The sequence below is a fragment of the Nesoenas mayeri genome, assembly GCF_963082525.1.
Source record: "Nesoenas mayeri genome assembly, chromosome: 3".
Classification (NCBI taxonomy): Eukaryota; Metazoa; Chordata; class Aves; order Columbiformes; family Columbidae; genus Nesoenas; species Nesoenas mayeri.
The window spans coordinates 101,644,265-101,716,353 of NC_137544.1; the positions used below are offsets into that span (position 1 = coordinate 101,644,265).

The 72,089-nt window shown below is 39.1% G+C and overlaps 1 protein-coding gene across 2 annotated transcripts; it reads left to right on the forward strand.

Moving 5' to 3' along the window:
- Positions 1 to 6,308: 6,308 nt before the first annotated feature.
- On the forward strand, positions 6,309 to 57,393 carry CNIH3 (cornichon family AMPA receptor auxiliary protein 3; the record flags this gene model as incomplete). Of its 2 annotated transcripts, XM_080342320.1 has the most annotated exons (6): positions 6,309 to 6,389; positions 31,658 to 31,726; positions 34,641 to 34,688; positions 52,667 to 52,779; positions 55,210 to 55,353; positions 57,366 to 57,393. In XM_080342320.1, 6 exons carry the CDS (start codon positions 6,309 to 6,311, stop codon positions 57,391 to 57,393), a joined length of 483 nt encoding a protein of 160 aa, XP_080198446.1. The 2 variants fall into 2 exon arrangements, with proteins under 2 accessions (XP_080198446.1, XP_080198447.1); XM_080342321.1 differs by lacking the exon at positions 34,641 to 34,688.
- Between the last annotated feature and the right edge of the window lie 14,696 nt (positions 57,394 to 72,089).

A 72,089-nucleotide genomic window follows, 5' to 3' on the forward strand; every position in this document is an offset into this window, starting at 1 on the left:
GCTTTTATAAGAGATTTTATCTAAACTGACTAGCAATTCCAAATGATACAGAGTGCTACAACCAGTAGTTTAACTCCTACAGTTAAAAATAACTGTATTTATGGGGTTTTAGTGTTCTGTCTTGTATAAAATGAGAAATCTGATTCAAAGTTACAAAAGTTTAGGGGATCAGTTTGGGAAATCTTTAATTAAATTAAGTGTTTGATAAAGACTTCTGTTACTGATATGCAAATAATACAACTTATAGGTTTGGGGCTGTTGATTTTTTTTCTCCCCTTTAAACAGAGATCAGTAAAACCCAATACTAATTTAGCAGAGGCAGAGGGCCAGGAGGCAGGTTACAAGGGTCCTGAGCTGATGGCAACCAGTCCATTTGTACTGTCACTGCAGTGCATGCTGCTGTACATCTGCAGAGCCTCCCCCCGCCTTTCACATCACAGATGTACCCACCTCTCATAAAACTGCATCAAAAGTAAAAACACTTTTTTCTGAATAAATACAGACATAATTTAATGTTTATGTATTCGTTAGTCAACACTGATACTTATGCAGACCATATTGTAGCTATTCATTTATCCGTGCAAGTTAAAAATGACTAAGGCCATTCATTCTGTTAGAACACAGATGTCGGTTTGGTTAAATACTGAATTTTTCCTAAGCTATAGCAAAGAGACCAGGCCTTGGTTTACTGCACCAGATTGTTGTTTGCTGGACAGTAGGGATTAGCATTCAGTAGCAGTCTCGGTATAAAGAGACAAAGAGGAAGAGCATTTGGTTTGATAGGAGAGAATTTAATCTTCCTCTGAGAAGGGGAATTGTTGAAGGGCATCACATATTTGACTTCGTTTTGGCTTCTCTGTTCAGAATGATGGAGCCATGAGGTGTGATCTGATATAGCATGCAATGGGTGGGAGCAACCAGCAGGGCTCATAGATCAGCAGAATATTTCAGGCTCTGGGGTGGAAAAAAATGAAACACTGTTAAAATCAGAGGAATTTGACCCAGAATATTATTTCAATGTTTGGACAAAAGCATATCTTATGCAAATTGTCTTACTAGCATATCTAGCTCTGCAGGATCTTCAGTGACTGATGATTTATCATAGGTTACTTATTCAGAAAATTTGAGATTCCATTTTCATTGCTTTGATGGAATTCAGTAATTCAGAACTGATAAAGTTGGAGCCCACTCTCTCCCAAGCACAGACTCAAATCCTTCTTGACAGCATTAACCAATGATAGCAAGAATTACTTTTGTGAAGTTTTCACGTATTGATTAGAGGTAAATCAGGTAATGTCAAAGGTAACTAAGACCATTTCAGATATTCTATGTCAACCAAATTATCAGTGACATGAACAGTCAAAATGTGGATCATGCCTCTGTGGTGCTGGTTATCAAAGCACAGGACAGAACAAGAGATCAGTTAGTTCAGGTGAATGACTTAAGTTGCAAATCTGAAGTCTCAATTTTGCCAGTGGCCATTATGGGCATGAGAGTGATCATGTGTACTTCTGATACTGGCTGGCAAGTGAGGAATAGAAGCAAAGCAGTACAGTGTCATGCTCTGAACAGTTGTGGGTTGTTTTTTTGTTTTGTTTGGGTTTTTTGTTTTGTTTGGGTTTTTTGTTTTGTTTGGGTTTTTTGTTTTGTTTGGTTTTTTGTTTTGTTTGGTTTTTTGTTTTGTTTGTTGTGTTTGTTGTTTGTTGTTTGTTGTGTTTGTTGTTTGTTGTGTTTGTTGTTTGTTGTGTTTGTTGTTTGTTGTGTTTGTTGTTTGTTGTGTTTGTTGTTTGTTGTGTTTGTTGTTTGTTGTGTTTGTTGTTTGTTGTGTTTGTTTGTTTGCTATTTAGGAACATTTCCGCACTGCATATTAACCTGTGCTTTTTAAAGTGGATTTCAATAATTAAACACAGAGATCATAGCCTGACAGGAACTTTATGAAATTCAACAAGGACAGATAGAAAGTCCTGTATTAGGGAAGGCATAAGCCCTGGCAGTGATATAGGCTGGGAATGGAGTTGTCTGCTGAAGACAACCTGAGACAGGCAGCTGAAGAGGTTGCCCAGAGAGGCTGGGCCATCTCTGTCCTTGGAGGTTTTCAAGACTTGACCAGGAGAAGCCTTGAGCAACCCAGTCTGACCCTGAATTTGGCCCTGCTTTGGACAGGAGGTTGGACTGGAGATCTCCTGAGGCCCCTCCCAACATAAACTTTCCTATGATCCTATGATAATGTAGTTAAAACTTATTCAGCCGGTTCCTATAAAAGAAGGTGGGAATTGTATTCTTGCTAACAGCAGGTGAAATACCATATTTATTCACCTGGCACTAAAATGAGATTATTGTCAGTGGGTTTGCGAACTACCATATTTTTGGTGCGTGAAGATAAGACTTCATTAACAAAATGTCACTTGCCTTTATTATTGCAAAAGTAACCTTTTGAAAATGAACTAACCATGAAGTAATACAGACATTTCATCTGGAACCTGCAGATAATCTCAAATAATAATGCATGAGAGTATGAAACGCCTCTATTAATGTCTATGGGATATTAGCTGTAAAGACCAATGAAGGCAATTTGTATATAAGCATTGTTAATAATTTAGTATTACTTAAAGTTCACGAAAGAGAGAGTCAGATGTATTATTAAAATACACTTAAACAAATGAATGACAATACTCTAATTAATGTAATGGCATTTACTCTAATAGGCACTCAGTAATATGTTACACTTCAAATTATACATTGTAACAATAATATCTGAATCTTAAAACTATGAACCACCATGGCTGAGGATATACCACCTTGTTGGTGGATTTATGGTGATTTTAGACTATCACTTCAGGGTCTACTGGTCTTATAAAGTCTTGTCCTTTAGGTTTATAGAGTTACGGTACTTATTTGGGAGTCGAAAGGACTCCCTAGCAGTCTCTTCTAATCTCTGATGCCATTCTATAAATGAGCCACTAGAAATTTCTTTCAGTACCTTCAGATTCTTTCATTATCTAGCACAAAAGGTCATTTCATATAAAATCAAGTGTTCCAAGACCTGTTAACATATGGACATCTTAAACTCATAAATCTACTAGATTTGCACACGGTCTATAGGAACATTGGATGTCAATTGGCTTTGAGGGCTGTCTGGTGCTCACCAGAAGTACTCCTATGTTTATCTAGTGACTGAATTTTTTGAGTCCCTTCGTAGAGGTCCTCTCAAGGTAAAAAGCCATCCCTAATTAAAAAATCCCAAATCCTCACTGTTTGTGCTTTGAACTACAATAATATTTGCAGAATGGTAGCTTTGAAAATCAGCATCTCAGTATTGGTTGTACAAAAGCAACACCACCCTCTATGCTCTTGTGATGACTCTGTAAGAAATTTGGATCAGATTATATTGAAAAAATAAAAAAAAAGTCTGCTTGATTTTCTAATTCCTTCGGGAATCTGCAATAATATTTTCCAACAAATATGGAAAGTAATGGACAAATACATTCTGTTTACAAACAAAAAATATGCTTCAGTGATAAATGTAGAATTCCGAAACTTAATCTGCTCAAGTAAAGCAAGGACCCTTACGCAGTCTTTCATAAAAACCCAGTGCGTTTTATGAACACACTGTCATGGTCTGCTTGTGTGTGTGGTGGGATGCAACCTATAAAACCAGTTCATGTAAAAACTTGTGCTAGGAAGTATTGTTAAGCTTGAAGTACCTTGCATGACCCATCAACAAATATATTTAAAAGAAATAGCCTCTGGTTAAAGGTGAGTGAATACAAACCTTTTTTTTTAAAATTATTATTATTTTTTTTAAAGAGTCTAGACATGAATTTACTTTCTGTTTCTTACTGACTTTCTACTTGGTCTGAAATTCATCTCCACTCTTCAGCATTCTGAACTATTTTTGCTATTGCATTCCAGGGTTACAGATGTGTGCTGCAGGGTGAGAACAGCAGTACCTTCTGGGAATGACTCGGGGATACACGACCTGGAGGAAACATGAGCATTTGTGAAATTTTGAAGGCAGCAAAATGAAAGACAAGGTGCTAAATCTGAGGCGGTGGCTGCTAAAACAAGCTGCTGAACACCTGAGAGCAAGGATTAGTGCATTCCCTAGAGGGCTGCTGCAGAACTTCTGGACCATTTCTTTCTTCCTCATAATAGAAAAGAAACCCAGGTGTGTCTTAATGGGTGGATGTAATTTTGTTGATTTTGAGAAAAGAAGTGTTAAAGTAGCAATTTTGAAAGTAACAGTTGTTTTCTAAAATGGGTTATGCTCTGTATTTCTCTGATGTGCCTGTTCCAGATCCCTTCAGTTGATAATGCTGCATCCTCCGCTCCCATACGCTCTGGCTTCTGATATACATTATTTCAAAGGAGCACAGCTGAGTGATGGACTGTGATTTCTCATGCAGCTACAATCAGATCCATCAGTTTATTTGAAGGTTAGGACCAAGACCTTAGAAGTGGATGGTGAGCTAATACACAGGCTGATGTTCCTGCTGTGCTCACAGTGTCTTAAACCGATGAGAAAAGGGTCAGGTACATCCATATTATTTTCACCTTTTGCCTCAGATGCCCTGATTTGCAGGAGTCTCATCCAGAAATGACAAAGGAATGACACGTTGCTGTGAGGTCCTTGCGGCACAGAGAGCTGTAAAGAGTTTGTAATGAGATGGAGACCAGGAAGACTTTTTAGTGATTACTGAGACAAATCTCAGTGATGTACTGAGTGAAGGGTGCATCTCCTCACCACTCTCCATCACTTAAATATTTCACAATACTTAAGGTGTCTTCATGGTATAATGTAACAAGAAGTCAGTAGGACAAAAATGTCCTAAACGCCTCCTGATAGATTTTCCTTTCACTGTATGTCAGAAACTTTTGTAATTAGTCAGCCACTAGAAAAGATTAATTACTAGAAATATGGTTAACGGTCAATGTATTTTTAAAAATCAACCTCAGGAAACATGGTGTGATCTTGGAAGTGTTGGGCTATGAAACCATCTCCTTGCAAAATGAGAAACAAATATTTTGCCTGTGTGTTCACAGAAGAGTTGCAAATACATAGCTGGAATGTAGATGAAGATGAAAGTGAAAAACAGGTCAATATTTACCTTGGAGTGTGGTCCTAAACTGAGATTTAATGATTGTTTCCACTTCCGTCTTTTATGACACCTACAGTATATTTTTATTTTTATAGATAGATGTATGTGTCTGTGTGCACATGTAAGTGCTCCAGAAAGAGGTGTTTTATTTTGTTTTTCTTGGAAGCATCAGTTTTTCTGTGTTGAATCTTAACACAGGTATTATATATCCAGATAGTAAAGTAATTGTGGCCAAAAAAAATCTCCAAATTCTCCTCCTTTACCTCATTTACAGCTCTTTTCAAAATGTGTGATTATGAATACACCATTTACTTTCACAAGCATACACTCTGCAGGATTTCAGGTACAAAAGAATTAAAAGGTCAGAGAATTACGATGCATTTACCGCATCTCTGTATGACAGCAAAGCTCATTACAATTTGCCGTGTTCTGTTCTTTTTAATTAAAGCATCAAATCACATGTACCGTCTGGAGCAGCTTGATTATAAAAGGTTACAATCCATCAGTTTATTCCTGATTAGTTTATTAATTGCTGGCCTTGACTCTTGATTCAAATCAGCACTATTTCCTCAGGATAAAAGTGCATCTTGTGTTGAAGACAATATAGCATAATTTTAAACAAAAATATGTTGTAAACATTAAAAAACGAAGCTTGTACTAGACTTGGCTTTGGTGGAATCACGATCTCTTGTACCATGAGGTCTTGACTTTTCACAGATGACCACTGGCAAATTTCTGAGTAATTTTGTTACTGAACGGATCTGGCCTCAGCCCACGCTCGTTCCTCTCACGCTGTCGTGACAGGACCCCCCGTCAGACACCGGCGGCCGTGGCGGCGGGACCCGCCAGCCCCGCCGCTGCCGCCCCCGCGGAGGGGACCCGCCCCTCGGGGGCGCCCTGCCGGCGGGGCCGCCCACCGCCGCGCCTCAGCGGGGAGGGGACAGCAGAGGGGCCGAGCCGGGAGCATCAGGCGCTGTCGGCGCTGCGGGGGTCGGGACGCGTTCGGCTGAGCGACGGGGGCGGCTGTGAGGGGCGCGGCGGCCGTCCGTCCGGCCGTCCGGCCGTCCCCGCTCCCTGCCCGTCCCGGCGCTGTGGCTGTGTGTGTGGCCCGGTCGCTTCGTCGCTCGCCCCGCGTGGATTTCGGGGGTCGCTGTTCTCCCCGGTCGCCCGCCAGGACCCCCCGGGCGGTGACGGGGGGCTCTCCCAGCCATGGCCTTCACCTTCGCCGCCTTCTGCTACATGCTGTCGCTGGTCCTTTGCGCCGCCCTCATCTTCTTCGCCATCTGGCATGTGAGTACCCCGGCCGCTCCGCCGCCGGTGCGGACCGTTATAAACGGCTCCAGCCCTGGGGGAGACACACGATCTTTGGGGGGGTGAGGCGGACGGGGGTCGTGTCGTGAGGGCAGAGGGGCGCCAGGGCGGGCTGGCGCTGCCCGGGGGGGCCGAGGCGAAGCCCCCGCTGCCGGCGGCCCTTGGCGGGAGCGGACGCTTCCACCGCCCGCACCTCTGCCTGGGGTGTGTTATTTGCTAAGTTTTTACAAGCGTAGACACCACTGGCCGTGCTGCTGTGGTAGCTTGTGAAAATACACCCGACCGTCCGTGCTCTGGGAAGCGCAGCCGGATGCTGCCCCAGCCTTGAGCGTGTGGAGACCTGCCGGTGGGTTGGCTTTGCCTGGGTCAAAAGGTTCTCATGGCTCTAGAACTGACTGTGCTAAAACGTGAGATCTGCCAGGTAAGAACAGCTCTTTGTTTTGGCTGAGAATAGAGCCTTGTGAGGGGCAAAACCACCCTGTAGCTGATGAAGCAGTTGGGTTGTTTTCCCTTTCAAAATTACTACGTTAATAACTTTTTTAGAAGTCATATTTGAACGTGAAACTTCCTCATCCTACTGATGCATGAACTAGATATTGGAGTCCACCTTCATTAATTTCACTTGAAAATGGTGGTGCTCACCCCTTACTGTATGCTGGGTGACTCTGGAGGGGGGTGTAAGCATCTAACTTACAATAGAAGGTGTTTGTTTCTGCAGTAGTGAAATTGTTCTTATGCATCATTTGCAATTCTTGTAGACGATTACACATTTTGGAGTTATTTGTTCTATGTGTGTGCTACACAAAGATCTTCATGCCATAAACAGTCAGGGTGGAACAGGAGAAGTTGAAAAATAGAGCAGGTCTCATGAATACCTCTACAGATATCTGATGGAGTAAGATAAAAAAGCCCCTCCTTTGACTATCAAACAATGGAGATACAGAATTTATTTTTATTTAAATGAGAGTAAAGCTGCTAGCTTAGTTGCACGTAAGCATATTGGAAGTATGAAACTGATCACTCTGTTGTGAGAATTCTTTTTGAAATCAAATTATTTTGAACGCTTAATGGTACAGTTATGAGTTTTTTCTTATAAATGAAACCGCAAAAGTGTGATGGTAATGCCAAGTATTGTAGTGATGTCAAGTACTGAAAGGCTGAAAAGGGTCTCTAGCAGTCCACTACTCCACTCTTGTTCTTTGCAAAAAGGAGTAGTAAAATTAAAATTACTCATGTGTTCTTCCCTCCTCCTCCCCAAACTTTTAAGTCCCTGAAAGTGACAATTCCACAGCTTCTTCAAATGGTTTAGAGTTGAAAGTGTATGCTACTCTGAATCTCTTGCTACAAATTAAACAGATATTTTTTTCATTACTATCACAATTTTAATGATTTTTGAATATATTTGAAGCCTGTTATCATGTTGTCTGTTTCCTGGACTGAAGTTGTTGTCTGAAGACATACAGTACTTCTAGCAAATCTGGCAAATTATTCTTCCAAATCAGTGTAGTTCATGCAAATTTAGTGAAATATTTTTCAACTTTCAGTCTGTAAACTCATGGAGAACAATCCATTAGTTCTAGAGCTCTGTATGAGGCAAATAGGAAAGGAAACGTTTTGTCAATAGGATTAAGTTTGTGGTGTTTGTTTCTTACATCTGTTGAAAAATTGCTGAGGGATTGAAATTGAAAATGTCTTGAAATGCGGTTCTGTTGTAATAGAGCAAGATTTGGTACCACCTTTTCTTATATATAGATAATAATTCTGTTAACATATATAGTTTGTGAAGGTCATAGAAAAATAATTTAACACCCTACAAGAATAAGCTTTTAAGTGTACTCATTACCCACATATATAAAACACAAGGATTTTTATTATCCTTTGTATAATAGCTATTATAATTTTTTTTATTTTTTTCTAAAATGTAGTCTGACATATAGCTTATGTATTGAGTCATAGAAGTTTCTTTTACCTTAAACATCTCATTGTGACAATCTTCCCAATAAACAAAACTCCTATTCCATCTCTGTGACCTGATTTGTTTTCCACGGTAAATATGTTTTAAATAGGCTCTCATAAGGGCAGTGGAGGATTTTAATAATTATATTTTCCTGTTAAAATGCTTTTGAAATGTGTTTGTTTTTGGTTTTTTTTTCAGAAAACAACAAACACATTTGGTTACAAAGAATAAGTTGTTGATTAGTCTGAGCATCCCATCACTTTGAAATATTTCTGAGGTTCCACGACTGAATGATAATTTATATTTTGTAAATTATTTTAAAGGACAAGAAAAGATTGTAGCATTTGAACTTTATATTGCTCTAACCTGAAGCTGGCTCAGGTTTGGGCAGTTATCTGAAATTAATTAACAGCGGATCAAATAAAATCTCATTTTCTTCCTGTTGGGAAGTCAGATGAATTACAATTTTCATTAATATTGATTTAATAGGCTCAATAAAACTGTGAAACCAAAAAAAAGAAGGAGGTAAAAAGAGGTTTTTTTATATTTTGAAACTTTGCTTTTCTGATGACTTTCCTCTAAGAAGTTAAAGGCTCTCTATACATTCCTGTGCTCTGTACTCTTTAGGGGTGGACAGAATGAAGCTGGTCAGAATATTTTACAGGAATTGTAAACAAAACACAGAAACTCCTTCAGACATCTGGAACATGTAATAATTTTTTCCTACCACTGAATGATGTTCTTAAGTAGGTTGCCAGTGGTGACTGTCATGATAAAAAAACAACAACGAAAAATTAGACACTATCAGAAACATTTATTTAAGCTACGCACAAGATTTATTCATTGCTGAAATTCCACTCATACATCTTAAATGAAAGAAAAGGGCTGAAAAATTTAATTCTCCATGTACTACACAGTACCAATACCAGTCTCTGTAGTATGGGAAGTTTTTAAGCATTTGGGTTGTTCAATGACCTCATTACTTATACCTGTAATGACACAATATTAGAAACATCATGTAGAAGTGGATGTTTTCATGCCACTGTTGTGGAAAAGTACTAGAGAATTTGGTAGAGTATGGTGACCTTTCTGCTTGGTTTCTTCTAACCAGCCTCTGGAATTTAATAAAACCTTACATTCCCATTATAGAATTATATAGGCTGCTTCTAACAACTCTTGCGGTGTTCAGATTAAACTTTGTATAACAGTATGAATGAGTCTTTTCAAAATTCATTACAGCTTTTCCATCTGAGGTCTGAAACTTTTCCCTGAGTTTGAATACTCTTAAGCATATGGTTTTGTAAAGCTGGTTGTATTTGGAGCTGTATTAACCGAATGTGTATCAGCTAAAGGAGACTGTCTTCAAGTGAAGTTAATGGGCATCAAAATGTGAACTTTGAGTGAATATTTTGTGAGGGTGGAAAAGTAATACACAGAGATACCTGGGTACAGTCAATTTGAGTATATTCTGCATGTGCATGTTATTGCAGAAATGCAGTTATGCCGGCTCTCTGCTGTCCTAGCTGAGGTATCATTTATGTGTGTTTTGACCAAGGCGTCCTCTCGTCTGCACTAATGCAGCTGAGCATGTTTTGGGAGGGATTATGTGATGCAACTAACAGCAGAACTTGGTCTACTAACTACAGAATTTTATATCGTTATCTAATCATGTTGTAAATTCAAGAACAAAGTATATGGTCTTCTCACTAATGAACACTTTGTTTTGCTGTTTTCAACGCTTTTTCTTCACTGTAAACAGCTTTTTACTAATCAGTTTTACTCCATTCCTAAACGATCTTGAGCCAAGGTTTAGCTTCCTATTAACATGTAACTGAGATATGCCAAGCTTTGGCAAACCACACTCAGTTCTAGTGTAACTCCTCTGATTTCAGGTAGGTTGTATATTAAGTGAAGTTGACCGAAGGAGACCAAGCTGTGGTTTATTTGTCATCATCTAAAATGTGACATGCTTGTGTGAAGTCCCACCTCACTGCAAATACATTAGTTTGGGGTAATCTGTGTCCTTCCATTTTTTAATGTTTTAGGATGAAATTATCTGCTTTGAGATTTGTTATTTTAAGAAAAGAACTTTGCAAAATGTTCCATTTTATAATGCCACACTAAAACAATTCACAAATACCAAGAACATTACCCTAAAAAAAGAATTCCTGTGGCTGACCATCTCTTTTTGAACTTGTACCAGCATATCTTTGAATGTGTGTGATTGTTTCATAACCAATAGTACTTAAACGTTGTCAGAAAGTATTAGGAATATCATGCCAGTGAAAAAAATAATAGTTCCTGCCTGAGAAACCGTACTAAATTTGCTGGGCTTTTGGAGTTTTCTGATATAATTATGAATTCAAATGACTCTGGGAGCACCTCTCTGAAGTGGCAAGAGTTGTGTGCACTGAAGTTGGCAGCAGTTACTTGAACCCACCGTAAGAAGAATAAATTAGCAGAGCATAGAAAATTTTTAATGTTTTATGCATATTTTTTTTTCTTAGTGTTCTTTTGAAATGTGGCGATAGTATGAATCCTGATAAACTACTTACATATGACTTTGGCCTGACTTAACAGTTACAAGTTCACAGGTACTCAAAACCAGTGGAAAGCAGTGATTGAACAGAGTAGTATAGGCTAAGATGGAGTTTTAGTTTTAAATTAAAGCACCCATTTTAGCAGGCAGCTTGAATTATCTATGCCTTGTTTTCTCATTCACTAAGTGTGGGTAATAGAATTGAACTCGAAGTACTTTATGTCATTTTATTTAACATATATCCCTTAAATGCCTTTGCTTTCTGACAGGAGGTGCTGTGTACATATACGATGTTGCCACTTCTGTTACTTGTCACTGTACTGTCCTGGTGATGTGGACTGCATTTTATTAGTACTCAAGTTGCAGTAGTTTAGTAACAAAATTGAAAGCTCTCCAAGAGTTGTGTACATGGAATTTGGTGAGTTTTCAGTATCTGTCTCACTTAGTGTTCCTCATAAAATTCCTAGCCTAATTTTTGATGATTTGTACAACCTTCATTTTAAAGGTAGGTAAAAAGTACACAGGAGAATTACTTAAACCTTGGGTTGATAGCAAATTCATTTGAGGAAAGCGCTTTGGTCACAAACTGGGTGCTAGTCTATCAGTGTTCTCTGTGTTTCAGTGTCTTATTGTTTCTGAAGCTTTGGCTGGGAGAAGAGCTAGCTGCTGTACCTGAAACCAGTGAAGAGATCCATGAGATCACTTGAACGCATGAAGGTTGCCAGTCAACTCAATTTAACTTATTTACAATGCTTTAGAGCCTGTCTTAAATAGGAAGCAATTTCCTTACAGACTTGTGGTCAAGCTTGAATTTTCTTTCAGTTGTTGAAGTTCAGTGCTGTCCTTTAATAAGTCATTAATTCAGTTCTCTGAGAATATTGAATAATTATGTGATTAAAAATAAAATCAGATTAAGGTTTGATGAACAGGAGCACAAATGCTGTTGCTGTACGTTATACATATTTCTTGAAGATATTTTTTCTTCTATAAGCGGCTAAACACATTGTCCCTGAAGGTTTCATAGTCATGACAGCTTCAGGAATGAGTCTGAGATTTCCACTCTTTTTAAAGACAGAGCACAACCAGATTGGTCTGGCTATAACGTAGCTTGACAGTTCCCTTACAACTTTTCTTTTAGAAGTTTGTCACATTAATGCTGACAGACAGATATTAAGCCAGGCAGCACAGGCTGTGGAGAAGACTATGTATGTTGGAAAATAAGTATATTTCAGTTTAGTTACCTTGTCATGCTTAAATAATAATTAAAAAAATAATGGAAGTGTTTGGGCTCTAGTACAGACTTTAATGCTGTGGAAAGATTAAATTGGATCTCTGTGTATGCTTGAACTGTCATGATGAGATTTATTTGGAGGAAGGTTTTACATTGTGAGTGGTTGCCACTGGCTGTAATTCCAGATGCTTCGCAAGTCACAGTGACTCCATTACATGTGTAAAATGAATTATTCTGTGGAATCTTATGCCTCCTGCAAAAATGTGCAGAGAACTATTTAAACATTATTTGATCGTCACATATCCGATTTGGGGTTTTTTTGGGTTTTTTTTTTGGTCTTAAGATTAGTTGGAAAATCTACTTACTAAATGGATTTTATACCCAAATTGGTAAATAATGTATTTCTAGTGTTTTTTTTTTTAACTGCTATGCTTGTTAATAAGCAAGGCAATGGCAATATAGCTGTCATATTTTATTAGACCGTTGAGTACAACTCTCAGATTGAGTCTGAGGCATGAAGTTATAGCTCTTGTTATGTATATTTGTTTATTCAGCCACCACATACTACATTAGATCACACTTAAAACATTGAATTCAGCCCTCAGACCTTTGGCTTAGTTGTTTCCCCCAACCCCAACAAAAATATCCTTGTATCAAAATATTTTTCAGAATGAGGAAGAAGCTCAGCAGAGAATAAGAATCTTCTTCGTACAGATACAAGACCTCTCTTTGACCTGTTCCTCTTCCTCAGTGCCTCTGACAGGCAGTTCATTTATCACCACTGTCACTGCTGACAGCTGGAGGTGACTCTAGCGAGCGATGAAACTAGGTCTCAACTCATAAGCTGCGCATACTCAGGGACTTACTCTTCTGGAGGATGGTGGCTTGCAAAACACTTCCACTTTCTGTGGAACCAAAATCTCTTATATGAAAGACATAAGAATTACTATTATTTCTACTCTGCAAATAGAAAATCACCTAAAGTCACAGGACAGAGTCAGCTGATGAGGTAAAGGCAGAAGAATGTCAAATACTACTAGATTTACTAGATCAGCTCCTCTTGTTTCGCAGCTGGAAATTCCCATCCAAAAGATGAATTTGTGATTCTGATGCTGTGCAGAGAGCAAGATAGATGTTTATTGACAATGGTTCTTGTGTTCCTTGATAATAATTATAACTTTGGAAATATCCAGTTCCTGTAAAAATAAATAATAAAAGGTTCATAGAATCATTTCAGTTGGAAGTGACCTAGGAATTCATCTAGCCAAATCTCTTCCTCAAGGCAGGTCTAATTTCGAAGTTAGGCCAGACTGCTCAGAGCCTTGTCCAGATGACTTATGAACTCTCCATGAATGGAGAGTCCACAGCCTCTCTGGGAACCTGTCTCAGTACCTTATTCCTCTCACTGTCAACATTTGTTTTCTTAAATACGGCTGGAATTTCTCTGGATGCAACTTCTGACTTTTGTTTCTTGTCCTCTTGGCGCATGCCCCTGAGAAAAGCGCTGTGCTGACTTCTGTCTAACCCACCTCAGGAACAGAACATAGCAATTAGATCCTGCCTTAGGCAAACCTACTTCCCTCAGTCTCTCCTTGTATGTCACGTGCTCCAAACTTCTTTTGTCCACCAGAACCACCAGGTCCTTTTCTGCTGGGTTGCTGCCAGGCAACCCAGTCTATCCCAGCTGCAGGATTTTGCCCTGGGCTTGGATGACCATCATGAACCTCATGCTGGCTGGTTCCTCCAGCTTGTCAAGGCTGCTCTTAATGGCAGCTGTGCCCTCCAGTATGTCAGCTGATCTCCCCAATCTGATGTCATCTGCAAACTGGCCCCATCTGTCTCATCTTCCAAGTCACTGACAAAGATGTCAAACAAGACTTGCTACAGGACTGATACCTGAGGAACTCCACTTCTAGCTGGGCATTGGTCAGACTTCAAATCAGTGACCCTTCCAGTCTGATGGTACAGTCAGTTTTTCACCTTGTAGCATGTACATCCTAACCTCCCAGTTTGAGTACAAAATTCTCCTGCTGAGGTGCAGCATCTGCCTCTTGCTCAATGTTACATTGTGTGCCCAGGAAAATTCAAAGGAACATCAATACACTTTGTGAAGGCACGACAAGAGTCTTTATATTTTTCTCCACTTCCCATTGAAAAAGAATTACTATATAAAGCAAAGATTTATTTTAGGAATGTTATTGTGAAAAGTTACATTAGAAGGCACTAAAAAATCACAAAGCATTTACAGTGGAAGTAGGTTTTCTCAGCAAGATGCTGCAGAACTGCTGAACTTGCAGCTCCAGTTTTGAGAATGTAAGAACATGAAGCAGAACATAAGGGAGATGAAGAAATAGTGCCTTTTTTGAGCTGTCCCATAGCATACTGCTCTCAGCCCCTCACCAATGCAATAGATAACGAAAAACCTTTGGTTTAGTTTTGGGTCCTTTTGTATTTCTACACTTTTGTGGGTCATGTCATATTCTAGCTATCAGAGATAGATATATATTTTTAAATTTTAATTTTTTTTTAAATACAGCTGTAAGTCTTAAGATAAGCACATCACTGGAGGAACCAAAGTTTAAAAAATTAAATCTACAGTAGAATGGTAAGAATTAATAAGCTATAGTCCTTGCAATTCTCTGGTAACAGATGCTGCACGAGTGCCAGGCATTGTTGATAGAAGCACATTTTTTTTTTTTAATAGAATGACATTTGATTTTTTGAATGCATTTAAATGCCAACCATCTTCACGCTCTGACTCAGTCTTTCAAGTGTTTGATTGTTTAGTCAGTCTTCTGTTGCTTTATTACTTTATTGCATTAAGGGTTCTGGCTAAATAGTTCACATCATATCATCCAAGTATAAACTGTCTGGTACATTTACAGAATGGGCATTTATAAGCAAGTATAATGAAGGTTCCACTGAGATCAATTTGATTGCATTTGCTCAAGAGTTGTTCTTCCCTCAGTATTATATAAACACTATTAGCAGATCCTTTAGAAAATTGATTTGCTGATCATTTAAGTGGCAGACCTATTTGAAGCTGTGCTGAAATCTATCCTTAGCCTTAATCATGTAATTAAACTAATAAGTTTCACAAGAAGATAGGTGAACAGATGAGGATGCTTTTTGGGCTGCTGTGGTTTTGTGCTCAATGTTTGGCCATTTTTACTGGCTGCTGTCTCCCCCATCCCCTGTTTCTGCAACCACAGCTGCATTGCTACTGTGTTGCTTCACCTTGCCTTATCTCTGCAAACACGTCTGTGTTGCTGATGGCTGCTTTGTGTGTGTGTTGGCCTTGGAATTATTTCCTCTGAGTTCTGCCTGTCCGTTTTTTTTTGGGGGGGAAAAGAAAGAAAACTTGGGAAGATGTTGAATCTGCTCATCCCTGCCTGATACAACCTGCATTAGAAGAGCCCCTTTCCTGCCTCTTGCTGGTCCAGCTGGGCTCCTGTGGTGCTGCTGGGATGCAGGAAGCACAGATCCAGCAGCATCCCTGCCCGCCAGCCCACAGTGGGCTCTGTTCTGAGGCAGCACTGGTAGGACCCCACTGTTGAGTGGGTAACGGGGAATTAAAATGGCGTGTGAAGAAGGGAAAGTGGTTGGACAAGAGGAAACGGCCTCAAGTTGTGCCAGGGGAGGTTTGGATTGGATATTAGGAAAAAATTGTTCATGGAAAAGGCTGCCCAGGGAAGTGGTGGAGTCCCCATACCTGGAGGTGTTTAAAAGGCATTTAGACAAGGTTCTCAGGGACATGGTTTAGTGCCAGAGTTAGGTTATTGTTGGACTTGATGATCCTGAGGGTCTCTTCCAACTGAAATGATTCCATGAAATGAGAGAGCAGGAAGAAAGAGTCCAGGGAGAAAGATGTGAAGAAAAAAATCAAATGAGGGAAAAAAAATAATATGTGTAAGAGACTAACAAGAAGGAAGATTGTCTCTCAAACAATAATCCTGTGTTCTCAATTATTTGAGAAAGGTGTCTGAATCCAGAGGGTGTGGTTAAATTCAGGTGGTGAACATTTTTGGACAGCCTGTGTAATGGGTCTTCTGTGTGGGTATGTGTAATAAGTGACATGCTTGAACAGATTTTTTTTTTTTATTATTATGAACAAACCCTAGATGCCCTTATGGGTTTCCTGGATTTTGGTGAATGTTCATAAATCACTGCTGGTAGGAATGGAGAACATGAGAGAAGGGAAAAGAAGTAGCAGCAGCAATGCAAACCTGTGAGGGAATTGAAGGAACTCAATGTAAGGAGCTTGTGGGGGAAGGCAAGGTAACACTTCTCCCAAGCATATATCAGTAAAACAGAAATTAAAAATGTCAGAATAATAACTTGTGACTATATGCAGGAATCTTTGAAAGCTTGGGAACAGAATGAAATGTGGTGGTGTGATAAGATTGTAAACTTGCTGAGAGGGAGCGCTAGCCAGCTGACCAGTCTCTCATCAATGACTTATCTCACTGCTATTGAAAAAATATCTTCTCTTTTGGTCTCATTCTTTTACCTGCTTATTTGGAGCAAATATTTTTTCTAGTTTTATCTATTCTGGCATATTTCCCCCTCTATTTACTACCCTTTTCCTGAAGTTATTTTGCAGAAGTATCCTGTTTATTCTTAGCTTTGAGATTTTTGTCTTTGTGCTCTTAACCAATAGAAAAAGTGCTTTAGTTCCTTTCAAGAACAATTTATGAAGATGGAGCTTTGTGGCTTTAATGTGTCTGTATCTTTCTCCTTGCATATCCCCTGTACTGTAGGTTTGATGAGAACAAAAAGGCAAGTAGAAACATTGTATGGGAGCACACTATATTTAAGGTGGGGTAAATTAGAAATTATTTGTAATTTGGAGGAAAAACAGAAGGACAGAAGGGTATACCCTTTCACATCTGTAGGTAACCAGCTATATTGCCTCCAGCCAGAATTAACATATTGGCCTAATGTGACCAGGGTACCACCATTCCTCCTGCCTTCTGCATCTGGCCAGCCTTTTGTATTAGGTCTTTCACCAACTCAAGTCTAGCTTGTCCCCAGCTTGGCGTGGAATAAGCTGGACGGTGAAGAATCTAGTAGGCGTACAAATCTGTACCAATGAATCTGTGGTACAGAGGCAGTGAGAAATATGTCCTGGTTGGTTCATTTCTGATTGTGTTTTCTTAGGTGGTATGGAGTTTAGTATGAAGAGAAGCAAGGACAAAGCAGTGCTCTCTCTTGTGCTGAAAGCAGGGTTTCCCAGCTTCTCCTGGGCGTGGATAGAAAATAATGCGGTTTTCTTTTCATCCTGCTTGGTTGAAAGGTCTGCAAAGCAGTTTATGTGCACCAGCCATTAACTGAATCAGAGCCACAAACCTGAAGTCAACACCTCAGCTGTAGAGCGATCCAAACTCCCATAATTTGCCCTTGGCCCATTGAGTAGATTAAGATGAGGGCTAAAGCTTTGGCCTACCTTTATACATCTGCTTGTTCAATTTATCTACAAATGTGGTCTTTGCTTTCATCCTTTCCAGGACAGAAGGAAAAGCTGGTGCAAGAGTCTGTATGACTTTTGCTAGGATGCCCTTACTTAGCTTGCTGAGTGTGTGGCCATTACTAGGAATCCACACTGTAACAGATTGCTTTTCAAAACAGACCTGACTATCAGGTTAGGCTAGTACTTAACTAACAAGTGACAGCGTTCCTGATGCGACATGTCAATTTGTTGTCACTGGCTCTATGAGTAACTGATCTTGGGGTTTTGGTGCTGAACTGAAGAAATTAGAAGCAGTTAGATACTGAAATGTTTAAAAGGTTTTGATCTTGTTACCTAAATGGAAAAAACTGTTTGATTTAGAAAGAATCCACATAAAATACTCCATTGCATGTGGGAGGAGGAGACCATATGCAGGGCAGAATATTGGTGGCATGCCTGTGTTGAAAGTACAGAGAGTGTGGGAGATTTATACTCAGTTCCCTTTGCTACAGAGGTTCAACCTGTATTTCCCACAGCCTGCAAAGGTTCATAGATTTTTTTAACTGTTTGAGCTGGTGGGAAACACTGTCAGACATTTGTCAAGCACTGGAACAGGCTGCCCAGGGAAGTGGTTGAGTCACCACCCCTGGAGGTTTTTAAAAATGTATAGATGAGGTTGTTAGGGACATGTTTTAGTGCTGGATTTGGGTTATGGTTGGACTCGATCTTGACTGTCTCTTCCAGCCAAAGTGATTCTATGATTCTAAATCCTCTGTAAGTTTTTACTGGGAGAACGAGGTGCGCTTACATGCAGCCACTCGGGAGTGCCAGCCTCAGATCTGCTGCCTTTGAGACCCTGATGACAGGACAAGGGGTGATGGTTTTAAACCAAAGGAGGGGAGATCCAGGCTAGATAAGAGGAAGACATTTTTTACACTGAGGGTGGTGAAACACTGGCCCAGGTTGCCCAGGGAGGTGGTAGATGCCCTGTCCCTGGAGACATTCAAGGCCAGGCTGGACAGGGCTCTGAGTAACCTGATCTGGTTGAAGATGTCCCTGCTCATTGTAGGGAGTTGAACTAGATGATGATTAAAGGTCCCTTCCAATACAAACTGTGCTACAATTAGCTTCATCACTGGCCTGTAGAATGTCCAGAGACAGGTACCCTGCTAGAGGGAATGGCCTTATGTTGTACAAAATTCTTATATAGAAAAATAAGGGTAGGTCACTTGCCTCTCTAATCCCTTCAGTGAAATGTGTATTCATGTACTGTAGCACGATACCAGCAGTGGAAATGATGCTGTTATCCCATGTTTCGAAAGAAAAAAGAATAACCTGATAGTTCAGATTCTTTTGTGAGAGATAGGAGACATGATTTTTAGGTCAGCTGAGGCAGAACAATTATTTGTACCACACTCAATGTAATTAAATTTAAGCAATGCATCTCCATGTACATGCAAGTGTTTTTTCTATTCAGAACCATGTGGTGTATTCACCAATTTTGTTGCTAATTGATTTTTTTTTTCTTAATAGTAGTAACAACTGTTTGTATCCCTTTAAAAAAAAGGTTTTGATTCACAGAATACTGCTACTTTCTGAACTGTTTCCATGTACTGAATACAGTAATGCAAGGCTTAAAAAAATTGTGACAACAAAATGATGAAATCCTTTGGGGCAGGAAGGAAGCACAGCAGCCTGGGCTTACTTTAAAAATTCTTCCTCTGCTTGAGGTGTGTTTTGAAATGCATTCTAGCTGCAGGGAGCAAAACTATTAGCCTATTTAGAAGCAGCTATATTAACATCATCCCTCCCGCACAGCTTTCTTCCTTGTCTTCCTTCTCTTAATTAACTGCAGTTTATATAGGCACAGCTGATTTTTGCCTGGCTGGATTTCAGCTGGTTTAGCCTGGAAGAGAGTGAGTGGGCGTAAAGTTGCGGTATAAGCTCAGGTAATTTCTGAACTCTGTGTTTGGGGAATAGTTGAGACTTTTGTCTCTCTCCTGCAGGGGAGAGTTGACATCTTGATTTCAGAATAACTGGGGAATGTGTTTCAGTGTCCGTGGTGAGGAAGTGAAACCTGTGTCCAGAATGCTGTTATTAGCCAGTAAAACTGTTTCTCCTTGCAGTTGGAGGAAATGATTTTTAAAAGCGTCTTTCATAGCAGTTGTAGAAATCTGTCAATAGATGCTTGTCAAATCATCCTTCTGGGAATGTTGTGTTTGTGACAGAATTTTGCAGCTGCTGGTGTTTTTGTCATTGTTTTTGTCAAAACTAATAACAAGTGAATTCTTTACATTCCAAAGTCAGGTTGCTTTTTTGAATAGTTGTCTGCAATATTGCAATAATAACCTGTAACCCATGAGGATAGTACCTTTCCATTCAAAGCATTCAAAGCTCTATATGGTATGGTATTGTGTTCCTGAAGATAAATTTCTGTCTTTTTCACAGCATGAATGGACTTTTTCATTCTTGTACTAATATATGGACTGTTTCAGGTGCCTGCCACATAATTATTCTTAGTGGTTTATCTGGCACCTCTCTACAGACTTGGAAATCTCATTTGGCATAGCTGAAGAAATAATACTGCTTTTTTCCATCTATATAGTTTTTTGGTTTTTTGTTCATTTATATAGTTTTTATTTATGCAGGGAAATAGAATAGTATAACTATACAAACTGGTATGTTTGTGCACGTGTGCTCTCAGCAAGGGAGCCTTCCTCTATGTATTGGCTTCAAAATTTAATTAGGGCAGTGTAATTATACCTGTACATTTCCATAGGTAGATAGGAAAGCCTTTTGAATCGTGTTTGCATAATGGAGATTATCTGTTTTTAATTTTACATATTGGAGTTTCTATTGAAAAATACTTAGGAACTGGCTTAAATACTTAGGAAATTACAATAAGATTTTCATGACTGTTAAGTTAGCTTAAGCTTCCAGTTAGAGCATAAAAGGTTTAAATCATGTTGGCCAAAATAATATCCTTTTACAGACAAAAGAACTTCAATTAAAAGATGAAGACTAGGTGCTCAGGTATATCTTTGTGCAGCTGTGGGTGGAGCCACAAGAGCTTTGTTTGCATTAGCAATGTGTTTGGATTTCTGTGTGGAGAGTTGTTTAATAGTGTCAGCATATGAAATTCAAGTTAAGTAGAGCAAGGAAATGCCATACAATTGTTAGTGTGAAATCTGACAAATAGAACAATTTTCTGCCCTTGAGTGATTTTGAAATCATTTGCAATCCTAATCCAAAAAGGCACTGCTTAAAGCAGTGCTCTGCTCTAGTGATGAACAACAGTACAATAATCAGATAGAAATACACAGTTTCACTTCTTATATGTTATTAGTCTACTGACAGTATTCTTTGATTCCCTTAACATTTTATATGGTGCAGCAATCCAGAGCCTTTGGTTCTTCTGCCATCAATTCTGTAAATCATTTAATTTCTATGAGCTTTGTTTTTTCCCCTTGTATACAAAATGGAAACGATACTTTCCTTGCATTTGTTAAGGTTTTAATTGCCTTGAAGGTGGTTTTATAACTGCAAGGCATCGTTAGTTATTATTTTTTACTTGTGTTATTATGTGGTTAATTAATAAGTGCAATATTCAGAAAAGTAAATGCGTTCAGGAGAGATAAGAGAATAAAGGAATACCTTTCACCTCACTTTCCTCTCTGCACTTTATTTGGCTGTAGTATTAAGATTCTCATCAAAACCAGCATTTCAGATACACTGGCTTTGGAAGCTCCCAAGTTACATGGGCAGGTATGATGAAAACAAAGGTTTGATCCTTTTTTTTAAATTATTTTTTAATAGGAGATGTTTAACAAGAAGATATAGACAGGGAATAAAATATGATGAAGAGGATAATGATGAAGAGGCTTTTGAGGCAGGTTGCCCATTTATTAATGTAATTTTGAATGATCTTTGTAAGCAATTGCTGTCTGTAACACTCTAATAGAGGAGAGGAGAGGAGAGCTCTTCATACTAACACAGAATCAGGGGTGATTTCCACTGGAATTATACTTGACAGTGCAAAGAACACTCCATATTATTTTGCTTTATGTCCTGTCCTTGCTTCATTGATCATGTAACTGCAGTTTTCAGAGGGATTTGAGCCTCACTTTAAATATAATTAAGATGCAAATGTGCCCCAATATGGCAACTTGAAATACCAGGCAGGTTTGTAGCTGAGATCATATGGAGGAAGGCAGGGAACTCAGTCATATGAGATAACATCAAGACATTGACTGATACACCCATCTGGTTAATGGGGAAATGCTGTTACAAATATCAGAGCACTTGCTGGGTTTGAGAGATAAGCAGTTAAAAATGGTCAAATAAAGGGGTGAGGGAAGGAACATTGCCAAGGATAGGCAAGGATTAAAGGTTTATTCTTTGATACAAACATGGGCTTGCATATTTCCACTGTTAGGATAATATATCCATGTAAAATTACAACATGAGTAATGTTTAAGCTGAATGATTTGGGTTTTTTTTCCTTTCTGACTCTATAGAGTACTTTTTCAGGGCATGTACGTTTAAATTTGAGTGTATTTTGCAGCAATCTGCCTGTTAGAAAAAGGCACAGGTCATTCATGCCTGTCATGGGGGCTAAGACTGTATTCTGAAAGTTTGTGATGTGAACTAGGCAGGCAATATTTATTAACTTTGTTAATATACTCTGCAGTATAATAATAATAATAATAATAATAATAATAAACTCTGCAGTACAAACCCACACAAACACTGTAGGTATTTGGCCTGCTGGGCTTTCTGAAGCCATTCTGAATCTGAACTGCTATCTAAAGAAGCAGATTTTAGTGCATCTTTGGATTATCTTTTAAAATAAGGGATATCGAAGTCCATAAGTAGCGGTGGTAACATCTGCTACTATAAAACTCTTTCAGATTTCTATATAATGTACTGAATGCCATCACTAATTTGAAAGTTGCTGGCTGTGGAGACTGTTCCTACACCTGCCATATGTAAATTCCTGCAATGTGGCTTTGATGCAGGAGTGGGGAGCAGAGCTGGGTCAGGCCTCTCTGCTCACACCGTTCCTAATCAAACCGGAGTTGTGATGGTGCAGTCACATGGGTGTCTTGCAAGCAGCTTTTCTTATCTCTTTGGCCACAGCTTGACCTGCAGGGTGGATTTTCCTGCCTTCTGTGTCGTCTTCAGAGGAAATTTGTGCTGTGCTTCCCTGTCAGGGTCACCTCTTCTGTTGGGGGGCAGCAGTGGGCACAGAATTTGTCCCTCCTTAGATAGGCAAGAGGAGAGTGTGATGTCCCCTGAGCCTGCTGGATAAACAGGTGAAGCCTGAAACAGGAACCTTATTTCACCATTTAAAAATTTCTCTTCCACTCCTTGTGCTGTCGCGTTATTCGTGGCCCTTTTCTTGTGTTCATAAGGATCTTCCTTCTTCTCTTGACTGCTAGAAGTGAGGGGTTAATAATGCAGGAATAAGTTGATAAATGTACCTTATGTGTAAAAGCTCTTAAAGACATTTGGCAAGATGTGACTTACTTAAAAAAAATGGTTGGTTAGATCTAGTTTCTTTTGGCAGGTGTCAGGATAAAAAGCTCCAGACACCCAAGAGTTAATCCACTTACATTAGGAAAAATATGAAATAGAGATACAGTGCCAGCATCACTTAGCTCTGTTATTAATTCCCATACAAGGGCTGTAATGCATAAGATTTGTGTGTGTATGTGTGGGCTTGTATGAATGTCAATTAGCATGAGCTCGGATGGAGTTTCTGCTGAATTGAAGACAAATGATTTTGGAGTTGTGCCGATTTTGATGGAAGTTCCCACAAAATAAATCTTCCTCATTTTACTAAGTAGCTGTTGTAGTGAAGCAGCCCTGGCAATGATATACATTGTTTGTGGTATCTATGCAACGAATTTAAGAGTTAGGAGAAGGCTCCCAACTTTCAGAGCAGGTTTGTGTTTTGTTCCAAATGGAGTGGTGAAAAGGGAAATCATTTGCCTCCTCCCTCTTTTTAAAATGAGCTTGGGGTATTTACCACTTGGATCTTCTGATGTGGTGTCTGCAGAAATTGGGTGCTAAAGCTGACAGCCCAGGAAGTCTCCTCTGGTTATCTTACCTGGATTCTGTTTTGAAAATTAAGTGACAATAAATTAATAATATTTACTGACATTACTGTTTCATTATAGGACAAACAAGAGACTTTGATCTATAAGGGAAGATAAAATGCTTCAATCTCTATTAAGCAGTGTGTCTTCTTCAAAATAAATACAATGGAATATTGAGCTATGTCATATAATCTGATTTTCCTAAAACTAAAATAAATTGCAGAGCAAAAATGTAGTGTTGGAATAAAACTTTGCTTTTTGTCTTAAATCTGGAAAATCAGAATTAGTTCACTGGAAATGTTGAAAATATTTGTTTTTCTGACTTAGAGAAAATACGTTTTTGAAAACTCTGATATGTACGCCTAGATCTCTTCTTACTAAAAATGAGAATCTGATTGCTTGTGTTGTTTAACAAAATGCTAATGGTAGCTATTCTTTCCAGATGAAACAGGAGACCAAACCAAATCTGTAATGTTTCCTTGAAAGTTTGTATGACTTCCGTGTTTTAACTTCCATGTGTTGGTCAAACTGTAGTTTATTTTCTTCTGCCTTAAATCACCAGTAAATTGTAGTAGTTTGTTTAACAAAGAACTATTACTTTCTTTGAGATCTTTTTACACCCGAAAACTTACTCACTGGGGCCATAAGTGAGGACAGCTTTGTAAACTTGTAATATTGAATAGCTCCAGCTTTTTAAAATGAATATGCTTCAGTATCAGGCTTGCTGAAATGATGAGTTTACTATAGTGATAAATAGTTTTGTGGTTTTTTTCAGTGGGTTGTAGATTGAACCTGTGAATCTGAACATGAAGCAACTCTGAGGCTTGCCAGGAAACCTTCATGACCTTTATTAAGTACAGATCCAATGCTGGCTACAGACCATTAGTCTTAAGAACATGAGTGGGTAGTACCATGTAACATCTTAGTAACAAAGTACGAAATAAGAATATAAAAATTCCCTCTTCAAGAAGTTAAAAGCAGAGAGTTATACTGATCTGGACATTTTCCGAAGGGTGTGAAAGTTAACCCCAAGACTCGGAACAAAATTATTTTTCAGCTGCTTATCAGCATATAGGACGATGCTCTGCAGCATCAGCCTCTGTGTTTAGCCTGTTTCATTTCTCCTGAAATAGCTTGGGTACTAACAGCCTATTTCATCCCCTCTTCTGAAGGGAGAAGGTGACTTGTGAAGAGAATCTGGGAACCACTCTCTAGTTGCATGTCTGCCCAGCTCCAGGTGTTCTATAAAGTGAACCAACTGATAACACCTCTGTCATGAAGAAATGTAGGTCTGATCTAAAAGCTTTGTGCATATTCTGAACTGTGAGCCTGTATCCTTTCCATGAAGTTAATTTCCTGTTTAAGTAGTTATAAAATGTTTATAAAGTGCATATGCACACATTCTTGATGCTTTCCTATCACTGTACCTTCATGCTTTTATTGGATGCCCTTTTTTGAGGGGCTGCAGGTAGATGATATAGTGTAACAGCAGGCTGTGTTTTTTGCAGCAGAAGTTCTGTCCCTTCTGGCTTCAGAGGTTGTGAAAGCAGAGCTGCGCAGCTCAGCGGCAATCAAGATGTTGTAGGAAGACACTGATTTATTACAATACAATATAAAATGAGAGCTGGACACAGTTTCTTCTGGGCACCCAGCTCTTGGTTTCAGGACACCCTAGCCCATCAGACATTTAATAATGTTCAGTAAAAACAAATGATGAATAATATGCTCAAGCACTGGCAGGTAAAAAAAAAAAGGGTACTTCCTGTTATAGCACAACCTGCATTCCATCCTTTTTCTACATTTAGGAACGGAAGCAGGACACATTGCTCTCTGTTGTACTCCTGTATAGTTTAATATCGTGTAACAGGATTTGTTAGTATTGCAGGCAGAATTTTTTCGCAGTGATTTGATTTCATTTTTTTTTCTCCTAGCCTAATGTTAGAACTATATCGTGTTCTTAAAAGAAGACTGTCAGGTTGATTCAGACCTGGTTTTAGTAAGCTGTGGTTCTATGAGTGCTGAATTTAGGAGGAAGTCGTCCTGGTGAGGGGAAGGAAGACAGTACTTAAAGAGGTTGAGATCTCACATCTACATTACTTGATGTGTCATGTATGGTCTCTGGGTAATATCAAAGACTATAACATTAATGAAATTATTCTACAGTTAACATGTCTTATGATTTATAGGATATTGCAAAAATATTGAACGTATTGTGACCAATAGCCACTTAAGCTGATATGACCCTTCTCACTGGAGATCACAATGGAGGTGTCGACTCAGAGGAATCCTTGCGTAGGGGGAAGGGTTTTCCTTGTTGTGTTTACAATGCTTGGTAGCATGAACCAGATCAGTTCAACCAGAAGAGAAAGAAGGAAGAGGAACAACCATCTTGAACAGATGTTCACCAATCCCATAGCTAAATTTCTTGTTCAGATTAATTTCATATTATGATAAGAATTGGATAGGGAAAATTGTTCATTCAGTCTGTTGCTTTTTTAATGTCACCATTCTCTGCATCTCTCAGTGTGCTTCCCTTACTCCATCGTGTGAAGACAGTGATTTCTAGAACCATACAATCAGTTGGTTGGAAGAGACCCTCAAGATCATAGAGTCAACTGTTAACCCAACACTGGCACTAAACCATGTCCCTAAGAGCCTCATCTCTGTGTCTTAAACACCTTCAGGGATGGTGACTCTACCACTTCCCTGGGCAGCCTGTTCCAATGCCTGACAACCCTTTCTGTGAATAAATTTTTCCTAATATCCAATCTGAACCTTCCCTGGTGCAACTTGAGGCCATTTCCTCTTGTCCTATCACTTGCTACTTGGGAGAAGAGACCAACCCCCTCCATGCTACAACCTCTTTTCATGTAATTGTGGAGAGTGATAAGGTTTCCCCTCAGCCTCCTTTTCTTCAGGCTAAACAGTTCCAATCTTCCATTCCTCATCTTCCATCATCTCCCATTTCAGGTCCTTTTGCATTCTGACCTGGCTGTCTCTCACATGTTCTGTTTGTTTCTGCTTCCGCTCAACAAAATCCAAGAGTAACTCACCCAGCTTGTATCAGCATGGTTCAAACATGGTAAATGTTCAACATTATTTCCCAAACACAGTAAATATGTCTATACAGTAGTTGACAGGCAGGCATGAAGTTTAGGAGCACAGCTTGCTCTTAAATCTGTCCACCTTCTGTTTGTGTGCTGACTTGCAGACAGCCTATGAACTGCTGATATGGGTGCTGGGAAACCTGTGTATGAGGGTGGAGGGGTAGACAAATTGTGTAAACGAACTATTAAAGACAGTGTCTTCAAGATGGGATTGTGGTGTATTGACAGGGTGGCGACGAGGAAACATATGTTAAGTGTTCCTGTTCTGTTCTGTGGTTGGTGGGATTGTCATCAAGTTCTGTTTTATCTTAACTTCTCTGAGATGCCAACAAGCAATAATATCCAGCTTCTTTGCTGTCACTGAATTCACACCCACACCAACTCCACTGCCACCCTAATATGTAACATTCTCAATTAAAATGTATTTCTGTAAGAGCTCAGTGATTAAAAAAAAAAAGTATCTTCCCTGAAAATGAGAGAACATAATTAATTCCTACCATTAATAGGTGAAATTTTAAGTTTGATGGGTGCATAAACATAGGAAGAAAACAAAATTCAGATTCAATCTTATGTGAATACTTCATTATTCAAAGCTGTTATTGTCTGAGAGATGAGTACAGAGAGTGTGGGTAATGAAAACAAGTTTTATAAATATCATTGCAATTGTATCTGTAATGAAACATAAGTTGTCATCACAGTCGCATCTGTTCAGTTTGTGTTTAAACTGGGCCAAACTCCTTGCTGACTTACGCTTGGAGCTAGGAGGATTGCAGATGGTGTGAATCACCAGAGAATGCAACCAGTATTTTTATAAACCTTTACTTTTATTAGGTGGATAACACCCACAAGTACACTTCTATCACCAGACAAGAGGCATGGCAGTGGCAGAACAAACTTCCTGCAATATTTTCCAATGTGGAATCACACGGAAAATTCCCCAAGTCAGAAGATAGTTCAATATCAATTTCCCATTCAGTTCCTGGCCCCTTTCTGCAGTAATGATATAAATTATTGCTAAACATGATGCTTTTTTTTTTTCCTGATATAGCTTTGCAACTAACCAGATAACTTAGTGTGTTTTGTTTTTCTTTTTCTTGGAGTTCCTAAATAAATATCAAATGGACCTAATTATCTTTCCATAAAGCTATGTACAGCACTAATATTTACTAATAGAAATAAATTTATCCTCTGTGTAAGATCAGTCCCTGGCACATGTTTCTAAAATGCTGTCTGCTCAGCTGTCTGCTTAGCTTTGTGACTAGAGGCTGGTCATTTTTCTTTGGAATGATCTTTTTATTGCGTGGCCTTTGGAGAGATTTGGTCGCTGGTTTCACACGTATATATGTTTTGTAGTCTTGATTGCCACCCCAGATCAGATTAAATTGGATAACTGAAACATATTGATTGGTTTATAAAATGCATGCATTTACACAGATGAAATGATGCCAATTTATGCGGTGGAGTGCCCTGACTGGGATTTTTTACGTTGTTTTCCTCCAAATGAGCTACTCTGTCAAGTTCCTGATGAGAGCGGCAGTTTGGGAGGTGAAGCAGACCCTGAGTGTACTTGGATGCTGCTGCAGAGTGCTCAGCAGCTCTGATGGGCTGATGTTTGGGACGCAGGGAGCTGTGCTGCATCCAGCCGAAACGGAACCAGGCAGAAGGTAGTTTCTCTAGAGTATGGCCAGGACACTGCAGCCCCTGTGAAAGCCCTGTGAAATACTTAGAAGAGGCAAGTCATTAGTTATTTGAGGGTTTTTTTGTACCGAAAAAATGACAACTGTGGCCACACATGCCCTAGGTCATTAAAGTGCTACACAAGCATACTTTTAATTGAAAGCGGACAATGTTTCCTAATTAATTACATAAACCATGCTGCAGCACAACTCAGCCTCATGTTCAGTAATACAATATAATTTGTTGCGAAGTTAAATAGTGTATTGTGAGCAACCACCAATCTAGAAGCTAGTTTTGTTTCCATCGTTTCTCATTTGCAGCACACAGCATTGTGAGATTTAAAACTCAAACCACAAACAAAAGAAGAAAAGCCTCCCCAGACTTGGGGAGGGATCCTTTATATTCCTTCTAGTTTTGAGCCTGCCTAATATTAGTCTTTCAGGCTTTGCACTGTGACTGAGAAATAGGAATGTGCTTTTTCATAAATTAAAATAGATTCTTCATGTCATTACTGGATTTCTGTTCCTGGGGATTTAACAAAGCATAAACTATTATGGAACTTTTATGAAGTAAAATACTGAGAGTTGAGGAGGATTTATTTCTGTTGGCCTCCTTCAAGAGAGACACTGGAACTTTTATTGAAGAACCTTCTCTCCAATCCCGTGTGCTTGATACCAGACCCCAATCTGTTTCTTGCAGGTGTGGCAGGAATGTGTCTTAACTTTGTCATAATTTGCAGGTTCCCCAAGGGTTTTTCTGTGACATTGTTGTATTTACACTGTCTGGTTCTGTGAAAACAATGTACTTAATACTGTCAGATATGTTTCAATGCACTTAGAGATAATGCAAATATAAAATATAAAATAAATTGCATGCCAGGAGCTGTCATTTAGGATTTCTTCAAGGCTCAGCTGCATTAGTTAAGGCTAGCTCAACAGAGCCATGCCTTCATGAGCTACCTAGTTCTCCTTCATCTAAGTACACTTCAGGGTTATCATCTTGTCTTTGTGTTCAGTGAATCTTCAGAAGCTTTCCTGGACTTCTTGAAGGGGATCCATCCTGTGATTCCAGTATTTGGGTTCCTCATGGTGTTGTCACAGACCAGTCTTTCCTCACACCATGAGCTGGATCTTGCACTGGCTGCTGTGTCATGATTATCTCCAACTCCTGATTGCTGTTACTGACCACCAAAAGGAAGGTGCAGCACAGTCACTTTCCCTTTTTTTCCCTTTTCCCTTTTCCCTTTTCCCTTTTCCCTTTTCCCTTTTCCCTTTTCCCTTTTCCCTTTTCCCAGGAAATTTCAGCTCTTCTCTACATTCACAACAGAAAAAAGCTGTTACCGCTGTACATTATTAAAAACAGTTGTCATTCAATGCTCATAACAGGGTTTTTATCATCTCAAAGCTACATCTGTAAGTACCAGTGCGGTGAAACAAAGAGAATTTGAGGGAGATGTGCAGGATCCCAAAGTAAATTGGTGTTACAGCCATGAACAGGGACATCCTTTCCCCTTTCTGTCAGTGCTGATGTTGATACCCAATTACAAACAGAAGTGTGTGTGTCTGACTTGTGTGGTTGTTACCCTCTTAACAGTTGGCCCAGCTTGAGAATATGAAGACCTGTTCAAGAAGTATTAAATATAGAGGTGTCATAAGCCTTTTTCTTCACGATTGTACTCTGACTCTCTCACAGTTTCTGTTATTTGCTCTTTTACTTAAGTTTAAACATCCCTCACAGATCTGATTCCTAACTTGTAGAGATACTGCATCCATGGGGAGAAATGCTTCACTTATAATCATGTTTTATAGTTCCCTTTGTGGCTTATTCTGGCACTGTGACTTGTCATAGTTGAATAAATTGAATTCTGCAGAGTGCTCTTGTAAAATGCCACACTTTTGATTTTATTAATAAATGCACTTCAGTGTGATGAATGCAGCATTAGAGTGGGATGTGGAGTAATGCTTAGATTTATGGATGGTAGCTCTAGATTTTATTCTCAAGCCTCTCACCAGGTTATTATATCAATCATGTGTAGGTCATTTTCAGGATTTCTGCTCCTGCATTCCATATCTGTAAAGTGAGTTTATTTTACCTGTACAGCAGGTCTGTGGTGACACCCCATTGATAACTTTTTGAACAATTGGGCAGCAGGCACGCTGTAACATCTCACAGAATGGTTGTTCCACTCATATGCCAGTTACCCAACAGCTGCCTTGTACTTCCATCATCTGTTTATTGAGAATAAATACTTTCCTGGGTTGTAAATTGTCTGAAAAGAAACCATTGTTTTAACATATATTAATATTTATGTGGTGTCTGTCAGAGTGAGCTTTCATTCCTCAGGTGAAGCAAGCAGAAAGAAAGGTATTACTAGAACACAAATACAAAATAAAGAACATGCTTTGAGATTTTTGAATGAAATATGCTGAGGTGTTTTCTTTCCAAAAAACTATTACTGAGCATTATTATTTTGATGGACACTTTGATGTGCTGTACTTTAAAAGTAGGCAGTAATTACCAGTGTGTCTGAATCTATCAGTTGATGGGGAAACTAAAAGACATGAGCAAAAGACATATCTCCATTAATGAGGTCTGAGGTAAAGGTTCTAAAAGCTGATGGAATTTAGGAAGGCCATGTTTTGGTCTGGAGTAATTTACATTTTGAGAAGTTTGCTTTATAATGAATAGAGACTTAATAACAATTAAGCTGACGCTAATTCAAAATTAATAACTGAAGTACATTTAACAACTAATAAAAAGGGGCTGTTGTGTATGTATTAAACCTGGAATAGCGTATCTGATGCGTTGCGGTGTTTTAGGCAGCTGATGAGTTTTTCCATCAAGTGTGGAGATGCGTTCTTTTGTGGAATAGTTTTATGTTGTTTTGGAAGTTTGAGAAAAATTATACCTGATATGAGGCAAGAAATCTAGAAAGCAACAATGCTGAAAAGGCTATGGATATGATTTTACAGAGTAACAGATTAATGGGTTCTCGGTGTTGTATGTAAGAGTATCCCATGTTTTGTTTTAACTAGTCAGTTCTCAAAGGAGCATATCGGGGAAGCTAGTTTCCTGTATTTTCTCTTGAAAGGAAAGAAGGGAGGTGATGCATCTAACTAAGCCCTAAAGCAAAAGTAAGAATTTGAATAACCATTTATTACAATATTTGAAAAAACTGTTTTTCAGATAATCGCCTTTGATGAACTTCGGACAGACTTCAAGAGCCCAATAGATCAGTGCAACCCCGCCCACGCAGTGAGTACAACCAGGGGCTCGCTAAGCAGCGGCTGCTAAAGACAGAGACGCACTGAGCTGTCAGTGACAGTATGAGTGTGGAAATGGAGGAAGAGTCTGTTGTGAAGTCAACTGTAATTTGGAAAATTGATTTATTGAGCCAGTTTTAGGAAGCCAGATGGCAACTCTTTGTGCTAATAACTTTCCTTTTTGCTGAACGAGGCAGGAAAATAATTTGGAAGTTCAAAAACTGAAGGATGTATGATGCGATGCTAATGCTTTCTTTTTATCTTTTCATTCTATGGCACAAGTTTTCATTTTTGACATAATTTGCTTTCTCTGTGCTCAAGCATGGGGTGACCACCTTCTCCACACTGTATCAATGAGTCAAAAGCTTGAAGAGATTTGATAAAAGGTGCATTCCTAGATCTCTCTGTCCCATGGCAGGGTCCTAAATTGTCCCGTGCTTTAAGAGTAAATAACACATTCTGCTGCATCTGCTCTTGAAAAGGTTAAATATCAGCCTGGGACTGTAAAATCGGTTTTACCTAATGAATGAAAATGCAACTCATTAAATATGAAAATTCTTCTGTTAATTAAAGCTGTAATCTGGGGTGATTTATCTGACTACAGTTATTACAAAAATGTATCAGATTTGTACCACCAGAACTGAGAGCTGAACTTGGCTCCCTGTCTTCTCACTAGGAATTACAATGATTATGACAGGTGTTGAATTTGATCTCTACAGAATATCAAGTTACTGTGTTGCCCACAAATTATAACCAGATTCAGTAGCTTGTTTGCGGTACTGCTTAGACCACTGATATTAAGCATAATCTTTACGTGAATCTTCAAATAAGAAGGCTTGTTTACTCTTCACCAACATGTAAGCAAAGAATGAGAATAGAAGAAAGAAATTATATGAAGAAATCCTATAAAGGGCTTCAATGGGAGTAATCTGGTTTTGAATTTACTGGAAGTAATCTGATTTTGAATTCACTTTATCTGCTTTTACTTCTCATTTGAGAACGGCACACAAGAAATGTGTATTTATATGTACTAAATTCCAGTAATTTATTTTCTTCCTTAAACTTCTAAGATGCTCCATGGAAATAACTTCCTTTTATTTTAAAATGGTAATGGAGTTGGTCTCCAGAATTTAAAAAAAAATAGAGTTAATAAGCCCCTGTTTCAATCATGTTAGTGATGTAATCAAAAAGTTCATTATAGAGTTTCCAGTAAAACACAGCAAAGTATTCTGTGATCAGCTGATGTATTTCACTCTCTCCTATGAAACTTTCTGTGATAACTTGAACAATACTCTCAGATTGTGTTCTTCTACACAGTATACATGTTGATGCCTTTTATATTGACATAAAAGGAAGATTTTTAGCAGGTATTTCTTATTTTTATGTTTTTGGTCAAGAGTATTTTCATTTTTCCCTATGCATAGTTGCTCATGCCCGTATTCCATGTATTTGGTGGGGTAGTTTTCTTTATTGCACTATAAGGATGTTTGATGTTTACTTATGTATTTTCCACAGTGTTTTTGAGGCAGAGGATAGAGCCTTTTTGACAAGAGAAGGCTCAATTAGAGAGAAATCAGAGGCAAAGACAATGGAAGTACTGAGAATTTAATTAAAATTTCCTGGTTTCCTCTGTTACCTGCAGTTCAAAGATGGACTTCCTACTTCTCCAAGGCCAGCTGCAGTTAGGCATCTGTCCTCTAAAGAGAATTAAGAGGATTATCTTTTCCTCTCCATGTACTTCCTGCTAAAGGCGAAAAAGCTTTCTGCAGCTTCACAGGCACATCCACATGTCCATTCTCATGTTTGCAACCAGGAGTCTGAAATTTCTGAATCTGTTTTAGATCACAGATACCACAGAGAGGCACAATGTTTGTCTGGTGCCTATCAAGCTTCCACCATCTCTCCAAAATTATTATTTAAAAAAAAAATGGCTGAAGCTTGGGGACAGGAAAAGAGACGTTTCTTTGGAGAACAGAATCAGAACTCAAACTTGGAGCAAATGTAAAACATTTGAAAAGCAAAAAGCTTAGGGAGAGTTGGCTTCTCACATTGGTATGTTACATTACCTGTTTAAAAAAGGTCATTATTCAGAACATTTTTTTTTCCATGTCTAAATGAAAATATTACCAGGTAGTCCTCTGAGGACAACAAAACCACTCTGCCTTCTGCATTGGAACCAGCAGTAGAATCTTTCACAGTAACTCCAGTGGTGGGGTTATGCGGAGTGAAATCTGATTTTTCTAGTGATTTTTCTCATTATGAGCTATTTAAAAGAAAATTTGTCTTAGACTTCTTTCTGTGAATCAAGCTTAGAGCATCTTTTTAGTCACAGTGCTTGATTAGAGTGACTTCCAGTATTTATGAATGCATCAGTTTTTTCACGTCATTTATAGGACATTTCAGATATTCTTCAGTAATGGGTTAAATTCTAATATCACATATTGCCCGGGCATACTCTTAGTGACAGAGGAAGGGCTCCCATACCTGCTGTGCAGTTGTTTTTTCCATTCAGAATTACCTTCAGTCCAGAGGTTGGGTACCTGAAAATGCGCAGACAAGTCACTGTGGTATAGATTGGCACCATTGCATAGAGCCACAAATGCTGACTTAAAAAGAAGTTACAACTTCTACCACAACTAAGCCCAAGGCTAACACAGACTGAAATCCCCAGTTTATAGTGTTACACCCGGTAAAATTGAAAAAATAACTTATTGGGACTTTGAAATGGGTCAATCATTTGGCTTGCAAACAGTAGGTAAGAAGTGAATACTATTGTTTCAGATTAATAATGTGTGTTGCTTCCCTGCAGACATTAATTTTGATCTTGACCCATTGTAATTGTAATACAGTGTCTTAATTCATAACACCAGTTAATCTTTCACCTTTTCCCCACTTTTTCTTGACAGAGAGAGCGGCTGAGAAATATTGAGCGCATTTGCTTCCTCCTGCGAAAGGTGAGCATAAACTAGCCTAGGATTTGTGAAGTTTATGAGAACTAAAGCCATCAAGTGGTCATCTGCATTTGTTTTCTCTTTGAATGATCCTCACCCTCCATTGATGAAAGGCTGAGTTCTACTGCAGAAGTGAAAGTCATGATGACCTTGTATGGAATAAGTAAGACAAACTAAAAAAGTTAACATAATAGAGGATTTCTGGATAAAAACTGAAACTTCAGAGCATCTGCCCATTCATTTTGGAACATGCTTTTCAAAGGGAGTGAATCATCCTGCAGTTACAGCTTGAGGTGCTTATAGCTCTATAAACTGATGATATTGTTGTAGTACAGACTTCAGAAATACCATTTTTATTTTAATAGTGGCTTACTATTTGATAAACTAAACATTTTATTAGCTACATATTTAATGTGTACGGTTTTTAATTGGCTGAATAGAGAAGTTGATATAGCATTTATTTTAACTTGACCCAAGAAGGATGCTGAGTGCCTCAGTTTCTGAGGGTTTTGAAGGAGCTGATAAAATGCAGGGTTGAGTTACTCATCTGTACCTTGAAAGAGAGTTTTCAGAAACACTAATTGTTCTCTGGATTCTGCCCCGTTGAAGTTAAAATAATCATAGTTCCAAACGATTTTATTCTATATATTCAAGCTCCTTTAAATTGCCTTCAGCAAACTAGTAATGGAGCTACCTAAATTATTCAGCACTTTTGCTTAAAAAGTTTAAAATTGAAGTGTGGACTGCTGACTGCATCCTAATCAAGCTAACAACTAGATTCAGATATGGTTTTATGAGAGTGTGACTGTTTAGGAGCCACATTTAGGTACTTATTTCACCTATTTATGACACTAGGGATGTGAAATAAGAGAAAATGCCTATCACCAATAGCTTTCCATTTTTATCAAGTAGGCAGCCAGCCAGTTTCAAGCTGTGTCCCAGTTTCTTTAATGTAAAGCAACTAGTGAGTGGTAATGTATTAATATATGCGAGCCCCATGGGAATGCCTAGCCTGCATCAGTGCTTAATTTTTATTGAGCCTCAGCCCCACTGTATACAGCAAAATGAAGCATTTTGGCTAATTAGACTCTGTATTCATAAGGGATTGGCTTGCTTCTGGTTCACTTAAACAGTTTGTTAATGCAGCCTCTTCTTCAAAGTTCTTTGGGGAAATGTTTGTTTTAATTGGAAGATTATAGGCAAGAAGAGGAAGGTGGAATAACTACAAAGATTTGTAGTCTTCAAATCTGACAATTTCTAAAAATAGCTTCAGTTTATATAGTATAAAGGATTCACTGTTGGCAAAAATTCTGGAAAAAACAGTGAAGAACTGAGTGCCAGCTATAGAGATACAGGAAAATAGCAGTTAGGATGCTTTCAGCAAGCACTAAATATATCCCCCATTATAACATCGTGAGGCTTTAGGTCTGTTTCTCTTTCTATGAAACACAACTTATCTGTTTTCCCATGTCTTGAAGTCCAAAATATTTGGAGAAGATTATTAGCAAACTATAACCAGGTATGTGTTATGCCACCAGGTATAATATAACTTATTTACATTTTCCAAAATACAGTGGAGGATGTAATCCTTCTGCATCCAGGTGCTTTCTGATGTTTGGCTTGGGGAATTTTTTTCTGTATCATTAAAACGAAGAGGAATAATGTGAAGCAGGTATATATGGTGCCAGCGCATGTGCATGTAGGTCTGTGCCTTTGTGGTGCTGTAGAATTGGATTAGCCTAAGTTTTCTGTTTACTGGAAAATGATTGATTATGTCTAAAGAAGCTATGAACTTTGTATAGCCATGGTCAAATCTCTTCCATCCTGAAGTAAAGGACAGGAAGGGCCGATTTTCTGAAGCTAGCAGAAAACAAGGTTCTCTCAGGATGCAGATATGTAATTTCATTTAGCAGTGTATTTGGGGGGATTTATAGTATATATATGTGTGTGCATTCATTCGTGTGCTCAGTAAACTAGTGAATATGCCATTGTGTTGCCACGGATGTGTCATACAAGCATTACATGATTCACATAGGACATACACTAATATTGGCGAATGCTGTGGAGTCTGTGCTTCCTTTTGCTGTGTTACCTTTGTTTCTATAAGGATAGGCTTCTGTCACACAGAATCACAGAATGGTTGGAGTTGGAAGGGACCTCTGGAGATCATCCAGTCCAACCCACCTGCTAAAGCAGGTTCACCCAGAGCAGATCACACAGGAATGTGTCCAGGCAGATCTTGAATGTCTCCAGAGGAGACTCCACCACCTCTCTGGGCAGCCTGTTCCAGGGCTCTGGCACCCTCAAAGTAAGAAGTTTCTCCTCATATTCAGATGGAACCTCCTGTGCTTCAGCCTGTGCCCGTTGTCCTTCATCCTATCATTCGGCACCACTGAAAGGAGTCTGGTCCCATCCTCTTGACACCCAACCTTGAGATATTTATAAACATTGACGAGATCTCCTCTCAGCCTTCTCTTCTCCAGTCTGAATAGACCAAGCTTGCTCAGTCTCTTTTCATAGGAAAGGTGCTCTAGGCCCCTCATCATCTTTGTAGCCCACCGCTGGACTCCCTTCAGTAATTCCTTGTCCTTCTTGAACTGGGGAGCCCAGAACTGGACACAGTACTGCAGATGTGGCCTCACCAGGGCAGAGTAGAAGGGGAAGATAACCTCCCTTGACCTGCTGGTCACACTCTTCGTAATGCACCCCAGGATACCATTTGCCTTCTTGGCCTACAAGGGCACGTTGTTGACTGATCATCAACATGTTATCGATCTGAACTCGCAAGTCCTTCTCTGCAGTGCTGCTTTCCAGCATGTCCGCCCCTACCCTGTACTGGGGCCTGGGGTTATTCCTCCCCAGGTGCAGGACCCTACACTTGCTCTTGTTAAACTTCATCAGTTTCTTCTCTGCACAGTCCTCCAGCCTGTCCAGGTCTCACTGAATGGCAGCACAGCCTTCTGGTGTGTCAGCACTTCCCCTCAGTTTGGTATCATCTGCAAACTTGCTGAGGGTGCACTCAGTCTCTTCATCCAGGTCATTGATGAACAGGTTGAACAGGACTGGACCTAACACTGGCCCCTGGAGAACCCCACTAACTATGGGCCTCCAACCAGACCCTGCACTGTTGATCACAACCCTCTGAGCTCTACCATCAACCAGACACACACGCAACCAGTTGTGAACGAGTTGCCTTGCACTAGTAGAAGCAGTACAAGGTACTACTGCAGGACAGACTTGTGGGCTCATTAGTCCTGCTGAGGAGTGGGATAGGTGAGGTATGCCATATAGGCTTACCATGATTTTTGTGATTAAATATTTTGGTGGGGTTATTAAAGTATATTTGGTTAATGATGACAGCAACATTATATAATTGTAATTGCAGTTGTATTTAAAGAAATCCACTTGATTGATTTCTGTGTATATACTTATTTTTAGCACTAAGGACAATCAGGAATTTCCTAGATTAAAACACTATTTCATTAATCAACCACTGTAATATTATTACTTTACCTTTGAGGAAATTTAAATTGTGATTAGGTTATGAGTCATAATTTTTGAATTAATCTTAGAAATCCTTACCAAGGAGGAGACTTGATTGAACTCACTTCCTGCTCTGTGAATGTATTTCCGACTGCAGTTTGTTCGTGCCAAACAGTGTTGAACAATATAGGTAAATTTTGTCAACTTTATTTTTAAATCCCATTAAGCTAAAGAAAGATTGATTTATGAACAGCAAAACTGGAAATGGAATTTACCTGCGAGGGAGGGAATTGAGGTAGATAAAAGACAGACTTTTCTTCATTTTCCTACTGTCGTGGAGCACTTTGATTAAGTTAGGCATAAAATTCATAAAACTGCAAGTGGAAGAAAATATTGTACCAAAGCTCAATCCTTTCTCTTGATTTTATTTGTTTGGGTTTTTTTTGCAAGTCCTGAAGGGATGATTGGAAGAGAGCAAATTCAGCAAGAAATCTAACCGCAGGCAAGGTAACATTAATATCAAAGATGTTCCGGATGAACTTGAACTGTCTTGAAAAATACAAACAAATATGCAAACAAAAACCCTGCAGGGACAGCTTTTGAATAACCAAACTTAGCCAGTTCAACACTCCAGTACGAGTGGTAGCAACAGTAGATTGTAAATCAGAAGCTGGGGTGTTTAAAAAAAAAATAAAACAAAACCTGTTCACCTAATCTTTTTTGAAGGAAGTTTTAATGTTTTAGTTAGGAGGCTGATGGTTGCCAATGCTTGGGATGTTTTAGGACTTCTGTTGCTGTGGTTTCCAGTGGAGCTGGATCTGTGGTAGCAGTGATGGAAATTTATTCTGTACTCAATAGTTCTGGTATTTACCACATTCAATTCTGGTTTTTCTGCTCTGCAAAAATAAAATACATCTATCTTTTAAATTTATATTCCATAGTATATACCCTAATACACATCACAGTTATGTTTTAATGTATTTACAGATTTTGGTAAATAACCAAAACCAATGCTCCCTTAAATAGCAGTTACAGAAGACAATCCATTCAGACTGAGATACGTAAATAAAATGTGAAACCTAGTGAGCTTAATACATAATTCCAGACACCTGAGTGTCTCCATCCGATTTTGTTTTGGTATGCTTCTGTGTTTAAATGTTCTGTAAAAAACCCCACCAAAATTACTTGTGTGTATGAAAGTAGTTCATATGCGTGAGTAATGAATCGTAAGCTTGAAGGGCTGTGGGTTAACACCACAGATTCAATTGTAGATGGAGTATTCCAAGAGTCACAGAATGGAATGTTACACAGGTTTGATTTAGCAACAATTTAGGATTTCTTAAGGTAGATCACAAGTTTAATATATGATTTCTAATAATGCTTAATCAACAGCTGATTAACAAAATTATTTAAAACAATTCAGTGGGATTTCTGGATATTAAAACAACAACTCGATTACAGATTTGATGATACCAAGGGTCATACTGTACATATAAAAGAGAAAGTTATATCACTTACATATAGACACAGAGGTATATGATTAAAAGCTTACATACAAATCTATAAACACACACATACTTGCTCACATTAATCCATGGATATTTGAATATATTCACACACACAAACCTATGGCTTTTTGTGCATATGTGTGTGGAATATATGTGGAGGTATACCTATTAAATTTCTGTTTCGATTTAAGCAAATTGCTCACTTTAATGCATCATCATTTCTGAATGGGTGATTTGTTGAAACTCACGAAGTCCATTCTCAGTTGTGGCTTTGTGGCATCAGTTCATCATGAGATGTCTCTGAGGGACGTCCCACCTCAGAGGGAGATGCTGAGTCACATCCACTGTGACCCAGGAGAGCTCAGAGGGCCTCACTTTAGAATCACTTTTTGTAGGGTCATGAGGTTGTTGACTTTAGCCAGTATTTTTCCATTGTAGCCACTCTTAAGATGAGGTAATATTCTGACAGCATCCAGAGCTCTCTAGATCATATCGTTCTGGTACCATTTTGTTCAGGCTGAGTCCCAGGTAGCACCTGTACCAAACTGTCAAAAGTGACTGGTGATTGCTACCTTTCCCAGGCAGAAAGGGGGTCTGTTCCCATACAGCAGGAGTTCCAAGAGTATGAAGGGTTGTGCCTTCGTGTCTTGGCTCACCACACTTGTGCCTCAAGTTTTCCCACCTTCACTGCAGTTACACAATGGGGAATTGTTCTCAGCGGAGCTACGAGAACTTGGGAGGTGCCTCAGTGCTCCATCTCACTGCACTCGCACAATTGGAATTGTTTTCCCCAAACTGTGCCTGACTGCCCTGGTAGTCAGGTGTGACCCAGAAAAGCAGAGTGGTTGCAATCACCACACCAAGGAAGGTATGATCCTGTGTCTGTGTCATGCCTGTTTGTCAGTGTTGAATGCACATACTCAAAGCTTGGAAAAAACTCACGGTATATTCTTGCTTAATAGCAAATGAAAACAGTATTTTCTGAGTATGAAGGTGACTCTACTTTACGTGTAAATAAATATTATGGGAAGTCAGCATTGTTAAAGAGTAGCCCCATCTTTCCTTGTTTATCCTTATTCATCTGACAGTTTCCTTCCTGCATATTTTGGATGAAGGAGACTGACCAATATGCACTAGAGTAACTGCCAGATGAAATAATTTTATACTTGGACCTTATTAGATTCCAGACCTTCCCCTACCAGTAGCTCCCGCCATTCTCTGCATGTAGCAGCTACAGTGGACATATCCTTTTGAAGAGTGTCAGGTGTCACAGTAGCTGATTTCATAGACCGTTCACGTTTGAGGGTTATGATGATGATAACTTCCTTCTGTTGTTCTGCCTCATAGTCACTGGAAAGCCTGAGATAATGTGTTGGATTTTAAGTGTGTGTTTCTTGATATGTCAGTTGATTGCTTTGTCATGGATTTAGGGATTTATAGATGCATGACATTCTTTTACTCAGTCTGCAGGCTGACAGTCATTAGCAGAGTACTTCTGTAAGCCTATAGCATAGTTCATTAAAAAGCTTAATGTAATGTTATATAAGCAAATTTAGCAAATGTGGTGTATAATCACAAGGAATTTTTAAACTGGTGCATATCCATCCATATGTAAGAAGGAATCATTCTTCCTGGAGTTGAAAAATCTCATAGGCAGAAACTATAGCAATAAGAAAATGAGTTTGTTGTAGAACTGGGAACAGCAGTAATAGTTTTACTTTTTGCAGTGCTACATATATTTTTACAACCTCAGTAAAGATGTTTTAATTCCTCATTAAGTTAGACTTGACAGAAAATGTTGCAGCATAGCCATACTAGAGGGATAAGTCTGCAAGGTAAATACATACCAGATTTGTGGTATGCATTATATTCAGCACCTCCTAACCAGCAGTCAACATTTTGTCTTTGAAGTTTAGGTGATTGTGTTATCTGAGAGAAAAGCAGAATTTTTAGTCTAGTCAAAAGGTATTTTTGGACTGTGGAATAGCAGTGATATTCCACCTTGCAGGACAAAGAGGGTGATGTATCCACAGTTCTGATAAAATGCTTTTGTCACAAAGATGAAAAGGGAACAAAAAATGACACCATGTGACATTTTTCCCTCTAACAGCGATTGTTACAATGAGGGAGCACATGAGCTTTGTCCACTCTCATTAGAGACCAAAGGGTTCATAGTTGTTACTGTTTTCTGAGCACATGTTGTATTTCTTGATATATCTAATGCTCTCTCTTTTCATACCTCATCTATATGATGAAACCCCTGAGTTTTGACTAATCATCTGGGCAGCAGGAATTCTATCAGGAGACCTTTCCTACCAAGTGACTAGCAGCAAAAACCCTAATCAAAAGGCAATGTGGATAACTTCTGAAGAATTAATATAGAACTATGTAGATAGAAAACATACTGCAGGTACCCAGGTAGTTATTCAAGACTCTTTCTCCTTGTGACCCAATGCAATACAGAAGCTTGTACAACGAGGGGAAGAAATACAAGTTTTTGATTAGACAATTCAGCTCACGACTTTGTAGCAGTTCACTTGAGCTGCTAAGGCTTTACTCTGTGTAAAATCGTTTCCTTCCCTTCGTGTCTGGCTGTTACTGGGAGAGGACTGTGTCATGAACGAAGGTGGCTGGCACTTATTTCCAAGAATTTGGGGTGCCTTTTGATCAGATTGCGGTTTTACCTCTAGTTTTATCAAGGTCTGAGCTTTCTATTAACTAGCCTGATAGACAATAGGAATATGAAACAGTTGTTCAGTAATCCTTTTTTTTTTTTTTTTTTTTAGGGGTTTAAACATAAGATCGGTTATTTGGATTATGGTGATATTCTGAATTAACATTATCATATGAAAAATCTTCACATTTTAAAGGTGTCTTCAGTAAATTCAAATGGATGGTTTTAGGATGTTCTATTTGTCTTCTTTCTGGAAGAAAATATAATACAGGAGCAAATCTGATTTTGTTGTGATTAGTTGGATATTCTGCTGTCCTATGTTTGGCCACTGATTGAATTTTGCATTCTTTTTTTATTTCCTTAGTTGGATACTTTGATCTTTTAAAGGCGCTATTGTGCTTCAGCCTGAGATTCCTTTCAGCAAGACTTGGCTCTCCTTTTCTGTTATATTAGTGTTGGTGTTATTGCAGTGCTTCCAGACTCAGGTAAAGAATAAAACCTTATTGTGCCAGGTGCTACAGAAAACAAACAAACAAACAAACAAAACAACGAAAAAACATGGTAAGAAATATGAAGAGCATTTTTTTACACTCACAAGACATGTATGTGACAGGAAAGGAAAGGCTGCGCAGCTGATCTGATGATGGAAATCTAGTTTGCAGAGAGCTGCTTAGTTTTCTTATTAGCAAGCATAGTTTGAATCTCTTAGTTTTAGTTGAAGTTAAAATGTTTGTTGTTTGGAGGGGTGTTGATGGATCATTGAGTTAATAACTGCATGTAGTCTTTCATCTCTGCAGCAGCAGTTCAAATCCAGCCCGATCTGGAATCAGACTCAGACTACCGTAGTCCAATTTATGACTGTTGGCAGTAAAATGTTGTATGCTTAGTCTTGTGATACTTGCTCTACAGCAATACTAATAAACATAGACAATATGATGAGATAGATCTCATCAACATTGTAGTGAGTATGAGCTACACCCCCCTGCTAGACATACGCACACATAATTAGCTCCTAAGCTGCCGCAGAAGAAATTCTAGAGTTTGCATGCAGGCACTGGAATAAAGGATATTGCTCTTTCTAAAGTGCTAATTAGATCTGTAGATTTTGTAGGATGTAAGCTTGCCATGCTGTGTGGATTCTGTGGGTTAGGATTTGGACTGTCAATACAATATCTTGCATAAAACTAATTTAATATAAGTCCCCTGTGAGTGTGTGCAAGAGACATGTAACTGGTGTGGTTTTCACTACTTATTTGAAAGATACTGCTAAACTGGTATTAGATGATAAAGCCAACTTTCTTCTGGCCTTCAGAGTGTCTCTAACAAAGTATTTTTATATTAGCAACGAGTAACCTTTTACACTCTAAGGATGAAATTTGAAGTTAGCTAAAAATGTATCAGTATACAACTTTTAGTTTATGGAAATCATGACTTATGGCTGGGTTATTTTTAGACAGCTTTGGTACAGAATCTCTTGTTAGTCAAAAGAGGCATGACATATATTTAAAATCTGCTCTTCATATAAATAGTGGGGCTGTCCTTAAGTTGCACAAATGAAAGAAAGAGGAATGTAGCTCAACAGAGAAAGTGAGGATATAGGAAAAACAAGTAAAATATTTTTAACTGAACTATTTTAGACTTTCACCACCTCTATATTAGTTTGTTTTCTGCAGCTTGCCTTAAAGAGGATGAAGTTAACATGTTGGTAGTGATTCACACTTGATAGAGGTTTTGTTTGCATCTGGAAACATGAGGGACATAAGGATTTTTCCTGAATTTTCCAATGAATTTGCAATATAGGCAAAACTTAGGCCTTCAGTACCTTGGTTTCTCAGGCACCTTTTCCTCTTTTGTAGTCTGATAGGAAATTCGCTACAGGTAATCTAAAAGCTTCTCTCCTTTCCTCTCTTAAGTCTTCTATGCCTAGTCTCTTGTTATATTTATCATCTATGAAGTGTAGAATGAGATAAAATGGGTGTGTGCCCTATTCACTCAGTCTCCAGGGCACCCACACCCACATACTTTTAATTTCATCGTAAAGAGTGGAAATTGGCACAGTAGCTGCTTTGCAGAACTGTAAGTAGAACTGGGACCAAAGAGCTGGCAGTATTTATACTTTGTGTCCAAATAATCCCATAAATATTACTTGACTAGAGATAGTGTGTTTCTTGTCACACTTTTTATTTTATTGTAAATATATCAGATTCATATTTACTAGATAGGTATTGCTATTGCAATAAAAGTATTGAACATAATCCCTTTCGTCCTTTCCTTGTATACAGTACCCTATCTGGAAAGAAAGTCCTTAAGATAGGACTAAAGAACATAGAGAAAGTCTAGTATTTCTGGCAGGCAATTAATTCACTACCGATGTGCATTTGTTATGTGTATTGTACCAGCACTATTTTTAGCCAAATTCACAAGTTCCTGAAATCAGCACTTTTCAAAAGTTAGAACATAACAATTGTTATTTTTAGCAATCATTACCTAAGGATGTCTGTGTGCTTACCTAAGCATAATTAAAAGATGTATCCTGCTGTGCCTGCACAGGTGTTCAAAGCAGGAGTAGATCGTAAGTGGAAAAGTTACAAAACTAGTGCAAGAGAGAAGAATTCAAACTTGTGATTCAGTCACAGCTTGGTCCTTACCCCCTTGTTACTCTAGGGAGAATGGACGATTCGCCAATGTGATGCCTGATGGAAACTGAAATATCTTTTGAAGGGAGATATATATGGGTCTTCATAATATTATTAATCATGAAACTATTCCAGGTTAACCAACTGCATTTTGCTATTAATTTAATATTTTAAATGTTTATTCAATAATGAGAGTGGCAAACAAACTGTTACCCTGTAATAGATGACCTCTTGCCTCACAATTCAGCTTCGTCCAGTATTATTCTGGAGGATATGTAAATGTATGTCCTTACAGTGCCAGAACATGACAAGTAAAAGCAGAATAAGGCTGAAGAAGGAGCAAAAATGTATTTGAGTAACTGCTGCCTGTAACGTACCCCTGAGAGCAGTGTACTTCTCAGCTGCTTGGGGTAATGTAATTTATGCATCTGTTCCTCAGCACTATGTTGAAGATACTGGCAAAATTTGACTTGCTAATGGACTGTATTTGCTCTGATTTGATATGCAATAAAGTAAATATTTACATTTTAATAAACCTAAAGAAACTGGGGTTAAATCAAACATCACTGTTGTGTTTAACAGAATGTTCATTGTGGATTTAAGTCAGTATCAGACCCCATAAAGCCACTATGCAATTACAAAAAGCAATGCAATACCTAAAAATAGAGTGCAATGATTTTACATCATACCTGTTATATGGATGACAATTGCTTCTGCTGGGAGTTAAATGTCCTCCCTTGCATTTAGATGCTGATGTTTTCAATAAAGCTGTTAGAATAGCAGGGCAGGGTTTGTCTGCGCTGTACCAAATCTGCTCCCGCAGACTAACAATCTTCACATGCCAGATACAGAAAAAGCCCTTTAGTGAACACTTAGTTTTCAGCATTTATGAAACTGTCAGTCTTGGGCAGACCCCTGGGAGAAGGCCTGAGGGCCCTTCCTGTGCCGTGCAGATGGCTGAACTTAATTTTAATGATCACTGAGATTTCTGCATTCACAGACCTGCCTGGGAAATGAGGGGCTGGTTTTTGAGATCCTAACGAACAGCTGTGGTACTAATTGTCATTCTCCCCAGTTTTGGGAGAGCAAACAAAGATGGCATGAGCTCTTGGAATAACCCAGCTGCGGGGTGTCCTGGCTGGTTGTGGCTGAAACACAATAGTGAGGTAGGGCAAGAAAGTGTCTGTTCCGTGTCAGTGTTGGGAAAATGAGAGAAGTTCACGCTCCAGGGTTCCTAACCCAGCTTCTGTTACCGGTTCTGAATTAAAGTTAAAAAAAGAAAGGTTGTGAAGGTATCTCCTGATCCCCGCTGAGTAGAAAAGAACAGCTAGCAGAGGAGATGCACTTGTAAGATCACAGCACATCTGCCTTAATGACATGCCTTCCAAGGACGGGGCACTTTTTGAATTGTGGTGGTGCTGTGCAAGCCTTATAGTGGAAAAGCCTTTTTTTAAATATGTTTCATAACCTCTTTACCTGTTGGCTTTTATGACCTTTCATACTCTATGCAATATAGGAATATTTATAGATATTCTTGACTAATGTCCCATGAAGACCCGATCTTCCTCTGTCACTCTTGTTCAAGTTATTATTTATATTATGACAAAGCTTAAAAATTCTAGTCATAAACTATCTCCAGTGGAATCTGTAGATTTTAAATATCCCCATGTTGCAGAAGGCAAAAATGAGACAATAAGAAGTGAAATGATAGGCCTAAATATAGGCGTGTTTAGTAGCTGAGATGGAAAGAACATCCAGAAATCCTGTATTTTAATATTAGACCTGGTACTGTGTTACAGATGGATACAGAATGCTTTGTGAGAATGATAATTAGGTTCTTTGTGTTCTTCATAGCATTGTCTGGTATTTGTGCTGTGGAGTGACTTATGTTCACATCCACTTGATACCATTTAAAGAAATTCCAATAGTATATTAGAATAATGAAATTTCCTTTACAAAGCATCGGCTTTGTGCTGCTTCACTTTATTATTGTGATCCAGAAAGGTGGAGGGGTGAAAACACAGATGTTATATCCTTTCTTTTGTTTCTGCTCTGCATTTGGTCCATAACATAGAGTCTTGCATGTGTGCACCATTCCTCTCAGATAAAATGTATAGCTGTTTATGTGAACTTAGTAGGTTCAGCTGCAGATTGTTCTTTTGATGATCTGGAATCCATTTTCCAGCCATTTTCTTTTCAGCTAGTTGCATACTTCTGCATAGCAAATTGCGAAATATTTCTGTTGATTTGCGTAACACGGTTTTGTATTACTTAGGATGTTTTGGTGATAGGTTTGTTATAACCATTTTAACTACACAACTGAATTTCTAAGTGATTGCTATAAGCAGCTTCAGAACAGAGCCTGCAGAGACACAAACAAGTGTGGATTTTAACAGGAGAACTGAAAGAAATAGGAACTGAAAATTTGGACTGAAAAACCTTAGTATATTTATTGTTATAGCATTGTATTGGGCTCTAGGGCAGTGTTTCAGAGGAGGTTTTGGAAGTCTAGTGACTCAAATAATGTAAAGTGAATTAGAAGGATTCACTAGAAAATATAAGTCGGAAGCCTTCCTATATTTTGGCAGTAAATTTGAAGTGTTTCATGTGTTTGATCAATGCAAGCGGTATATTTAAAACTGTTGAAAATATTAGCATGTATGGTCTGTGTATTTAAGTTATAAAGAGTTGGCCCTTCTTCTTTGGTTTGTGCAACAGCAGATAAGATTTTGTTTTGTTTCAATGTACACACATTGCACATATGTGCATCATCTGGGCTAATGCACGTGCTACTGCTATTTTCCTGTGTTTCTGCTTGCCTTTTTTTTTTTCATTTGCTTGGACTACATTTCTGACTTTTGTAGTCTATGTTGTTCAATTAGCAGAATTTCAGAGTCATTAAATAATCATCTCCCTGTGGTCTCTCAATGTCTTTAATTCAGCAGCTGGCACTCCTCAGTAACCCAGGTGAGCTCTGGCAGACACTGTTAAGATGGCTTTTAAAGTGTAATTAAAATAACTCTTGTGTTCTGAAAAACTTGGGTACGTTTCTGTCCTCTCTTTTACTGCTACCGATGAAGAAAAATCATACATTTCAGCTTTAGCATGGGATATGGTGGAAAAAAGCAGCAAAGTGAGCACCATAGTGGCAAGCTGCAGCTGTCTTTTAGTGGAAGTAGGTGCAGCAGCATTAACCACTGCGGTAAAGCCGTGTACACTTAGATCAGGCCTAATTTGGGGCCCTGGAGTGATTAAGCGTATGTGTGGTGCATTCAGTTTCTTGTCATAGAATCATAGAATGTCCTGAGTTGGAAGGGACCCACAAGGATCATCGAGTCCAACTCCTGTCCCTGCATGTGACAACCCCACAGCTCACACCATGTGTCTGAGGGTGCTGTCCAGTCTCTTCTTGAACACTGTCAGGCTTGAGGCCGTGACACCTCCCTGGGGAGCCTGTTCCAGTGCTCCACCACCTTCTAGGTGAAGAACCTTTTCCTGATGTCCAATCTAAACCTCTCCTAGCACATCTTTGTGCCATTCCCTTGGGTTCTGTCATTGCTCACCAGAGAGAAGAGATCAGCACCTGCCCCTCCTCCTCCCCTTGTGAGGAAGCTGCAGCCACCATGAGGTCTCCTCTGTTTCCTTCCCCTCCAAACCCTTCACTGACTTAATAGCACTCTTCTGGACACTCTCCAGTAGCTTTATATCCTTTTTATACTATGGCATCCAGACCTGCACACGGAGCTCCAGGTGTGGCTGCACCCGTGCAGAGCAGAGCGGGACAACCACCTCCCTGCTCGGCTGGCCATGCTGTGCTTGGTGCACCCTAGAACATGGTTGCTCTCTTGGCTGCCAGGGCACACTGTTGGCTCATGTTTGACCAGAACCCCCAGATCCCTCTTCATGGAGCTGCTCCCCAGCATCTCAATCCCCAGTCTGTATGTACAGCCAGGGTTGCAGTGTCCTAAGTGCAAAATCCAGCACTTGCCCTTGTGTTGCCTTGTGTATTTGTAAGGTGAACAACTTTTTACATAAAGGAGGTTCAACCTCCACTTCAGTGTTTTTCTGCCATGGGTGGGAGGAGAAGGCAGGCATTAGGAAGGGAACTGGTCTTGGCCACTGTCAGTGTAATGAAGACTTTCAGGAATCCTGGGAAGGGAAGAGTGTGTAATGGTTGGCAATTTCTGGGTATGGTGTGAAATCTGTGGTTACAGTGTGGAGTCTTTGACATGCACAGTTGGAAACTGATGTCGACTCAGAGTCTTTTTGGGAAATAAACAGCAATTCTGTGAGAATTACTATTATTGTGTAGCACTCAGGTGTACTCGTCCTAAGCAAAGTGCTGGACAGAAGCATGAGGTCTTGGCATTTCAGTGGCTTAACCAGGAAAACAGTTTGATTCACTTATTACAGCTGATTTTCTAAGCAGGAGGATATAATAGCACCGAAGAAGGGAGATTCCTATTTCTGCTGTAATATCTTCCCAGCTTTGTTTTCTGTGAGATGTTTTGTGCTCTGTTCAGTGGTGAGACAAACTGTAAGAGTTGTTCCATGTAAAAATGATATAATGTTCTGTAAAAGGAAAATTACATTTGAGAAGGAGGTATCTATAAGTAATAAACAGAATAAGGCAGAAAAGTACTGACAGAAAAAAAAAAGATGAGTTTATCTTTTGTATAAGAACAACAGAATATATTTAGGAAATAGGGAACAGAATAAAATTATTTAGGACTGAGCTTCCCAAGAGATGCCCTTCTGCAGTTGCAATCTACAGAGGTCTTTGTATCCCTATAAGCACAAAAAAAGCTGCTGACAGGTGATTAGCTTCAGTGCTTGTTTTCCCATGCTTTAGTTCAGTCAAACCCACATGTCTTCACACAGCAAAGCTTCCCTTATTTTCTTTGGTATTAGATGGGAGGAATCTATCTACATGCGCATGTATGTATGTACTACTTTGTATGAGTATGTACTGAATGTTTATGATGAGAAGGTAATGATAGGAGCATGATAGCTACCTAAAATTTTTACATTTTAAATGCAAATGATCGATTGTGTATATTTGCTAATATGGATATCACATATATGTATCAGAGCAAAATTTTAAAAGGTATGGTAGTTTCTTTCTCTTGGTTATGTTATATCAAAATATGTTTCTGATTAGCAGCATTTTGATCTAGAAGCTGACTTCTTTTTCAGTCTTTCCTCGGATTTTCCACTGGTAAATGTCAGTCAGCAAAATTTCTGGTGATAAATTTGCTATCCCATTCGTTAGCTTGAAACTCAAAGTGACCAAGTTCCGCCTTTAAGATTTGTATTGCTTTGCCAGTTTCTCCTTCAAGTCTGTGTTCCATAACCATCTCGAGACTTCATTTTGAGCTGCATGAGAAAACAGAAGTCATTATCTGAATCAGGGTGTTCCTGGTTCAAAATAGAAGTATACTGTTTATATCCTAACAAGTTTACCATCTGATGGATGCATATGCTCTTCCAGAAATGAAGTAAAGACCATGGTTTAGTTCCTCTCACACAGCTCTCTGTTCCACAGAAGTTGCTATTGCAGTTGAGCACGTCAGCAGGAACAACAAGGATTGACTGTTACTTGTTTCTCAATCAGCTTTCTTCTCCCCAGGAGCCGAATCCCATGTTTGCTCAAGTTGATTGAAAGTTTCCATTGGTTTCAGAGGACATTGTGTCCAAGTGCAGGATGATTCTTACAGCCAAGAACTGAGGCAGCATTACTTTTAAGTTATTCAGCTGTTGAGTTTACTTTTCCTCGCAAGCCTTGCTGTTAGTGCCTTTCTACACTTCATGCTTTCGATGCTCTCAGCTACTTTTAGATTTGGTCTCTTAGGTAAATCGCCTGAATATAAACTGTAATTGGCTTTGCAAGCTGGGCTCTGTTTGCTTCTTTGCATGAATTTCCTTCAGAAACTGTGATCATCACTGATCCTTTATTTATTTATGTCCACAGGAAAATATCACTCCAAGAAAAGGGTGTAAGAAACATAAATGACCTATTTGTTGTTCTATCAAAAGCATAGGTAGATTTAATTTACACCGAAACCTGTGGCTGGAAAGTGAGTTTGTTTCTGAGAGTCCGCTGCTTCCTTTGTTTCCTTTCTAAGTTCACAGCAGATTTTTTTTGTTGTTGTTTTTTAAGCTCTGCATAAATTTTCACCATGGGTTTCCCCCCCTGTTATTACCAGCCAACCCACTGATCAGGCACCAGGGCTGTGTTATTGCTAAGTTTGTGGATTCTATTGGAATCAGAAATCAAATAGGTGATAATGAATGTGTTTAAGTTTTGTGATGTTTAGTAGGTAGATGTACATCATGAAGGCCTTTCTTGTTAGCAATTTGTTATGAAGATGAATCATTCTTTGGGGAAAGGTTATAGTCATGTTGTAAGTCAGATTCTAAAAATAAAAGAAAATCCAGCAGTGGTAAATAAGTACCATCTGGAATCTGAGCTATGTAATTGTATCATGATTTGTCACCACATAAGATAAACTTTTGAGAATGTTTAAGTTGAAGGTGTAGACACAGAGAGATCAAAATATGTTAACTACTTCAAGAAAAAAATAGATTCCATGTGAGCTGGAAAGACTTCCAGAATCAAGAAGATGGAATTCATTGCAACACAGCTGCATTGTGGGCATTGGGAGTAGCTGTGTGGTAGGTTTTATGTTGTTTTTAAAAATAGGGCCCTCTCTAATTATTTGATAGATGAAAATGAACTTATATCAAAAGGATCCCCTCAAATGCTTTTTGTGGTTTGACTTTGGTTGATGTAGCTCCAAGATGCAGTGAGGGATACAGGTGAACTGTGTGGGGGGTTTTCTACCTTTGAGAAGTATGTACTGCTGAAAATAAATCTATTCTATGTCTTGAATAAAGAAAAGAAATAGAGATTTCTGAGAAAAGGCATTGCAAGAAAACAGGAGAAGAAAACCAGCCAAGAAATGGGAAAGCAGTGAAAAAAGCAAAACGCCTTTAGAAATAACTGCTCTGAATCAACATCACACAAATTTCTGCTTCTGCCAGCTGCCCACTCACTTTCTCTTTTAATAGAAAGAATCTGAAACAAGAAGTGTGGGGAGCCATGGATTTGCTAAGGAAGTGAGTTTCCTGCTTTTGTGGGTTTTGTCTCACAACGTTGACTTAGTAATGGATTTGATCTCTTTAGGGTGTATGTAACATAGCAAAATGGTATAAGCAGCCTTATGTTTTTCCAAGTTTGCTCCTCCAATATAGAAGTGAAGCTTTAGTAATAGCTTTATTACTTCCTTTCCAAGTGCATCAGGAATGACACTTTGTTCTTTAAGAACTCTTCTACAGACATTCATTTATTCTCACAATGCTTCTGTGAGGGAGGCGGTAATATAATCTACATTTTGTAGACAGAAATCTCCAGCGCCAGCTAAGACAGTAAGTGATCTGTCCTGTTCCTCTCAGCAAACACCTGGAGTACAGCCGTGGTTAGAACCTGGCCAAATTTGGCACTGCATCTTGTGCTCATTGCTCATAGCCAGGCTGTCTGTCAGCTGAGACATGTCTGGGGACAGACACAGACACCCAGGAGACTTGCAGAGGTGGTTTCTTTTCTGCAAAATTGCTTAGGTGACTAAAATCTAAGAGGCTTTTCACTGACATCTGTTATTTCTGTTCCTTTCTTTTTAGCTGGTGTTGCCGGAGTACTCTATCCATAGTCTTTTCTGCATAATGTTTTTGTGTGCTCAAGAGTGGCTCACACTGGGGTTAAACGTTCCTTTGCTTTTTTATCACTTCTGGAGGTAAGTCTGTCTTTTATATGCTGACTGCTTATTAGCCTTATTTGCCAACTCAGCACACAGGCAGATTGTATGAAGTGCAGTGATTGGAGTCTGGCTGAATATCTTTTGCCTACACACTTTTGCTATAAGCAGCTGAAACTTACATTTCCAGGAGGGAAAAACAAAACCAAAAACCAAAAACACCCCAAAAAAACAAAAAAAAAAAAACCCCAAAAGGTAATTTTTAGTGAACACTTAGAACAGGTAAAGAAAACACATAATAATATAAATGTGGCTTCCGTCTACTAACTTAGATAAATATTCCGAAAGATATCAGGATGCACTCACCACAACTGAATAAAAACTCGGAGATTAAATAGGCTGGAATTTGGAAGTGGAACTTAGTGCGGCTCTAAGTGCTTCACAGATAGGGAGTTGTAAAACAGTTCATATCTGAAAGATCTTGTACCTATTGCTTACAGCCCTAGCAAGGAATCCTTTCCATCAGAGTTGTGAAACAGAGACTAGACAAATTGACAGAATTTTGCTTCTCATCTTCATAGGCAGCTTTATATTTGGTTTTGTTTGGTTTTTTTTCAGCGTAAAATAAGTTATTTGTGCTATACAGTGCAGAATTTCTGTTCTGCAGGGGAAATTTCTCTTAGAGACTCTTGGAGTAGAGATTGCAGTAGATGAAGTTGTCTTCACACTACCCATGTGAAAAAGTGGGGAGTGTTTCCAGTCTGGATCTCTGATACTTGTTTATGCTCATGGAGGGGCTTTCAGAGCTGATCACATAAGACCTGCTGCTGAGCAGCTTTAATGTGTTCTGGCCAGGCAGAGCAGCTGCTGCTGCATCTTCCTTTCCATTCAGGTGGAGGATCAGCCTTCTGTTGCCTCTGGAGATAACCAAGAGACACCAGTTTTTGTGGCTGTCGGTCTGAAGTCTTGGCACGTTTTGCATTTGCACAATGTTTCTGAAGGATGACTTTTGTCTGTCAGGGTTTCTTTGCGTTACAAAGATACATATCACAGCAGATAGCTCCTGTTGTGAAGTAGCCTGAAGAGTAAATCTGTAGAGAAGGCAAGACCATTATCTCAACTAGAAACTAAAAAGTTATAGCTTTTTTACACTATTTTCTGCAAAAGCTTGGTAGCAATGCAGATTCATATGATAAAGTGTATTATTCAGAAGTTGAACTGCCAGTATAGTTCTCAGAAAGCTAAATGGAATGAATCTGCAAGTGCTTTTCTCCCAGTTTGTCAGGTGCAATTAAAATGGTGCTGTTTTACTAAGGTTTAACAACCCAAGTGTGACAATAATACTGGTTTTAAAAGTTGTGGGGTTTTTGTTTGGTTGTTTGGTTTTGGTTTTTTTGGTTGTTGGTTGGTTGGGTCTTTTTTATGTTGTGTTTCATGTCCAAGGTGAAAATGGTCAGATTCTAAATAATTATATAAACCTTTGGAGAGAACTTTTGACTGTCTTTGTTCCCATGGTTCTCCATACGCTTTGCTATAATTGCTTCATAATTTCTGCTGGCTTAACCACAGACTGATTTGAGTTAATTGTGAAAGGTTCTGCATGAAACCAGTGGAAGATACTGTGTAATATCTTCATTCCAATGAAGATAATTAAGCAAGGTCTCACCGGTGGTCTCTGTAAAATAATTTGTAATGTTATCAGAGATTGTAAGTGTATGTGACTAATATTGGAAGGGAGGAAGTCAAAGTTACTATGACAACATTTACTTTCAAAGTTTGTTGTGAATAACTTCCTTTGGGGGTTTTATATATATCTGTTTGTTTGTCTATCTATCTGTAAGCAATCCCAGCAATCTTCAGTGGTTACATTACTGTTTCAAAGCAACAGAAATAACAATATTTCATCTGATTTGTGCTGATCTTCAAGCAGCTCATTAACTTTGCTGAGGACCTCTTTTTTGTTTGGTTACTTTTGTAAAAGCTCCTTTGCCAATAAATAAAAATAGTTCCTTTGTCAGGATTTTCTCGAACATCCAGTCACTGCTGAGAGTAACTAGAAATTTCTCCTACGTAAGAAGAAAAACACTTGCAAATTAAAAATTATTTGCATGATAAATTTTTGAGCAGTGCTACAGGTAGAAAACATTAGTCAGACAGCTCTTATATTACTCCATATTGACTTTTTTACTTTTGAGAGTTGAAGGAATTGAACTATCAGTTAGTTGAGACTGTCATCTTTCATCATGTCATGATGTCTGAAATCAGTTGTGTAGATGCAGTTAAAGCCCATTAATCTTTCCTCCATGCTGTGATCACAAGCTGCCACACATTGTCACTCACGATATGTACGTTATTAGTGAGTAAGCCAGAGACTTGAAAAAGGGCTGGTTATTGGGAGGGTGTGTATCTGCACATATTTAATACAGAATGTTACAGAGTCATTCCAGATGTCTTCTCCTGCTCTTTCAGATATTTTCGTTGCCCAGCAGATAGTTCAGAGCTAGCATATGATCCACCTGCAGTCATGAATGCAGATACCTTGAGTTACTGTCAAAAAGAGGCCTGGTGTAAGCTAGCTTTCTATCTCCTTTCATTCTTCTACTATCTGTACTGGTAAGTCTGGTCATTTCACTAAGGAAATAGACATTTGACATGTGAATTTGTATTTTCGGAATTACTGGAACCAACTGACTGGTTTCCTTAGTCTTACCAAACATGCTTCTGATCTTGATTCAGGGAAGCATGCCCACTTACAGAAGCATGTCCTTATATCTACTGACACCTCAATACAGAATATTAAGTGCCAGAGCCAAACCAAGGAAAAAGAATGTTTGCTCCTCCATAGTTTTCTAGGATGGGTGAAATAGCATATGTTATAATGACATTACATAAAATAAAAATTTTACTGTAAAAGTTTAGGATCAATTTCTATTGTGTTATACCAGCTGACTTTTTTTTCTTATGATTCAAAGGAATCATAAGAAAAATACTACAGCTGCCAATGTATATGATGCTCAAGGTGGTAAGTAAATGGGTAGGTAGATAGTTGGTAGGAACCTGGGGTATACCATGCCTGTAGTCATTCCTACAACCTCTCTTTCATGGTGGTGTAAGCCTGTGCATGGTTCAAACCCCTGTTTTAAGTACATGCTTGAAGATAAACACCCCAGTTGTGTGTTGTCCCCCTTGCTCCTTTCAGCTGTCAAATGTCCTTAGTGCACAGTTGCAAATGCCCAGTGCACAAATATATGAATATCATATTGAAGGTAAGGCCTTGGCGCAACCCTTACGCTTTTAGTCACCCCTGTAATCACATCGTAACAACAAAGGTTAACAGACTTTGAATGGAGATGCTGTTTTATGACTGATTTCTTCTGCTCCTTCTTCCATAATGTATTTGCACAGAGAGCCTCTTCAAGCCAGCCTTGCATGCCGTAATCCCTCTGCAAGGCAGGTTTGTATGCAGTGGAAGAAGATAAATGTTACTTCTCCTTTGATCATTGGTCTGTTATCTATTCTGTTGTTCCTCATGTCTTGAGGAATCATTGCTACAGGCTGATGTTTTGCAATATTAATTCTAAATACTATTGACATCAAAGCTTTTTTTTCCTCGTGTGTATGCGCCTGTGTCTGCATACATGAGAGGGAGAAAGAAAGTAGAAGGACCCAGACTCACAGAAGCTGGTAGGCGCTCAGCTCACCATGAGATGGATGAATCTGAGCAGGAGTTTAGCATCCAGTAGCTTTGTGGGTTTGGGCTGAGTGCCTTTGTTCACCACTCCTCTTCACAGGGGCGAGAGTGGAAAGAGCGGCAGTTACGCTAGACAAGCTCGGTTTGTAGTGCAAGGGGAGATGGCAAGGCATGGCTGGAGAGAGGAGCATTTGTAACCCCACGTTTTTGTGTTGGCTAAAAGACCCTGTCAAAGTCAGCTACGTAGTGTGGTCTAGCGTTTCTACTGGGACTCTACTGTTGTGCAGCTTCCTCTGAGCCCTGCTTCATTCTAAAATGTGGCCATAAGCCAAAAATCCACTGCCTGGTGCTAAATAAAATTGTATTAATTACATTCACTTTTCCTGTAGTTTCCTGGGTGTTGTCAGAATTGGAGTTGCTGTAAAACAGAGCTGTGGCAATATACTGTCATTTCTTTGCTTTCCACAGCTGCATTTAATATACGTGGATTCACTCCAGCTGGTGTCTGCATTTTATGTTTTTTCTACTGCATGGAGTTTTCTCCAAAGGAAGCAAAATAATGCAGTTTCATGGCAAACCTTGCCTGCCCTGCCAAGAGCTGCTAGTTGAAGTTTTAAAAATCAAACATGCTGAAGCAAAATAATTTTGTTCCTTCACTGTTCAAATTCAGACATCAGACTGCAGTTTAATAAGCTCAAACACAGCTTGTGGTGCAGTAGGATGTCGATAATAAATGTGTTATTTCTTGAGTGCTTTTTGATACCCATCTTGAATATATCATAATTAAGATACTTTAGAGAGATGGAAAGAATGCAGAGGAAAGCACAGGGTTACAGTCAGACCTGAGGAACAGACAGTAAAGGGTTCTAAAAATCTAAGTGCTCTGTGTGCCTCGAAAGAATAGTTTCATATTGTGTTTTTCTTTTACATTCAGCATGATCTACACTTTAGTGAGCTCTTAACTGAAAGATCATCATTAAAGACTGACAACAACAAAGGCTGGAAGTGCAAGGACGGGTGAGCCAAGTGATGCGTGATTAACAAAAAGGCAAGGAGATGAAAACTTTGATCCCAAGAAGTAAATAAAGTACGTGAAAGAGAGACTTAGCAAGAACCAGCAGAATACGATGGCAGAATGTCTCACTTAACTGTGTTTATCTCCTGTTTCTCAGTGCGTTGCAAAAACTGACTTTCAAAACCCAAACACAGAAAAAAGAAAAAGGCAACAAGGTGGGCCACACCACAGAACTATTCACTTCTTCAGGGATAATGCTGCTCGGATAAGTGGATTCATTATAAACTATAGCCCCTACTGTCTTCCAGGGAGCAAAATTTCTTAATGACAGTTCCGGACTGAGGAAGCAGAGGGCAAGATCATCTTACATGAAAAATGGGCACCGACTGGAGTTCAGATAAGAAGTGCGGCTGTTCTGCAGGGATATTCATATGATACTAATCAAACGTGGATGTTGGATCTTGTGGAATTGCTTCAGTGTTGATTTTTTTTTCCACCCATAACAATAATAACAAAAGAATTTGCAGTTGCTGTTTTCTAATGATATGCTATTCCTGTAGGTGAACATCCAGTATATTTCTGTACTTAATTTGTGATGCATCAATAACATACAGTAATAGTTACAAATACTTTGGCCTTGACCTAATAGTGCCAGGCACTTAAGAGAACCATGTTCCTCTGACTGCAAAAATAGGTAAAAGCTATGTAGATTAAGAAAGATTGTAGTATAGGTATTATATTCATCACAATGCTGGATAACTGGATAACAATGCTGGATACTGGGCCAGCTAATCGTGGTCTGTAATTTTGTTTTGCAGCTTTATTTCTGCTGTCAAATTTGAGCTGAAATGAATGCACAAAATGTTTTTGTCTTGTATGGGGTTTGTATTGAAAGATGTTTGTTTTTTTAATAATTTAAACATTTTTAAATTTTATCATATAATTCACATATAATTCATATATATGGGCTGTATATCTTTGTATATATGTACCTACAAATACACATGTACATAAATACTCACAATCTGTTTATATTTTAGGTTAATCTGTTTGACTGACAGGTCAAAGGCATCAAGTGTCTGCTGCTAAATATATTTTGGCACTGAATCTAGTGGACCAAGGCTGGTTCCCTCAAAGTCACTAAGGTATTTCAGTGCAGCCAGTGGTGCTCTGGGTAGTAGGCAAGCCTGTAAGATCTAGACGAACACCAGTCCTTGCACAGAAAACACTTGGGTCTTGCATTGGGAAGGAGCTAGTAAGATATGTTGCTACCAGAGATACTGCAGAGAACAGTGCAGTGTGGCTCATCTGTACCCCAGCTTGGTTACAGCTGGTTTTGTTAGCACTAGCACATTGCTAACCCTGCCAAATTTGGTCTGGCTATTGAGAGCCAGTAAATTGTTCCTGTGCCAAATGCTGAAAACATTTTAGTGTGAGCACAGGACTTCCACAGGAGAGATACAGTTTCACATTGAGCACCGCCTCTGTGCTAACATACTGTCTGTTTTAGAGCATGGTGCAGAAACAATGGATGAATGGAGTCATCTGATGTCTGGCAAGGTCCAAACTGAGCTGCAGTTACTGCGTGTGTATGATGCCAAGGCTCTTTCTGGTTTGATCTGGCTACATTAACAAAATTAAGTCCTATTTATTAGCCTGCAAAGCACATTTGCTGTATGCAGCATGTGCAGCCAGCTCCCAAATAATATCTGAATCTGTGCAAAAACTATACCAGGGGTCATTCTAACAATATTTAGATCAAGTTGCCCCAGGCATTAACACTAACAAGTACAGACATAGCCAGTAGGTCTTGCTGGATGTAGTTTGACTTCTTACAACATAGCATTCCCGGTTCTGGAAGCACTCAACTAAGCTGCTGGATCAAGTTATTTGGGAAGCTAATATAGGCTCTGATGGTTCATTAGTTTGAATTGCACACACTACAGAAGAGGCTAGTCTGTTCTTGAAATCACACTGACCCTACTGTATTGGCTTGGAGCGTGCTTCAGCTAAGAAACTTTGCTGGGTCATTACAGAACTAAGTGATCAAGCTCTGTTGCCATGGTAAAATTAACACACGACCCATAAAAACCTGATGATTGCAACTGAATTCCTTATCTACGTCCTTAAGTGAAGCATCTAGTTCTGCATTAGTGTAGGAATTAGATTCACAAGAGCAAATCAGCATCACAGTGATAACTTCTAGGCATCTTGCTACTTCATAAAACTCTCAACTTTAAGCAAGTGACTGAATCTTTCCACGCATCTCTGAGGATGGAGGTGGAAAATATTTAATTCAGGTTTCCTACATTCCAGATACATGCTTTAAAGTAAGTTTCATCAAAAGGTTTGGCATTTTTTTGTGAGGCTGGTTGGGTGAAGGTACAATCATGTTTTACAGGATACTACACAGTTTTCAAATCCTGAGATTTAGGCATAAGCTAGGCTACCAGCAGTTCAGTTAATTGCCTACATGGCTGGGCAGAAGCTCTATGAGTTTTTGTAACTGACATTGGCATCTAATTCTTGGCTTTACATGAGAGGCACTTGTATACACAGGTCTTCTGAATGTAGCTTCAGGTGACTTCAAGGACATAATGCTTGAATGGATGTGCTAGGTCATTTGAAACAAGTTCTCTGTTTCAGGCAACTTCATCAATATATATTGATACTTATCACACTTCACCTGAAAGCAGAGCAGTTTGTTTGATCCCACTAGTCATATAAGCAAGTATTTCCTGGATATCACTGCTTTGGTACTAGTTTTTTCCATGTTTCCAGAGTAAATTTATTCTTCAATAATTGATTCCACTTGCTTGTGAGCCAACATTAGCCTAAATACACCTTATCTCATGCTGCTTAACACCCTGATACGTGGAGAGAACAGTCCTTTCCAGCCTCCATTCTGTTTGAAGTGGACCCTCCCTTTTTCCGTCCTCACACAGAAAAACTCTCTGTTTTCCATGTCTTTAAAGGATTTCTCTGATGTCCTTCCAGTCAAATTAATCTTTCTTAAGAGTGGATTATCACAGCTGTTCAGAGTATTCTGGGGAGTGTCTTACCCTAACTAGTCCTTACTGCGAATGGGCAATGAAAGCTCACATTCTCGTTTTTTTCCAATAATCCTTATTCAAAAAAGTATTCCCCCTGCCCCCAAAACCATTTTTTTTCCCCTTCAAGAAAAATCTTGAAGTCAATGGAAATATTGTTTAATATGAAAATATTTTCCCTTTCATTGAATTTAATGAAGTTTCTCCAGAGCAGAAACTATTTTTGAATCTGGCCACAGCATTAACTGAAGGAAGTTTAATGTAAACCATGACTCAAGAGTAATGGGACTTCTTAGGGTGTCTTGCAGTAGCAAGAAGCTGCTAGTGCTGTGGACCTCACAGGCAGCAGAGTGAGATACAGCCCTCAGCATCTTCCTTGTTCTGTGATGTTACCCAGGTGGGTTGCAGTATCTTGCTGAGTTGCTCCAACAGATTCGTACCACTTGGCTGCAGTCCAGCGCTAAACCATTACCTAGTGGTGCTGCTGTAGTGGCAGGTAGACTTCAATAGCGTATTCATACTGGTATTCAAATTAGTAATTTTTTTACATTGACAAGATTGTCTCTCTGGATTTCTCAAAGGATAAGGATAAAAAAAAAATAATTTCTTTTTTTCTAAAGTCAAATAGTTCTCTTGTATAATAGGAAGTGTATGAGTACTGTAAAAATTCCAGAAATTTACCCTAGGTTATTCTGTGTTGTGGCTGTGTGGTCTGGCCTCCGAACAGTTTTATGTGCGTGTAGTGGATATTCTCAAGACGAGATTTGTAATTTTCTCTGTTAGACTTGCCAACCATTTTATAAGAGAAGCAGCACAAATAGAGGAAGGAAGAATGAGAGATACAAGATACCTCTTGCCCTCTTCATCCCTGGCCCTGTATCTGCTTAATCACAAGCTAAGCACACTTTGACCAAAGCAAGGAAAGTAAAGGACTGCATAGCTGTTGAGGAGGAACAGAAAAATGCTGTGATCTTTGGGCACAAGGCCGTCTCTTCCCCATGTCATGCTTTTAAGGGAGAAATAATCTATGCTATCCTGTTGGTTGATGGAGGCTAGAGATTTCCTCCCAAAGCCTGCTCCCTTCCCACCTCTCTTCCTAGAAGGGCCAATGTCATTACTCAGGAGCAGCAGTTTTCTTTTCTCATGTGCTCTGGTGATACAGATAAACCCCACAGAAGTCATAAGAAAATATCATCTCCCTTTGCCACTTCAAACTGGTGTGCAATGAGCACACACTTAAATGAGTTTTTGTTTTCATCATTTGTAAACTGTTGAGTCTGCTTAAAGGAAAAAGGTAGGAAAAAAATGTGAGAGGATGAGACCTGAATGAGCTGCTTACCAAAGGGGTAGCTACACAGCGTGCTGGCCTGGAGTGATGAAGAGGCAGCCCTGTTGGGAAGGTGCTGCTCTGTGGTTCTGCCCGTCCTATTTATAGTCAGGTAATTGCAGCGGTGCCAAATAAAGTTGTTTCTGCTATGACTGTTTCAGTTTCAAATACAGCAAATCAATGCTGATAGCAGAATGCTTCGCCTACAAATAATTAACTGCACTTAAGCTGTCAGAAATGTTTTTCTGTGTGTTTCCTTGGGCCATACTCTTTCTTTTGCGCTAAGCTACTGAAAATGCAAGAAAAAGTTCTTCAGCCTACACCTTCTTATAGGAACTGCACTGCGGCTGTTATGATCTGGCAGTACTGTTGGGGTCATGATTACTCATACATTAGCATGGGTATTAGCAATCTATTGCTTTTCCTTTCTCTGTTCTGTCTCCATATGTATATTTGTGTGTAATTTTTTTTTTACAGGGCATGATCCAAAATCTTTGAATTTACTGGAGATTTTCCGTTGTTTCCAGTAGACAATGTTTTCAATAGACAAAATCCAAATGTTATTGAATGTTACGTAAATCTTGGGTTGCTACGGATAGAACAGGAGATCAAAAGGTTGAAATAAAATAAGATTTTTTAAAATTAATTTTTTATTTGAGAAACAACAAACATTAGACTGCCGTCCATACTGCACTGAACTTTGCATTGGTGATCTCAATCCATATTCCTGCTCTGGTGAGTTTTGTGGTTATTCATTGCTCATGAACACATTGTTCTGATTTATTTTTGTTCTGCACAGTAATGCAGTTGTAGGTGGGGAGAAGGGAAACTTCTGCTGTAAAATACAGCATTCTCCTTTTTTTCTCCCAGATAACCTATAAGCATGCTGTAACAAAGTTCTTAGTGATACATTTTAGTCGTACACCTCGACATAAGAATGAAGCCATTTGCTGCAGATAATATTCTGCTGCAATCTAATAGATCACAGTTCTAGAAATATTTTTAAGTGCTTACACAATTGAAGTAGTTGTTTTCTTACCTTTAATTTGCTGGTCAATTTTTCATATAGGAGAAAATGTACTTCTGTGGCCCGACTCCTTGACTTTCTCTGTAGTCAAACTCTCCTTAAAGCTCTGAGGGATGCAAAACATTTTTAATTTTTTTTTGTTCCTGATAATGAGACCCAATGTTTAGGTCATAGATTGTGGGAATGGAGTGAAGAGGTAAAAAGCTAAAATCTCTTTGTTCAGTCCAAAGCTTGAATAGATGTTACTCCTTTCTGCCCATGAAGTACCCCTGCTATCACCAGTCTTCCGACAGACCTGAAGAAATCTGACTGACTGGCTGTTGTGGCGGTTTCAGTCTTGTTGGATGAATTTTCAACTATGGATCATTAGCCTGAGACTTTGACTGGAAAGCATAGCTACCACAAACCACGCCAAGATATATGGAAATGTCGAAAGTAACACAGCAGAGACCCAGTGTTATGGAAGAACTCTCACCTGTGCATAGTAATATAGAGTCCCAAGCAAATAATAGGACAGATAACATATAGTACAAGTCATATAGTACAAGTAAACCAGAATTTCTGCTCCATATCTAACGTATTTTTTGTTATGCAGTGTTTTGCTTGGTATAAAAAGCAATATAAATTACAAGACAGAAGATAATCAGGCTGTGGTAGTTAAGAAGAATGCCAAGTTTGACCACAGTTGTTTCTAAATATTTCAAATAATTTCTGTTTCTGACAGAGTTATTGACAGCTCAAGGTTACTGGAGATGCAAATTGTGATATTAATAGCAGCTTTAGCAATACATACGTTTGCTTCTTTTGGAATAAGAATCCATGTTTCTTTCTAAAACATATTCAATACATTTTCAAACCTTACCTGAATCTCAATATATAGCAAATTTAAATGTATTACCAAAACCCAAAATGAAATGCAAACACAAAATTTAGCAAACATGGCAGATTCTTAACAAATTTCTAGAGATCCTTGTTATTCAAAGGCAATTTCTAGGTTTGATGTCATTTATTGTGGGTCTCTGGAGTGGTAAAGCCCACTTCAATAACAGCTGTCCTGCAAGAATATGAGCAAATGCAAGCTTGGTTATGTCTTCTAAACTGCCCGGAAACATCTCATCATGTAGCCATGTTTACTACAGAACAGATGACGTCGACTTTGTCATTTTGAATCACTCGCCCTTTCAGAAGGTAAGAATGTCACAGTCCAAAACTTTCCTTAGCTATTTTTTCAGCCAGTGATGTTGACCTACCTTGTCGTTACAAGCACACGCTTGTCTCCAGGTTGAAAATTACTATCGGGCAAGAGCAATTTTCATTGACCTGTTCTTGAGCTTCAGCTTTCACTGTTTTGGCATGAGTTTTTTTTTTTCATCTGAAAGGAAGATTTATTTCCTGTGCCTATTAACCAGCATTACTACATTGATTTTGGAAGCCTTCCTCCTGCCCACCATTTTGTTGGGTGCATTTTAATACATATCAAAGTGTACTAAATCCATGTCTTTGAAATGTGCTTCTCTTCAGGTCTGATTTTCAGCATTCCTGCTCTTTCAGTGCTGAGTAGTCATTCAGCCATAGAGAGGGATATAAATGAATTATAAAGCTGTACAAAATAACCAGTGGAGGAGGGCCCTTATCTATCCTTATAAAAACAATGGGAGCACTGAAAGAAAATTCAGAGGCAAAGTTGTGAAACACGAAAATAAATATATGCCCTGTTTTAATCAATGAATGCATTATCACAAAATATACAAGTATCAGAACACCAAATATTCAGTGTTGATTCCTGTGAACCTATACCCTTATATAGGTAACAAACACTTCTATAGTTATATTTGAAGAAATAAAACTATAGAAGAGTTAGAAACCTACAGCTTCCAGGAGTCATCCAATTACCAGTGGTTTGAGTTCAGCAGACTATTCATGCTGTGTTCAGCTTCTCTATTACAAAATATTTTCTACTTTGTTCTAAAATGTTGGGGGTGGTTGCCATCAGATACAGCAGCTGAAGCCAGATAAGCCATTGCTGTGTTGGTTCAAAGACTCCATTTCTGTTCTCAAATGACCATAAATCCAGAACATCCACTGAATTAGGAACTTGGTTTCAAGTTATTAACTTTTCCACACTGAGGATAAAATTTCAAAAGCTCCTAAACGGCTTTGGAATGTAAGTCTAGTTTTCACAAAATATTTGGATGTTTACTTAACAGAGCTAAGGACCTCTCGAAAGTGAGGTGAAACACTTGTCCACATACAAAGACTTCAGTAGGTAGGAGAGAGCAGTAAGAATTTGACACGTCGTAGCTGTTCCTCACCAGGTCCCTGTGCTTGCACTCTATACACTACAGCCTTCTAAAGCAAAGTCTGCAGTTTCACAGGTAGTTTGCACTGGAAGTTAATGCAGAATAGCTGATGTATTCTTTGGTCCTTTATTGCTCTTTATATTCACTTTCCCTGCATGTGAACACTTAGACTCGTAAGTATTTTAGCCACTTAAAACTGTTATTTGAGTGCAGTCTACTCCTGTTTAATCAGCTAACCAGAAAGGATATAAAAATAAAGCAAAGCCAGATAATCCCTCTTTAGGAAATGAAGGTCTCATGGTTGAGTTATCAACCCGAGAGAATGGGAGTTCAGTTCTTTGCTGTAACGCAGCCCTCCTTTGCCACTTGGGGAGGGCATTTAACCTCTCAGCTCACCATCTCCTACTTGGAGGTGATAGCGCTTCCTTTCTCCCTCGTTTTGTGTGTCTTTTTCTCTTTGGATTATGAACTCTTGTGAGACAGAACCGTTTCTTTCTGTGAGTAATGACTGGTGCTGCATAGCTGAAACTGGGAATTACATGTCTAGATAGTATTATAATCATAAATAATCAATACTTTTCCTCATGAGAGAAAACAACTACATTCAATGGAATTAGTCAAAATGTATTTGTTTCACTGTTGCCAAGACAGGTACCTCACCTGGTAGGTTGCTTTGCCTTAGGGCCTACTGACAAACTTAAGTGTGCTTTAGGCTCTGAATCATGCTGTAATCTGATGCTGCTAAAAAGCACTAAAATGTAAAGAATAAAAAAGTCCTAAAAGCTCCTAGTTTCAATATTTTACACCCTTTGACTATCTCTTTGCTCTAACCTTTCATCCTCATTCTTTATCGCACAATGGCATCCTGTTTTGTGCATCTTTCAGTGTCGCATTGAGAGCAAACCCAGTGCAAACTCAAACTGTGGCACCAGTTCTAACCCTGACCATTTGTCTGCCTGTGAACATTTATTCAATAATGAAATTATCCTATTTTGGTTTTTAACTAGGTACAAATGGAAATCAGCTAATTGGATAGAAATCCTTTTTAGTCCGGAATACAAATAAAGCCACATGTGTCCAGAAGTTTGCTATGTAAATGGGTTTATCTACATCAGCACAAATTTGTTACTAGACTAAATCAGAAGTTGTCTCCATTTGGCAAAGTGTGATACATTTTTATAGATATAACCCAGCTGCAAAACAGCAGAGCTGTGTTCACAAGCAGGATCACGTCCCAGTTGTAAGTAAGCAAGCACACTGTAACCTTTCATGGTGTGGAGTCACGCAGGTCACTGGTGGGCATCTGGCCTTTGAGCCAACATGCTTGGTTTTGCACTGCAGTGGCGGAGGAGTGTTCACGGATGTGCTGGTGTGATTGAAAATGAGTTAATTTTACTCATGCAGTTAAAAACCTTTCTTTTTCATAGCTAGCATGGTCATTGTTTAGATTTAGTTTGGGAACAAGAAGGTAACACCCTGGGACAGAGTTAATGTTTGTAATTGCTCTGGTCTGGGAGCCGAGGCCTCTGAGCTCTGCCCACAGGTGTGAGACATCGAGGAAGGGGGCAGAGATGAGGCAGAGCTTGACTGACATCCACACTGATCAATGAGAGTATTCCATCTCATCAGCATCATGCTGCGTGTTTGAGGAGAGCTGGAATTTTATGGCTTGGGAGGACAGAGGGAGACGGAGACGGAGACCTGTTCTGGTTCAGCTCCATTTTGGTGGAGTTCTATTTAAGAGTTCCTTTATTTCAGCCTTTTGTCATTCTGCCATTTTACAGAGGCCTCTGGGCCTTTCTGCCTTTTTCTGTCTCTGGGATCAGCCGTTCAGGACCCAGGTGCTGCTGCCTGGGACTGGCTGCTCAGTGCAGATGGAGGAATTGCATTGAGAATCTTTTATGTTCTATTTTCCATTTTATATAGTAGTAGTAGTAGATGGGTATTATTTAGTTATTTTATTAAACTGTGTTTATCTCAATCCACTAGTTTCTCCCTTCCCTTTTGATTCTCTCTCCTATTTTGGAGTGGGGACTGAGTGAACAGCTATTGTGGTTTTGAATTGCTAGGTCAGGTTAAACCACAGCAGGTTAACTCCACTATGGGACCAGGGTGTAAAATCAGAAGGGAAGTAAAACAACCTGGGGAGTTAGTATATTAAAAACTGCCAAACTGCTGCAAAGTGGATACATGTTTAACCCCTGTTTCTTCTACTGCCCTTGAATTAGACCACTTGATATTTCAGTTCTAGATCCTTGACTTAAACACTCAAGTAGACTTTTTGTTTTATACATAAGTACATATTTTCTACAAGATTGCATGAGACGAACTATAAAGGAATCTAAGGTTTTTCCATATCCCTTTTATTGTCCATTTATAAGCCTTTAAATACTTTGGAATTTGAGTTCATACTCCTTGATACACACACTCACACAAGCTACCTAGAAGCTAAATAACTTCTTGTCTGTTAATATAATTAATAAAGGGACACACTCTTCTGTTTTCTCTGTATTTACCGCTTTCAGCAGGTCCAAAACTAATACTATTTATGGGATTTTACTGAGCACAAAAAGGAAGCCATATTGCTGGACTGCAGTGGCTTTTCTAACAAGTTCATTTAAAATTCATTTTTGACAAGTGCTGCTGGCAGGGTCACAGGAGCTGCTGTGGGGTCATTAAAGCCACATCACCTCAGGTCATTTGAGAGCCTTTTTTCAAGGGATGTTGAAGACATTCCCTGGATGTGCTTGTTCTTTGACTCTTTGGCCTTGAAAACCTAAATGCAGTCAGCAAGGTCTGCAGGAGAAAAATGAAAGCTGGTAAGTTCTGTTTGTCATCCAGAGTGCTTTGCCTTTGAATATCCGTGAAGGAATCTGTTGTATTTTCTGTCATGGCTTTGCCTTATGAGAACAGACAATGTCCCTGTAAGTTAATTATTAAACAAGTTTGTTAAATTGTATTGGAAGATATGAATCACTCTTTCAACACCTGTTGCCTTTAAGTAGAAGCAGTATTTATTCTCCAAAAGCTTCCTGAAGAGGTAGTGGCAACAGCAGAATTTTAATGTACCTTCTCTCATTCATCATTTGAAGCCTACAACAACAAGCGATGAATATTTGATGAACCTTGTCAAGCTTCCTTCAGGTTGTAATAGCGGTTTTATAAGCTTCAAAGAAGTTCAGAAACAATTTGTTATGACTGTTCCTACTTTTTTTCTCTGTGAGCACTCAGCCCAGTGCTGAGCACTGGTACATCATTGGTGTAGAAAGTCTTGTCCCTGTGTTTCTAGTGTAAATGAAAACCTGTGTAGGAAACCTTAGAAAAATATATTCCAGAGAAGTCTCAATAAAAGCTGCCAGGCTACATGGATCCTTTTAAAGATTTTTATTTTTTGATTACTATTTTTTTTTTAAATATTGTTGTTTTAAGTGTGTATTATTGACCATGTCTAGATAATCTTATCTTGGTGCACTGGGAGTGATTATGAATTGCTGATGCTTTCTTCCTGCAGTCATAGGGCTCTGTTTTCTCTCTGCAACATTTTTTAACGTCCATGAAACACACTTCTATCTCCACCAGATATCATCTACTCAAATAAGGACAGTACTTTTGTCACTTCTTGTTTTGTCAACTTGGTTTTGTGGCTCACGCTGCTAGAGGCTAAAGTCTGAACTACTACATGCAAGCACTGAGAACTCAAAGACCTGGAAATTTGTTTTCTATTAGCACAACCTTTGCAGTCACCAATACTGTTTGCTACAACAATAACTGGTCCTTTTAAAATCGTGCCCTGCAACTTTATGATTTGCAGAAAGTCTGGATAAAGTTTCTTGCCTATATTAAGGCATCTTGGTATGCCTACCTTGTTTCAAGTCTTTCATGAAGACAGAACAGTGCCTTGCAAAGCCCAAATCGAGCAGAGCTGCTTTGCCATGTCCTTGCCAATGATTGGGAGCGACGGGCTCTTGGTAGGACTCCATCCTGCCTTGCTGATTCTGGCTGCTGGAGTGGCTCCTTGGGAAGTGCTGTTAGCTGGCCCATGCCAAGATCAGGCTTCTTTTTATGTTAAATGATAGACTACTCTGCCAGTTCTGACTTTGCTTCTCCAGTGTTTCAGTTCAACAAAATGCTAAAGTGATATTGTAACCCTGGAGAGGTGGAGCAAAAATGTACAAGTTGTTTAATGGTCTTCTGCTGGTTGGTAGTGGGGCTACAAACTCCTTATATCCTCTCACAGGAGACAGGTATTTATCAATTCTACCCAACTATGAACATTTCAGTTTCAGTCACTGATGACTTAACTTGCAGGCTGGAAGTGCAGAGGTGATTTTGTCAGGAAAGCTTCTTCATCAATAGTGAGTAAAAGAGGTGGTATTGGAAGTGATGTGTTCTCCTGTTTTAAGCCTGACTTTTGAGTCTGTGGTCTCTTTGGCATGTTCAGAAAACTCCCATAGTATTGGTCTGCGTACCCCTCTTTTCATGAGGATCCAACTCACTGGATTCTTGATACACCTAAAATCAAGTGGCTGAACTTCCACCTGTCTCTTTGCTCCTTCAAAAGCTTCCTTCATTGCCTGTCTTCTCAGTTGCTGCTAGCTGGTGTCTGGAGCTACTTTTATTAAAAATGTGAAGATGGTGTGTTTACATGAGGTGTCCATGCATAATTCGGACAGCATAATCCCAGGAAACCAGAGTATAGATGAGGTGGCTGTTCTGTGTCTTCACTGCAGGCAAAGAAGACTGACCTCATCCTGTGACAGTTGCCAATCTTTGGTAACCCTAAGCCCTGTGAAGTGCTTGGCATGATCATATCAGTGGATGTTCATACAGAGCTGTTCATACTGACTGTGTAGCTCAGTAACCTGTTTCCTACAGTGGCCAGGGTCTTAGAAGAACATGTAACGGTGAGTTAATAGATGTGGTATTATCTGTCCCTCATGTTAAGTCTCATCCTGACCTCTTATAGCTGGAGATTATTAAAAGCTGCTGAAGCCTGATGTGAACATCCCTGAAGTATTAATTATATAGAGAGAGATATTTATATATACAAATACCTAATTAAATTTTTGGGTTTATATTGCCAGGGGCTCTAGAATTTTATTAGATGCTGTTCAGGGGAAAAAAAAAAAACACCTTTGCTGCTTTGGAATGTATTCCCAATTTCATTGAAAGTCCCCATTCTCTTTGGTTATGAGATTGGCAAGACAGAAATTCCTGATGTGTCACCTTCAGAATATTAATTATTAAATTCTATCATGAACCACATTGTCTTCTTTTTTTAGTGATCAATGCCAGGACTCTAAGTGTTTCTGTACCAACTTTTCTGTGCTTTGTCTTGGCCTTTGTCCTTTTTTTGTGAGAGCGTGACTGCATATATTTTTAGTTTGGGTCATTTGAACAACATTTTTGTATTGTCTGTGTTATTGATTTTTCTGCTGCACATGCAACCGTCCGTATTTATTTTCTGTGTTTAAATTACAGCTGTCATGAAGCAGAAGTCTTCCCTGAGCTCTCCAACTGTGACAGCCAGTTGGGCCGATATCTGGCTGGGCAGATTGGATTGCGATACTCAGTTGGTCCAATGCCTTATTTGGATTTGGAATCCAAAAAAGCCACTTTTAAAACTGAAATAACACTGTGCACTAGCCCTTGCAACATACAAACATACAGCCAAACAGCTGTAGGGCAACCTTTTTGTTGTGGCCTGTGATTCTGTAGCAGAAGTGCTACTTCTGATGAGCCACCTGAAAGGCACATACAATCCCAAACTGAAATATTGCTCATCCTCATTTCTCAAGACAAGAGGTTTGGCATTGTAAGAGGGAGGGGAGAGAGGGAACGTGGAAGTGGATGAAGAAAATTACCTGCAGAGGGGCAATATGGAACATCTAAATGTTTTGAATCCATAGCAGGGAAACCAGAGTATTTAGTGACCATCCATTTACCTGACCAAAGGTCTCTGCCCACCACTGGAGTTGCTTTTCCAGGTCTTGTTACAGTTTATCAGCACTTACCCGAGCAGCTCACCCAGCTACCTGTCACCATTTCTGTGCTTGAAGCTACGGCCTCTGCACCTTTGCTGACAAACTGTTTTGTGTGTGTGTTCCCTAACCCAGTGCATTTCATTCATTCAGAGCATATCAGCTCACATTTGCTAGTCCTTTGAACTCACGTGACAGTATTGAAGATCGTGTTTCCTGGGGAGCCTGCACACATCTGCTGCTTCAGCTTCTGGCGGGAAGCAGGCTGGGTGGTCGCAAACAGAAACATGTGAAAACCGCAGCAGGTGAAGCTGCCGGAGCTCCCACTGGAGTCAGTAAATACCTCTGTGGAAAGTGATGATTTATTCTGCTGGCATTTAGGGCATTATGTGTTAGATGGGAATGAGAAAAGACATTCAGATAAAATCAAAACCACCCAGGCCTTAAAATCTGAACTGAATCTTTTTTTTTGAGAGTCAGAGAATTTGGATCGTCTCCTTATTCTTTTGTTGCTGGTGCTGGAAGAGAAAACACAGCGAAAAGCAAAAATCTGTTCTTCCCAAACAGCCAGTTATCTTCCTTCAAGCTGAGGAGACTGGTTTATTTTACTAATCAATGGTATGGGTAGGTGATCGTCTGAATAGGGCAGCCGGACCTTTTAAGGCAGATTTTCTGTATTGTTGCTGCAAATTTGAGAAGCAGATGAACTATTGTATTCTGACACGGGTTCACTCTGTGATCACAGTCAAATGGCCTAACATTTCTATACTTCTGCAATTTTACCCTCACAATGGAGATTAAGATACTGTGTCTCTCAGCTGCATTGGAAGGTTTATCTACAGCTTGCAAAGAAATTTGAATACATTGAGTGTGACACATTTCACTAACAAAAGAAATCCTTTTCTAATGAAGAGAGGCAGCATATTTTAATACCTTAAATACATGACAGAGAAGCCTA